Genomic DNA, 61,917 nt, shown 5'->3' with positions numbered 1-61,917 from the left:
AAAGCCACTTTGTCATTTTGTTTGTTGTTTCTGGTCGTTTCTTTCTGTGCTTTTTCCTTTTCCAAACTCTGCACTGATCTCGGCTCCTCGTTCAGCTGGCTGCTCCTGCATCCCTCTCTTGCTGGAGAGTCTCAAAGAAGAAGGTGTGGGTGTAGAGGTCTGAAATTACTACATCACTGAGAGCAGGAGGCAGTCCTAAGAAACAAAGTAAAAGTGAGCAGGTTTTGAGCCAAATGTGAGGAATCCCTGGGAGGGATCACTCTCATGGCTGCATTCTGCCCACTGTTCCTGGGATGTTTTTCAGCCTGCTGGCAAGCACTGATTCTTAGAGCGTATTTGTGTGAAGTACCAAGTGATTGCAGAGTGCAGTATTTTTTTGAACTGCCTTTGAAGATGTGCTGTGATCACTGGAGATGGTTTTGGGATGATTTCTGAAGTAGCAGATGTGAAACTTGTGGGGTGTCACGATGCCGGCTGCAGATACATGATACAGTGCACATGACATAGTGCAACACTTTCAGAATTACACTGTGGTGTCACAGATATTGCTCAGAGTGTCACTGTGGACCTTTTTATTGCCAGCACAGTTCAGTAAGGAATGAAGTTGAGTAAAGGGGCTGTTTTGGGGTTGTTTTTTTTTGAATGGTGATACAATTCTGAAGTCCTTTTCACACAGACTGAGTGAGATTTTCATGGCAACACAGTGTAAATACTTCATACGGTGTTGGGAATTGAGAAGCACAGTGAGCACCAGGCTGAGGAGCTGTGGGTCACGTGTTTGTGGCTGCCTCAGATATGGTGAGTTGATATAAAGATGTTTTCTGCCTGCATTGCAGAGTGGAAAGCAGAAATGCTAGATCATGCATCTTCTGCAGCCCAGAACTGTTCCAGTTCATGCTTTCACTTCTTGACCTTGGCTTAAAAATTGGAAGCTTGTACTATAGCAATCGTAAGTCTGCCTTGCTAACGCTTACTAGAAATGATATTCAAAAATTAAGGGATTACAGGATTTATGGAATTATGTGATACTGACTGATACAGTGACTAAAGGTCATATTATTGTGATTAAGGTATTACAAACCCAAAAGCCCTTTTCTGAAGGATATGAAAATGTAAGAAGCCACCACTAGAAGAAGAGAAGATAAAAAAGCCTTCCCTTCTGGTGCAGGATGATGATCTCCATGGAGTGAGGTAGTTATTTCAAAGCTGGCTCTCCCAGAACTCCCAGGCTTGATGGAAGGTGGGGATAAACAAGCCAAAACCCAAAGTGACTTAAGCAGTCAGACAGAGCTCAAAGAGACACGAGTCTGCTTGAAACTTGAGTATGAACAGTCCAGCTGTACAGGGAGTGTTTCTAGCAGAGCAGTTCCAGCTTGTAGCAGTCAGGTGTGTACAGCATTAGCAGCATGCAGTGTTCCTGGTGTTGCTGTCTCCCACTAGATGTCTGTACAGTGGTTCCTAGTGGTGTGCTGTCCCGTGTTACCTTGTGCTTCACACAGCAGTGAGGATGCAGAGATGATTCTCTAGTGCAGCCTCCATTCGTTGAACCGTGCCCCAGGGGTCTCTGCCAGGCTCCATCCCTTACAGTGGATATATTTGATCCTGCCTCTAAAAACGTGCAGAGGAAACCTGGTGGGAGAGCAAACAACTAAGCAAATTTCCTCCTTTGAGGCAGGGCTGGCAGGAGGCTTGGTTCTCCTTGTTAGCTTTCAGGGGTGCAGGAGGAAGGACTGCTTCAGTGGAGGAATATCAGAGCTGGCTCGTCTCGTGATGTTTACACGTCCTTTCAGATGTCACTGTAAGTGCTCCTGCTCTTAGCTGGGAAGTGAAGGCCTGTCAGGGAAGGAAAATGGCTTCTGATGTTCCTGGATAACTGTTTTATTAGCTGCTACCTTCACAGTGTACACTTGGATGACTTAGCTGAAGAAAATTAGTACACCTGAGACTTTCAGTCAGTCTTGTATTCATTTAGAATGAAAAGTAGTCTGATCAGTTTGTGTAAAAACATATCCATCTTTTTTTCCTCTCAAAAGATCAGGGCTCTCTCTCAGGCAAGAAATGAAAGCTGCTCCTGCTCCTTTAGTGATTGCTTCTGATTTCCACTGCTTCAGAGCAAAGTGCAGCTGTGTCATTGCACCTTCTGCTTGACGGATCATCCCGAGATGAGAAAATGAGAGAAGTGCCCCATTTCTTCAACACTAAAAGGGGCATTAGAGGGGAGCAGTTGCACTCACCTCTTTCCAAGCAGTGCCTGCATCCGGTGCAGCTGCACAGGTTGGACCTGCTAATGAATGAGGGGGTTATGGAGCTTCCTAAGTGAAACACAAAGGGGCAGTGTGACATGCCAGACCCATCGGGGTCGAAAGTCGGGTGCTGGCAGACCCCAGCCTCCAGCTGCAGTCCATCTGGGAGCAGCCCTTGCCTGTCTCACCAGTATCCGGGGGAGCAGCGAGCACTGCACAAGAGCTAAGAATCGTTCTTAAGCTATAACATGTCAGGTAATGCAGATACAGAGATCATCTGCCCTCTTCAGGCACTCGACTGTTAGCCTTGTGTCTCGGCGCACGGGAAGCGTGCCGGGCATCGCGTGCGATGCTGCACTTCAGTCCTGGAGTTACTTGTGTCTTCGCAGTCAGATTGGGTGGCTTCAATATCTGCTTCACACTGCAATGCCACGTTTGGCTCAAACTGCGATAAATAAGGGTGTAACCTGTTTGTAATTCCTTCTCTGTCTTCCTATTCTGTTTCTTAGGAAGCTGATGCTGCTACGAACACGTTGAATAATACCGAATTTGCAATATTCTGCTTTCTGGATATAACTGTTTATATTTAAAGATGCTACGAATATATTGCAATAAATGATATCCGTAGAGCAGTTGGCTTCAGAGCTTGTTTTCTTGTGCTGGCTGTATGCTCGTGACAGCAGTCAGGACAGGTGTGTGGATGAGGAGGCCACAGGTTCTGACTGCTGCCACTGCTGTCCAGCTGTGTGATCCCAGGAGAAGCAGTTGTAAGAAGTGTATTCATCCTCAAGACCATCAGCATACCTGTCTTTTAGAGGTGCAGAACGGGAGCGAGCTTCATGCTGAAGAATGTAAGTACCGCACTGAGCACTGAGCTGCCACGTGGGATCTTCACCGTGCCCTCAGGAGGTGGTTTTCCAGGAGCTGGGAGATGCAGAGCTGCCCTGCAGTGTGAGCAGAGCCACGGGGAGCCTGGCTGCCAGGAACCTGTTTGGTCCCACGGTGCAGGTGTGTTTGGATCACAGGTGCTAACGATATGGGTGCAGTTTGCTAGAGGTGATAACGGATCTGCTGGGGAATTCAGGTGTTTTCTAAAGGAATCATTCCCAGTGCGACCTGCAAACTGCTTAAAGAAAATAAAATCTGCAGTTGGAAGCTACGAGTGAGGATGCGTGTTGTGAGAAGGATCAGGCAGCAAATGCACAGAGGTCTGTAGCCACTGACTTTCATTTGCATTTTAAGTGTAGTTTTACACTGGGAGCGTGCCCTTTCTGCCGCGTGTCTGATATCTCTCTGATGTCATTACAGTCGGTGGACTCCTGCTTGCTCTTTTAGATTAAATTGACAAGTGCAAAGGCTGGGAGCTGCTGCTCAGTGTTCTGCAGTTCTGAAGCACTCTAATGCCTTCCTACCCCAAGCCACAGCATGGTTTATCCGCAGTAGTTGTATTCCTGAGCTTTCCACTAAACAAATTTGGCACTGCTGCAGAAAACTTGAGCTTTTTTCCTTGTTCTACTGCTCGTAGCTATTGGAACCTGAACTGTAGTTTTTCTGTGCAAGAAGGCCTGCTAAAATGGGCTGCCACACACACTGGAAACTTCATTCTCATAGGCTGGCTCAGACCTGTGGGGTGTGGGGTTTATCTGCTTGCAGGTGATGTGTGTCTGAGAGTACTTACGCAGACATTTGTCTCATATCCAACGAGACCATTGCTCTGATGAAGGAAAATGACACTGGAGTAGTAAGGCATGGTTTGAAATTCCAGTCCTGAGTGCAGCTGCTGTCCGGGTACTCTACAGAGCACATTCACCTCTGGTTCTGACATCAGTTGGTCTCTGTTTTGAAAGCTGATTCCCCACGGTTCCTTGCCTGCCTTGGAGGTCTCTCATCGTGGTGTTTCTGAGTCTGTCCCATCGCTGCTCACAACGTGGCTCCTTTTTTAGGCTTGATTATTTGTTTCCCACAGCCTCGCGGTCCTTAAGTGGGTGACAAAGGGGCTGCCAGGAGTTGTAGTGCTGCAGATATCCGTGTGCTGATGGACACCTTCAGCAAACGGGTCAGGCTGTGTGATGCTCAGCCCGCTTGGAGTCTGAATAAGTATTTGAATATTTAAAGCAGGTATCGTTCTGAATGGACGGAGCACGGGCACGAACTGAAGAGTAACGCATGGGAGCAGCTGGGTTGGGCTAGATGATCGTAGAGCTCTTTTCCACCCTTAATGGTCCTATGGTTCTGCGGGTTGGGGTGCTGGGGACGCTCCCCCTGCCCCAGAGCGGTTCTTCTGTTGCAGGTGGGCACCGCATCTCCCGAGCGCTCCTCGGCGGAGCTCAGCCCCGCACCGCCGCTGCAGCCGCGAGGTGGCAGCAGGGGAAGGGGAATCCCACGGCCGCCGCCATCCCGGGGGTGGGGATGGGGGGCAGAGCCCACTGCGCGCTGAGGTTTAGGCTGGGTATAAGGAAGAAGCTTTGGACAGTAAGGGCGGTGAGGCACAAGGTCGCCCAGAGAGGTGACGCTGCCCCGTCCCTGCGGACAGCCGAGGTGAGGATGGAGGGGCTGTGAGCACTGCTGGAGCTGTGTCTGTTCATTGTGGGGCAGTTGGACAGCTTGGCCTTTAAGGTCCCATCCAACTCAAACGATTCTGTGCTGATTTACAGGCTGAAATCCTATATTGCAGAGTACAGTGGTTGGAAAGGACCCCTGGGGCTCTCCTGGTGCATCCCTCCGTGCTAAGAGCAGTTCTGCAGTGTGGTACTCGGGTAAGTGTCCTCATGGGTTTTGAGTATCTCCAGATAATGAGAACCCACCACATCTCTGGGCAGCTCACGTGCAAGTGACGTGGTGTGGAAAACACTGAAATAATGTTCTTTGAGCCCGTGGGTGTTGTCATTGTGAGTCACACACTGCTGCAGGCTTAAAGAAGGGAACCGGCCCCCTTCTGCCCCGGGGACAGGCTCAAGCACACGGAGTTGGTCACATCAGCACGGTCAGTGGGACGAGCACACAGCAGTCTGAGCAGGAAAAGGATGTGGGGGTTTGAGTGGAAAACCTGATGCTGTCGGACTGATGTAGCAGCAGGAAGGATGGCAAACAGGACACTGCACTGTGAAAGGAAGGAAGGAGCAGAGCAGAGCACAGAGCTGTGGCTGCATTTGAGTGAACGCTGGTCTGTATTGCGAGGCTGGAAACAGCTGAGCCAGGAAGTGGGAAGTGACTGATTTGATGCTTCTCTGCTGGAAGAAGTGCTCTGAGGTGGTTCTGCTTTGGTGTGTGGATTTGGTGTGTGGAAGTGTTAGGATTGCAAAGTGGTGTATGAGAAAGTTACCAACTACGCTGGGCAGGAAAATGGGATGGGAAAAGGGTTGTGTGTGCTCCAGCTCCACCTGCTTCTCACATCGCATGCAGAACGGGACTTAAACAGCCCTAAATTTGGCCACAAATGGGCACAAACCTCCATCTTCTCCAAGGCCCCTTTGCCCTCAGCTTGGTGTTTGCCTTGCAGTAACGTCTGCACGTTTGCTAAGCCACCTTCAGGCAGTGACAGCTTCATACCTGTAAGATAGCAGGTAGTAATTAGTTGATTTTTGAAACAGCTGCGTTCTTGTCATCCCTTGCTGGGCCAGGATGCTCTGAAGCTGCCCACTCCTTAGCTTGCTGTTCTAATTAAAAGCACAGACCCTTGAGAAAAGTGGGTCGTGCTGCCTCCAACTTCTTGAGACAACGCAAACATCAGCGTCAGTGTGAAGCACTTGCTGAGAGCCATCCTCGGCCTCGTGTCTGTTTTGCAGTGTAAACTAATGAACAAAGAGCTGCAATTTGTCACCATACTCAGTGTGAGGGCTTTCAGGGAGTGCTGTGGGCTGACAGGGAGATACTGCAAGAGGCTGCGGACCCTGACCTCAAATAACAGCCTCAAAGGCAGCTCCTGAAAAGTTTTGCAGCACCGAAAAAGGAATTCTCCTGGTAATGGAGCAGCACTTCAATAGCTACAACTACATCAAGGCTTCTGCTGACTGGGTGGAAATGGCATCTTTGTTTTGCAGGGAAATGCTATTCTGTGAGGTCTGCTTTTCACCAGAGGGAAAGGACCTGTGCCTGACGTGGTGATATCAGCTCTCAGCAGCAGCAGAGTGCCTGCAGGGAGTGTGCATGGGAAGGAATGGGGGAGCAGAGTGGGAGCCACGCAGCGCCGACCTAATCTCCCTGTGAGAGGCTGGGACGAAGCCTCAGCTCCCAGAAAAGTTGGCACAGCCTGCAGCAAATGGAAATGGGCAATCAGAGACTGATGCACTGAGCCACTTTTTGTCCCCAGAGCAGCACCAGATGGAACCAAGGGGCTGCACGGCACGTGGACGAGGGAGCAATGTGCAGCGCTGCCTGCTTCCCCCTCATCCTCCTCACCTCCTGCCCCGTGCTCAGTGGGCCAGGCACACAGCTCTCTATCAGTGATGTTTCTCCAAACTCTGTGCTGTCTGCAGATGCCTGAGGTTTCCCATGAGGCTGCAAGCCCCAGCACAGAGTGGAAGGTGACGGGCCATTGGTTTGGCTCTTCCCCACAGCCCAAAGACAGCAGCTGTGGGCCAGAGCCATTTGGTCCTCTCAGTGCTGGGGATCCAGGTGACGAAAAAGGGAAACGTTGCTGTGACAGACAGGAGTACAGAACTTCCATCTCCGGGTCAAGAAATTCAAGCACATTGAACTGGGCTGGAAAATAAATCACCCAAGGTGATGTGGGACGCTCAGAGTGGAGGCAGACGCTCCTTCCTCACCTCTTCACACCTCGGTGGGACGTGGTCCTCCAGCTGGGTGAGCAGAGCCCTGTGAAGGAACCCCATTCCTGTCCTTTAGGAACTTAACCCTTAGCGTTCTCTCATCCCGGGTTTGTTTGCAAGTCAGAAATGGGGAAAGATTTTGGTAATCTCAGTATTACCAACAGTTTGTTAAAAGACTAATTGCCAAGTAGCTTATGCACGTGGGACCATTAGTAATTCTGTAGCTATGCAAATTAAAACAGTGATGTATGATTTATAGCTTTAATAATGTTCTGAAGGCTCTTAAATTTTAATCACTTGCAACATCCTTTTTAATATTCAATTACTTTATTAACTAATTAGGTCACTTGCTGAAAAAGCACATAAGGCTGGTGCTATTTTAATATCAGCTGAATATCACAAAATACCTTTGAAATGGTGTAAATGGTTTATTTATTTTAAATAGATCATTAAGATGCTACAATTAATAAATCAATTACAGAAAAGAAGAGGGGAAAAAAAAAGACAAGAAATTGATAGATGGGAACACACAACAGTGGCTTCTCTGCTTACTTCCTCGGTGCTCACGGGGATGCTGAACTCAGGGATCACACCTTCCTTGGATAATTTGTAGTCTGCTGCAGGGATACGGTTCATGATATGCTTTGGTTCATTATGGGTACTTTTTTTTTTGTATGAATTTAGCTTTCTGATTGATAAAACCTTCACAGTGACCTTGAAAAGTAGAAGTATTTAAAAGGACAGCCCTCCGTTACAGTTTGCTCTTTTGTCCATCTCAGAAAGATAAAACTGTTAACATTTATTGCTGCTCGTTCTGGGGTGAAAGGCAGAGCTCCCGGGGCAGGGAAGGTGTGTTGCTAATCTGGGACACACCTGCTGTACTCCAAATGGACAAGGGGTCCAATCCTCAGGAGAACCAGAGCTTTGCTGGTTGGATTTGTCTCTGCTAGAGCAGGGCAAGTACACTGTGACAAGGTGTCAGGGAAAGGAGAACTCCTTTGTCTGCAGGAAATAAGAAACAACAGACCCAAACACTGGGCTAGATGACTGGGCTAGGGATGACAACACTAGCCTGCCTGGAGATGCTATCTGTCTAGCACATATCCATCTCAGTTACCTCCAAAGGATCATCCAGCAGCTGCCAAACTCCCTGCCCATGTGCAGCAGGACGGGTGGTACAGGTGAGGGCTCCAGGTGAGGATGAGGAGGTGGAAGATGGGACATGGATGCCTGAAGAATAATTGTCCTTACAACCTGCAACACAACCTGGGCAAAACCAGCCCAAATTCTTGGCTTTGCCACTTCTACAGGCAGTGGGATTGCAGCTTCGTGTTTTTCTAAGCAAGGAAACTCCCAGTTCCCAAAATAAAAGATGCACACACCTCTGTCCCAGTGTGCCTGCACACAGTGGGCTCTAAGTTTTACCACTACTGTGGCTTAAAATGAAATCGGAGCTCTCTGAGAACAATTCTACCTCCTTAACCTCTTCCCATCAAAAATAATTACTGCTGCTTCAAGGGGCCACTGTTCTGCAGGATCATCCATTGGAAAGAAGGTATCTGGCCAGTGGCTGGATTAGACACCGATGAATGATGGGTTTGAGTGCTTAAAATAACGCTAAATCCACGTTTTATGGGAGAAAACATCACAGGAAATGACTACTGCAAAAATAAGAAACGCTGCTCCACGTTGGGACAACACAGGATGCTATATACATTGGAGAAAGTGCAGATAAGACCCTTAAGAGCTCAGACATCCATGCAGTCCAGTAAAGTCACTGTCATCGTTTCTAAGGGTGTCTATTGCACCTACAACAATGCTGTCATACAACACAGCTCACGGGCTGCTCTTAGTCCCCTTACAAAGCCCTGGTTCTCAAATAGGTGCCTTTCATCACATTCCTGTACCTCCTCCCCAGACATTTCCTCACACACGTGATTTCCTCACATACTGAATCATTTGGGAAGGAAGAATGCATGGGAACTGTTGAGTCAAGGCCTGAACCACGGATTGATCACCTGAGCACTGAGTCAGCTGTGGGAGCACAGGTGAAGGCAATGCACCTGTGTGACCAGAAGGGGTGGAGTCTGACTCCACCTCTCCCTGACCCCATTTAAGGGCTGACCACCCCTGGGGAAGACTCTTTTGTTGGAGGTCACTCCTTGGGAGTTTCCTATTGTGAGCCTAGGAGGTGGGTAAGCATTTCTTCCCTTTATTTCGATTGTCTCTTTTCCATCACAATAATCTCTCTAACTGTACCATCCATAAAACATCTTGCCCATTTGGTATTATTCATTCTGTTAACTTCACCCCTTAAATAAATAAAAAACCCACATCCTCCTTTGTGAAAGGAGCCTGCACCAGGAGAAAGGAGGACGGAATGGCAGCAGAAAGGCGCAGCTTTGGGGCTCCTCCCCCACCCCTCACGGCGGACGCGAAGAGCGACCGTTAACCTCCGCAGCTCGATTCAGCGTGACAGTGACACTTCACAGCACATTGCATCCAATCTCATTTGAAGCTGACAAAGATTGTTTCTGTTTTATATCTATTGGTTTATTAATGGACTACAGCCTCTTAAGCAGATGCATATTCATTAGATAGCCAGCTGTTAGGAGGTTCCCAGATGTCGAAAGTAGCTCTGTCTTGGAATGCATTCTTCTCCTTCCCATGAAACAAAGTAATTGTAGCTCTATTAAAGAACCAGTTAATTACTGAACCAGTGCCGTATGGCACATGATTTAAACAAAAAGAAAAAAAAAGAGATCTGTAACTCAGTGAGCAGTGCAGACAGTTTTGAAAAGCAGGGCTGAGCTGCACAGTGCACACGGAGCACTTCCGTCACAGAGCTGGGTTATGCCACGTAAAGAAACCCCAGCTGCAGACATACAGGGACACTGAATTTTGCTCCCTTCTTCACTTGCCAGGCTCAGCAGATTGCTCCTTACTGCTTATCCTTACATATCTGACTGGCAGACTTAAAATCGCATCAAAAAGAAAGAAAGACACTTCAATTTTCCAAAGCTGTTGGGCCTGAAGAGGACCAAACTTCTCTAGCATACCCAGACTGAGCTGTACAGACCCACAGATTCCACAGTCTCCCTTTTGTCTCACAACATTTGCTGGGCTCACCAAGCTGCCTTTGCAACTTGTTTTTTGCCTCTGTCTTTCCCTGACGCTCTATGAGCAGCTCCCATACAGCACATCCTAGAAGCACAGCTACAACAACAGCCATCCTCTGCCTCTCCCAACACCCCGGGAGCTCTCCCACAGAGCTGTCAAACATTAGGTCAGCTCCAAATCCAAGTGGTTTGAGGGGAAAACGTAAGCTGCAGCCTGCAAGGAGCAGCACACAGCACTGCTTTGTCCCCAGCAAGGAGCTGGGCTTCAGTCAGCAGTATGGGAAGGACAACTCCTGCTCCTTGCAGGCATTGCTCCTGGGTGGAATAATTGGAAGCAGGCATTCAGCATCTGGTTTCCAATTCTCTCATTCTTTCTGCCAGTCAAACCTGCCAGCTGCTGCCCAGAACAGTACATTCAGTGATTTTTCAGCACGCTGACGTTTCTGACAAAGTTTCCTTAGCAGTCAAATATTTTGCTTAAAACAAAGATTTTCAATGTGCAGTCAAACCCTCTGTGGGTTTGCCTGAGACAGCTGTGACTCTCAGTGAGCGGTGGCTTCAAATACCTGGAGGGTGGGAGAGAAAAATTACATCTCCATGAAAAGCTTTAATCAGAACCAAGTGAAGATACTATAAAATGTCATATGCTATAAAAGTGTTTACAGCCACGCACAGAGGAACACAGAGGCAATTTTGTAGAGTGACTCCTGGAGCAAAGGCCTCAGAGAATAAAAGTGTCTTTAGATATTTGTTATCCTGTTAGAGTTGGCATCACCTTGAGTATACAGTGCCTGCCTGCATTATGTAAACACTTCATTGATAAATCCCTCCCCCACCTCCCTTAAGCAGTGTCAGACTGTTCTTAGCTGACAGATATAGCTGAAACAGATGCTGCTATAAATACCCTTGTTTAGCTGTTTCAAATAGAACTTCTTTTGTAGAACATAGTGGATGCTCTAGTTATCCCTGAACCTGCACCTGTGCTGCAGTTTATTACTCCTTTGCACATATCATCAAGGTTTATTTTCTAAGAGAGAATTCAAAAGACATACACAGGGAATGGCTGCTGCTTCCCTGAAGTACAGACAAATTTTAGAAAGGATTCCACTGATTTTATCTAAAATTTCCCAGCTTTACCACCTCTGCACTTAGTAGCATCTCTTACCACAGGATACAGTCTGTCCTCTCTCTCTGCAAAGCTAAACCCATGCTACTGAGGCAGCACACCATGTAGCCATGTGCACTCCAGGCTCCTGGACAGCGTGCACTTACAGCCAGCCCTGGCTTTAACAAGTTGAACACAAGAGCAAGACTTAGATTATGCTCTAGTTATATTGAGGAACTGATGAATGGGCAAACTGTCAGCATTCACACAGCAGCTCATTTACATTTACCTCTGAAAAGATCATTTGTTTTCAATTATTAACATGCTATTTTTCTCATACCACAATATTGGTATTTTATCATATCCATCTTAAACATGCTCAATATTTTTTGCTTAACACTAGCAATCCACTTAATATTCTGTCTCTACAGATGTAAGCCATATTCTGCTAAGCACAACTACCTATACTCTATGTCTTTAATTGAAGGAGAGAACGGGGTGAAACGTCCATGCAGAAGGCTCTCATCGCTGCAGGCAGAAGTTGCATGGGAACACATCTGACCCACGTTCTAAAGAGATCTCAGCATGTTTTCTTTTCTGAGGTTGGTTTATAGGACTTCCCCCCCACCTACCTGCAGAAAACAGCAATTGATGAAGGAACTTCTTCTCACACCCCGCACAGCCCTGTTCACAGTCAGAACATCAGCCCGCACAAAGAACGATGTAGGTTTGGGCAGTGAATCAGTTCAGAGCTACATCTGGTCTGTAAGGCCATGTACCACTGACTGAGCTATCTCTGACAAACCCAAAGACCCTGAACTGACCGACTGAACTCCCACCAGAGTTACTCTGATCCCTGACAAATGTTTAGTTACAATTAATCTCCTGATTAGGAGCTAAAACACCAGTTCCTCAAAGAGATCTGAGCAATGTCAACAACAACACAATCTTTAAACTCAGTGCCAACTATTTAACCAGATGAACTTCCTTTAAGAGGACAGTATAATGAACAGTTTACCAGCTCGCCAGAAAGCAACACCAACTACAGGCTTAGTTTTCCTTCCAGCCATCCACCCTCCAGAACCAGCTTTCTTCCCACCACAACTTTGCATACATTGAAGCAGTTTGGATCTTCCCACCTGACAGCATGAGGTTCTGAGGATGGTTATTCCAAAGAAGTTTAAAGGTTTCAGAACAGGAACCAGAGCGATCTCTCCTACTCAGCCACTGAAGCCTGCCTTGATTACTTTGATGTAACAACACTTGAAAGCTCCTATTCTTTGAAACTAATTTAAACACATTGAATTGTTGAAAGATTAAAAACCGCAGTCAGCTAATTACACTCACTCTCATCTCTTATTCAGCAAATGAATCACTTTTCATTACCACTTAGCTGAAGTACATGAATTTCTGCCTAATTAGAAATGTTGTAGATGGAGCATTAGCAAGGCTGGAGCGGGTCAGGATATCTTGCCTGCTTCATTTTTAATTCCTAACAGTAGAGCCAGATAGGGAAGGCTTCAGATAAGAAGTCATTAAACAATTCTAAATTATTTATAAAAATTACTTTGCCCAAATTAAAATTATTTTTTTTTCCCCAAATGCTCTCATAAATGTCAAATGGAATGAAAAGAAAAGCAGCCCAACATTGATTTTAATGAACATTTTAATGTTATGTATAACAGAACATTATGAATACAATGGAAACAAAGTTTTATCAACTTAATAATAAAAAAGAAATTCAATGTAAGAAAAGGGAGGAAATAAATTTCATACCTATAGCATAGTGCTTATTCTTACCAATATTCCCAGCTTGTGAATATAACAATATCTTTGTATTCCACATTCTAGAATCATGATTCATGTGAACTCAGATGCAGAATTACAGAAGGAAAAAAAAAAAACATAATTCATTCTTTTGTTTTCAGTAAGTCAGTAAAATCTTTGACTGCTACAGGTTTCCTTTATTAATATATATATTTTATTCTTCTATTGGTTTCCACAGTTGCTAATGCCATATTTACACAAAAGAATCACTAAACGTGATTTATATGAAAGCTAAAGTCAAATGCTGTTGGATTAGGTAGGGTTATAGATTTACTTAACAGTGTAATTCATCTTGTTATTTTTTGTAATGATGCAAAAAATGAACATTTTTGCCTTTTGACTGCTGCTGACACTGTAAACCAGTGGCTCCATAGGGATACTGGCAGTACAAATGATGCTAACTTCCACTGTAAAAGAACTGCAAGGAAGTGCATTTTCTGGAGTTTTTATAAAAGGAAACCTTCCAGCAGTCTCAGTCAAATCTTCTCCCAGGCCTGCAATGGATATCAGTTATAACAATAGTGGCATGTAATGCCCCAAAAATCCAGAGATCACCAAATTGCCGAGAGACGATTTTTACAATAAAAATTTGAGTAATATAGCAGTGTGGCTGGAACATTAGCAAAAGTATATATACATTCCAGGTCCCTTTGAATTAGCCATAATCACATACGTAGGCCATTTTTGGACAAAAATATATATTCTTATAAAAAACTGATTATTGTACTTGAGTGACTTCAATTGTGGACTTAGAGTGGTAATAAAAGGAATGATCCAATTAGACAAAGTGGTCAGGGAGAGGGGGAAAAGAAAGTCAAGCTCTTCAAGAAAAAGAAAAAGTATAAAATTAGATTCAATCATTTTTACTCAACCCCTGTTCCAGTCTTCCATCAAGACCCACAGTTAAAATTGGTTCTTCTACCTAGGAAAGGCTTTGATGGTCTCAATACAAATTATTTTGCAAAATTGTTTAATACATTCCTTAGAAGAACCTTTCATCTCTCCAGAATTTGAACACTAGTTATTTCAACATTTAGAAAATAGCTTTTGGTTCTTTATGTAGATACTTGAACTGATAAAGAAGAAAAAAAAAAAGAAAAGATGTATTGATCGGTGTTTTCCATCCCTTCCCAGCTATATTTATACAGCTAAAAATCCTTCATTCAGACTGCCCATTTATTTTTATTTATTTTTACAATCTTCATTTGCTAAAATTGGCAAAATTTGCAAAGGCATCTTGCTTGGGTTGTACAGTCCCAGGAGTCACAGAAATCATAGAGATATTAGTTATTCCCATTCCTATTGTGCCCGTCAAACCCATTCCTGTAGCTGGCACTCCCATGTTCATGTTCATTCCCATCGTTCCCTGGTTCAACACAGGCATGGGTCCCATGGAGGTCATCCCCATCGTACCTGGCATCACACTGGGCATTCCCATCCCCACAGGAATGGACCCCCCCATCAGTGGGCTTGTCTGGGGTCGAACAGGCATCATGTTAGGTTGAGGATTGAGGTTCACGGCTGCAAAGTTTTGAGTCATGACATTCATAGGTTGTTGCATATCTGCAAAAGGAGAAAAGGATGCAAAAATAATGAATCAGAATCCATTAGAAGGTGCTTATGTATTTTAAGTTAACTTACACGATGACAAAGATGTGATGCACTGTGAACAAAGACAATAGCCAAAATGTAGCTACTGCACTCATTTCCACGTTTTCTATGCGATGGCTCAGAAAACATTTAAAAATAAGCTTTAAAAGGCATGTATTGCTATAAAATGTACTACATGCATTCTAAAGAAGCTCCAGCAGGTAGGATGCCTGAAATAAAGATATGGCAACAGTGCAAACTTCACAGTAAAGATCTGCAGTTACCAACTTGTCAATCTCTGTTTGGATAATAACACTTGTATCAGAAGCATAAATGTAGTTTAAGAAAACAATTATGGCTAAACATAGGAAAACAGTAATTAGCAGAATACTTCATCTCTAAGACAGCTGACTAAATGCCCAGAGAAAGTGTGCAAGCAAGACAGAGCCTCAACAATAACTCACTTTGTTGCTGCATCATGGTATTAAGTGATGGCTGCTGGGGTTTGGAAGGCTGCATCCCTGGTACTAAATTGTCCAAACTGATATTTACACTGGGATCTGACCAAGTGGAAGGCAGAGTTTTGCTTGCACTCTTCTGTACCACCTCTGTGCTTGCGTTATAAAGAGAGTTTGGCTTCGGCATCATCATGTTCACGCTCTGCAGAGGCTAGGAAAAAATAATAAAAAAAAAGTTTGTTGGCATACACTGGAAACAATATTACTAACAGACTTCAGGACTAAACAGCAAGAATTTATATTTCCACAGAACACAAGAAAAAGCCAATGAGATTACGAGATTATTCTATGAACTTCAGCTCTTCCAAAGCAGTGCTGCCATTTGCTGTTACATCATTAGGATGGGTTAAAATAGTGTCAATAACACTCCATGCAGCATTGTCAAGTTTAGAACTCAGACATACTGATTTTTAACTCCCAATATCAAGTCGACCTGTTATGGTTTCCAAAAGCCAGTGACTCTCCACTTAAACAGGCAGCTCTGGGTTTTGGGAAAACAGACTCATCTTCACCTCCACCCACCTGAGGCTGGAAACCCGTAACACCCAGTGGATGATGGCTCTAAGGTTTCAAAATGTCATCAACCTCCTCTTCCTCAACAAAGCAGCAACACTTCATAACACAATGAAGATCATCTAAGGGAAGACTAGCTTATAAAAAGAGGCTTTTCAAGAACTTCCAGCACTTTATTTTCAGGACATTTTGTCATGTTCAGACAAAATATTCTTATGAAATGCTGGTCACGACATCTGAGTGACAAGGTATGGATTTCAAGAGTGGAATGGATAAAGTTTCAACACTGTGATTAAGGAGAGGCATAAGACTGAGAAACTGCATTTAGAAACTCTATGAAAGGCAGCATACCTGTGACCTTGACATGGGTAAACCGATGCCCACAGCATTGGAACTCATCATAGAGAAATCCATACTTTCTGAAGAGGTCAAGGTTGTCTGAGAGGGTCCCATCAAATCAAAAAGATCTGTAGAATTTGAAGCAGCTGGAAGCCGGCCAGAAGCTGGCTGTGAGGCACTGAAGAGCTCTATAGCTGGCTGCTGTGCTGCACTGCTGAAGAGCTCTCCAGATGAAGCACTGGGACAAGGAGAAGCTTGGTTGAAGGCACTCCAGTCACCAAAGTCTCCATTTCCACTTGTTGCTGTACCTGAGGGGAAGGGAACAGTGCAAGTGGAAGATTGAAAGAAGAAAGGTAGAAGGGCTTAAAGGATGGCACTAAACAAATGCCATATTCCATGAACTGAAACAAATGAGAGCTGATCTGTGTCCGTCCAGATTAACATCTGCAGGTAGAACTTCCATCTGGACATCATTCCCTCTCATGAATATTCCAACAATTTTAACAAGGTAGCAAAGGAAATATGAAACATCCATGCACAGAAAGGATGTTTGATAACATGTCACCTGTAGATACAAGACAAACAGGGACAGATTATCTGTAGCTGAAATACAACAAAGATAACTTAGAGGTAGATTGGAGTCACCAGTAAAAACAACACCTAGAACTTGATTTTTTAAGCTTGGAGTTACAGTATTTGCTGAGAGAACAGTTGCCAGGAATGAGCCACTTGATGAAAAATTCTGTCATGACAGAACGCAAAACCAGCTACTTCAAAATCCGTATATATACAAACAGTAACCCTTTGTAAGGAAAAATGCAGAGAGGAATAAATAAAAACCAAACCCCTTTGTAAACAGGTCACTAGAGACTTCCTATTTAAGGTGATAAGGAATGATTTCTTCCCATCCCATGAGGTGCTCATTTAAAACATCAAGTTTTCCAGATTTCCCTTGGCTTGAAGCAGAAATTCAATCTTGGATCTAATATATCCTTCAGCAGAAACTTTGCTGAACTCACAGGTCATCTCTAGAAGTTTGTTTCATTTCCATATAGCGGAGTTACTGCAAACAAGTGTTAAATCAAAACACAGCAGTTCACAGTAAGACAAAGAAAGCTGCAAAATGCCTTACAAGCTGCTTATACACAACTGCAAGGGTATCTACTTCAGAATCACAGACCTCCACAGACAGAAACTAGTGATCTGAGAGATCATAACCTTTGAGTCAAACAAATGTAGATGCTATTTTCCTTAAAAACACATTTTTCTATTAACTAGAAAAGGGATGCTTCACAAGAGTGATAGTGAACGAAGAGATTTAAAATATATATATTTACAGGAGATACTAAAAATAAAACGATGTCATTTAAGCTGCTTTCATTACTACATCATGATTCTTGTTCCATGTTTGAGCCATCATACAGGTCAACTTTTTGATTGCATGACTGAGAAACCTGTGGTATTTGAGCTAAAAGACAAGCAATGTCACTGCCACGTGAAGTGAACCAAATTCTAATGAACAGTTAAATCACCCTCTGAATTTCTTTAGACAAGCTAATAAAGATTCAAACACATAAAAGCTGGGGCTGATGAATCTTGTGACAGTTTCTGCTTTCAAACTATACGATGTCCAACTTCAGTAACAGCAATCTGCAGCAATTTCTTTAACTGTATTCCATTACTAAAATTCTATCAGCATGAACAATTAGACAGAATGTAAAAGACTGTCAACATACACCTTCAGCCCTCAATTATTTTTGTATTTACCAACTAATTAAAGAATAGTAGGAATGTAAATCTGTTCACAAAATCTAAGTATTGCCAACAATATTAGTCTGTTTCATGCCCTGATGTTCATTAGCTTAGGGCCTTCTTAGAACATTTGCTTTGATCTCTCTCACAAACAGGGGCTATATTAGAATATTTCAATTAGTATTACATATTAAAAATTAAAACCTACTTTAAATATTCCTGATAGAAGAAGCACACTCAGCATTTACTTATCTATGCTCAGACCTGTGCACTGAGCACCAATAATGGAAGCAGGGGTAAAATGTAAAAGGTTTTGCCCCCTCAGAAGGACTTCAAAGATGATTAATCAAGAAGGAAAGGATTTCTAGAGGGGCTTATGCTGTTCAGGAATGATTAATCATTTTACAGGACTCCTTGTCCCTTGCATAACAGTGATTGGAATAGATTAATCATGTTAATGCAGATAAAGGATTGTATCAATTTAGGCTGTATTAACACACAAATTATTTGCATAGTAAGCAGCTTTGTGTTTGCAAAACAACTTGGTTTTGACTGAGAAAGCTTGTTAAAAAATTAGAGCAGTTCTTTCCTGTTAAGTAATTTAGAGGTGTACCAACTAATACACGTCCAGTACAGTCTTCCTGTCATAGTGAGACAAAAAAAGACAACCACATTGACTAAAACTATCTCACAGGCAGATTTGCTGCTCTCTCCACAATCTGGACTTACTCCTGAATCCTCACTGAGGTCACCCAGCTACAAACACCACTGCTGCCCAAGCCCACTTCACAAAAAAAAACCACTTCCTTTCCCTCTGTGTTCATCTGCAGCACTGTTCTGTCTGGACAGCACGTCAGGTTGACAAAACATTCACCAAAATGAAGATGATTTCTTGAGGTGGCTCCCCAGCATTATTTTTCCAGTCTAAATGGAAGTGAAATTGTGTCCACTTTATTTTTCATACAGTGACAGTGTGTATGTAGCAAAATGACTGCATGTGCACTGAGTCAACTGCATGGACATATGAAAGTTCAAAACTGTGGCTCATGCCGTCAGGCAAGGGCAAATATGAGTCCAACAAGCATTACCGACACCTTGCTCTCCTGATGGGCAAGGACTTGTTTATGTCTGACTTCAGATCTAGATTTGTTTAATTTTAAATACTTTTCTTAGAAGGGAAGTGAAATTAAATCATTATTTAGTCAAGCCAGAAGAAAAAGGTTAGTCAGCTTCTTCCCTGCAATGAATACAGGCAACAGTCAGTCAGTGACACACTGTGCCTGAGGGACGTACCTTAACTGAATTCCCCTCCAACATGCTCATCTTACCACTAGTAACCCAAACTGAACTGAAGATTGTAAAGAGCTTGTGTCTTAGGATTCCCACTTTACCAATGAGGTCAGCATAATAGACTCTCTCTAAACAACTACAGATTTTATTTTTAATTGTAGAAGACTGGGGGGTGTCATTTTTTCTAGCACAGTTGGGCTCCTATTTTCCAATTAACCAATTAACATGACTTTATTTTTATTTTTGTTCAATTTACCCATTTAATTTACCTGTCCTGCCCCTGTCCTTAAAGTTCTTAGTACCAATCTGACCCTCTGCACATACTGCTTGCAAACTGTTTGTTGAAGTACTAAAAAAATAACTTCTTGCAAATAGTTGTAGTAGTAGTGCCCTTACACAAGGCACTGGGACGATCCCAGTGATCTGAATAGTCCTATCACTACAGCCAATTTTCCAACCATTTTGGAAACACAGATGCTGTCATATTGAAGCACTCATCATTGTAGAATACCAATTAAAATAGCTCTTTGCCCACAGAGCTATTACTAAACCCCACTTGTGAGTTGCTTAATGAATGTTCGTCAGCCTGCATTTAGATCCACACTTTTTTGTTTCAGGTTTTACTAAACCACTGTTTGTTTCAGCTGGTTTCAAAATTATATTTGGAGCTAACTTCTAAGCATACGTTTTAAAATGAAAAGGAATATACTTGGAACCAACATCTTCCTGAAATAAAGTTTAAGTTTCAGGTCTGTGAGAAAGGAGCTGTGCTAGACAATGGATCTCTTCCTTACACAATATCAACACTTGTGGTCCAGCTCAATAAACACAATTTTCCTTGGAAAAGAAATGACTTTCAATGAGATGCCACACAGCATCTCTTCCACTCTTTCTCCAATTTAACAGCATTTCAATCTGTAAATTAATCCTACCTTGTGATGTTGGGAAACTTGCTGAAGCAGCAGCCGAACTAAAATCAGCAAATCCTCCAAATGGGTCAGTTGATACATCTAGAAACAGAAGGGAGACAAGTGCTGTTGTAGGACTGCAGGAAGATCCGTTGCGATAACTGCATGCAGAATTTATGAAAAGTCATTCTACATTTGGCAAGATGAATTTATTGACTGTGCTACATAAGTCCATGGTGTTTTTCCTTTTCATCAACATACCATATTTATACAAGCCTGAGCAACAGTAAACTGGATTATTTCTAACTGCACTGCAGGATTTGCAGTTTTGTTTTCTTAAGGTCCAAGTTTTTACAACTACCAAAAATAAATGTAGGAGAACAAAAATGTTAGAAAGGATTCATCTAGTGAGGGATATTGCCAGCTTGGCAGGTTGTGAAATTAAAACTTTGGAATTTTTTTTTATATAAAAGTCAGATATTGTCACTATAAAGAAGTTAATTTATTATGCTTACTATGAAAAATTAAATATCTTGTACTTAAGTTTTTGTGTTTCTTAAAGCATGAATGACTTTGCAGTGATCTTGAATTGAATTCAAGGACATGGCTTGCATTTGTGTGGGTTTTTTTGCTGTGGTTTTTTTTTTGTTTGTTTGTTTCCTTTCTGCAGCATGAACATTAAGATTTCCAAGTAGACAGTTAAATTATTAACTTCTGAATGTACCATAGTAACAATAGTAACAATTTTTCACTAAAAAAAGCCAGACAAGGTATAAAAAGCATATTACTCTTAAATCTTCCGTTTTTATACAAGAGAAAGCTTTTTTCTTTAAATAAACCAGAAATAGCTTAAAACGAATGTCGCTTGTCCTCACTTGCTTTTAGCTAGCTATTCCACTGACCTGAGAAAGCTCAGATTGACTTCTTTTGTTTGTCCTCAAAGATTTCACCTCTAAACAGTCCCGCCCTTAGAAGGAGCTGCAGCAGTTCAATTATTTTGCTTTTAGTGTTATGCGTACATTATATAGGTTACATCACAGCTGCTTAGCCTGCAGTGCTTAGAAACTAGCCGGGTGGGACTGGAACATCTGTGCTGCACTCTAACACCACCAGGGACAGCTTCCAACATCTGGTGCCATTTCTGAATTGTCTTATCGCTGCAAGACATTCTGCCCCATCTGCTACTCTCAACTGGGTTAATTAAACTAGAACCATCTCCTTTTTAATAAATGGCTAGCAGTAATAAAAGGAACCATTCACTTTCTAATACACGTGTACTTGTATTTCTTTTTTATGCTATTTTACTGGAGACATTGCTAAGAAGGCAACTGTTCTTCCAAGGGGAAATCTCTCTTCTTGCGAAGTACGTAACATATGGTATAAAACGAGAATCACAGAAGGCACTGAAAGGATGGTCTCTGAATTTTCAGAAATACAGTGCTACTAAACCCATTTTACCATTGTTTCAAAAGGGAAAAAGATTCCACTAAATAAAAAAATTATTCACCACAAATTCTGAAGTGACATAATAAGGATTTTATACACAAAAGCGTTTTGATGTTTACTCTGTCTACTGCAATGCATATCCTCAATTCTTTTTTCCCCACCACATGTTCTGAACTCTGTAAGAAGGATGCAGGTGAATGGTTTGAAGGTTTAGAAGCAGAATGAGTAGTGATACCATACTCTCAAATTATTCCAGATTGCATCCTAAAACAGAAAACAAGCTCTCATGCTACTCCTATTATCCCTGGGTTGTTTGTCAAAATGTCTCATTATTTCATTTTAAAACAACTACATTCTAACCCCAAATAACTCCATGACATTCTCAGTCAACTTTTTTTCCACCTCTATTGCCTATTTGAAAATGAAATAGTTTTTGAGAAAGGTTGGAAAGCTTAAGCTGAGCACATTAGCTCTCTAAAGATAACACTGGCTAAGATTAAAGAACCTAATCTCCAGTAACACCTAAAAAATTACTTCCAGGAGGTCTATGTACTCTACATCTCAAACAGTCTGCTTCTTTACAGCAACCACCTACCTCCCTTTACATACAAGTTGTGCTGCTTTAGTAATATGTAAAGCCAACTATCTTCCACATCTCCACACCTAAAAATACATAGATAAGCAAATTCTGAGCTCACTGAATTCACGTGACTTCCCTGCCAGTTCCCTCACAGGATGGATCAAAGGCTCCATGTGACCCTTTCTCTATATCTTGTTCGACACTGGGAATGTTCCCACACCCCGTGCTGCAAGGAACAGTGGTCATAACAAGCGACCTGCATGTGAAGGACAAAGCTAATCTTCTCAACATGAGCTATCCTTAAAGATTCCCATGCGAGATCTGTCATTACAAATGAACCTTTTCCATCTGCCTTTCCAGGTCAGGAAAGAGGTTATTTAGCAGGACCAGCTGGTAATACGCCTCTTCTCAATACCATTTCTAAATGCTGCTTTGGAGGAAAGAAAAAAAATAATAGAGAGAGGAGGGGTGGAAAAAGAGGTCGGCTTCAGTGAAGAATCAAACTGATAATGGATTCAAATACACTGTAAAACAGAAATACCTCATGTTTGTTTGAAATAAAGGAAAACTCACAATGAATTGAACATGTTTAGTAACACATATTTATATATAAAATTGAGAATACAGACATAAATATAAGGTTCAGTAAAACCAAAAAGGCTTTAATCTTCTTCCAATCAAGAGGACACAGGTTGTAACAACCAAGTATCGAAGCTTCATGTATAGATTAGGGCTATTGGTTGGAGACCAGGATCTTAAAATTCCAGGGCTGTGGTAAATCCCATGTACATGAACGCCTCAGCATATGAAGTTAACTAAATAAAGAGAATAATGCAAAATAACTCATTCCTGATGTTGAGGTGTAGATTACCATGACAGTTTCCCTCCTCTCCAATAGAATCTTATATATATATATTCTATTAAATTCCTACACAGGTATCATTTTGGTATCCTAGTGATGAAAGGAATTCTGTTGCGTAGGGTGCTCAAAATGCTGCCTTTGCTCAGACATTATAACAGAAATATCTAGTGTGACATATCATGTGAGTACCCACTACAGCGTACCCAGAAATGACATAATTCAAGACACAACTGAACAAAAGGAGTCTTTACATGTGTGAATGCAGTCAAAGTGCCACATATGGGACCCCAGGCCCTGGACTGTCATTTTGGGAATGAAGACTCTTGTCTGAAAAAAGGAGGCTGCCCAGGGAAGTGCTCCTGTCACCGTCCCTGGAGGTGTTAGAGAAACTTTTTGTTATGGCTTTATGATTTTTGTTATATTACTGATATTCCACATCGTAACATCATGTAGTGTATTGGGAGTTACAGAGTCAATGCTCTAGCTGCATGGACAATCGATAGCTCTGGGTATACCTATCTCAGAGAAGAACTACATTCCCCAGAGGACTTTGCGATGCTTTGTATTTTTACGTGTTTCTGCTCAGAGGGAAAGATAAAAACTGTCTGCAGTCACGGGACACTCTCTTTCCTTTGGGATCTACCCAGCAGAGGGTGCTCGCTGCCGTCCGCCCTCAGCGTTAGCGTAAGGCCTTCGCTTTATCGGACACTCTCTCATGCTCATTTTATTTGATTTATTAGCTTCAATTCCAATTATATTGTATTATATCGTGCTATTTTGCTTTCTGATATCTTATTTAGTAAATTAGCTTTCCTCCTCAGACTGTCGCTGCTGTTTTGTTTCTAGGCCCTTTTCCCTTTCCCCCATCCCCTTCCCTGGGGTGTGGGTCTGCGGGTCCCCACACCAATCGTCGCAGAACCGGGCCGAACCTGCCCGCAAACCGTTGACACCTTTGGAAGTGGAACTAAGGGACATGGTATAGTGGAGAAATATTGTTGGCAGGTGGACAGATGGGACTAGGTGATCCTGAAGGTCTTTTCCAACTATGGTGATTCTATGATTTTTAGATGTTCTTTAAAACTGAAGGCAGGAGCTGAGTACCAAGGCACCCAATACATACATACCTCTACAAATAATATGACTGATCTCATGTCTAATAATACAAGCTGCTTATTTGTAACGGGGAAAAGTTACAAAAATGATTTTTATCTATGAATGCATGCGATCACACAATTCTCTATTCAAATTGATCTCTAAACAATAAATTTGCTCAAAGTTAATTGCCAACTGTGCTGTTAGACTACAAATGCATGTAATTCCCTTTTCTCTTCCAAATTAGCTATAATCAAAACTGTTAATATTAAAAAAAAAAAGCCTGCAAAGTCTGAAGTTTTAGGAAAACAACCAAATTCTTGAATTTGTATTTCAATCCTGTATACAATGCACTGAAATGTAACTTATTCCTGAAAAGAAATTGCAAGTTGAGAGGGATAAGTCCATAAAAACATTAATGGATTTAAAATTCAACTGCATGTTTAGGCAGTGAGGGGACACATTGCCTAAAAATAACACTGTTCATTGTGAAACTTTCTACTTTCTGTTTTACAGCTGGGTTCAACAAAGTATGGAGACAAAATGAGATAAAGAAATGTTTGCCGTATTTTAAATGATAATCATCCATTTCTAGCTTCCCAGTCTTTGAACTGCTCTATAAGAAATGCTTAAATCTGAAAGGATTCCAATTGCTTTTAGATTTATAATTACTGCAGTACAGTTCTTGACTGATCTGACAGTTAGTCCTCGTGCTACTTTTATTAACCCCACGCAATAACAGACAATACAGTGCCATAAAAGTTTCTAGGCAGCTTTGAGTTTTAATTTCTCAGTTTATCTACTCCTCCTTAACTTCGGAACATCAAAGAAGTTTATCCTCAGAATCGGTTCATCAGAATACACATTAAGATGATAAAACAAAAGAAGCATGCTAACCTGCTGCGACTGGCTGGCTCACTCCGTCAAACAGCAGATCAACCAGGTCATTAGATGATTTGCTGCCAGAGGATACAGAAGCCTGAAGAAGAAATACAATTAATCTTTTGTGCCACTACTGCTTTTATAACAGAACTGGACAGATGCATCATTTGCTCAAGGATAAGATGTCTTCCTTCCTGAAAACAGGAAGAGAGTGAAATTTGCAGAACTACTTTCACACTGACCAGCCTTAGGAGCTTTAACTGTTCCATAATGATTAAAAGTCTTCATAAGAAGCAAGGAAATTAAATTAGGACAAAAAGCTCCATTTAACCATGAGTTCCCTTAAAAATTCCTACAGTACCTTCATATATATATACTGAGGTCTGCCTGACAAATGTAAGAGCTTCTGTGGAAGTTAATGAGATGGACCTGAAATTAAGATGAGCTTAAGCTCAAGCCAGTTCAGAAAAGACAAGTGTGCTCACACAAGCAATTCAGAATGACCTTGTTTAAAGTGTTATGTTGCCTACAGTAACTTACAGAAGAGCCTAAAAGCTGTGTAATTTTAAGTCGTCGTGTGTGAAATGCACAGTTTGAAGTGCAGCTGTTTGTCTATTTCAAAACCAACCAACATCACAAAAAAAAAAGAAAAGCACTCAAAGTCATTTGAGTGCTTTGCAGAAATGGCAGTTTGTCTTTGAAGCCAATTGCCGAAATCTAGCTAAATTTCAGATCAAATACTGAACAGCTAGCTTCACTGGCTTTGGAAATCACTCATACTCATTTTTAATAGAACAGTTCCCCGGAACGCTGTAAAACAAGAACTCTATTCCTAAAGTAGAAATTGTCTCAGAGTTTAGAGAAAGTTTTCCAAATTCATATTCTATTGTACTCTTCTGTTGTCTCACCTTTGCTGTAGGCTGCCCAGCATGAGATGCAGCATTCTGTTCTGGACTTGCTTTATCCCCTGTATAATGAGCTGCTGCTCCCAAGTCAATGGTTTTTGAAGGATTTGCTGAACGTTTGTGTCTGCTGGTGATAATTTCTGTAGCCTGTGTAATATGAATATGTTTGGTTGTCACAGTCTCCTCTTCATTTTTAAATTCAGCTTTGGGAGATTTACTTCTTCTTGATTTTTCCTCATCACTGTCACTAGAAGAACAAAATTGATAAATGTCATTCATAATGGACTAACATAATGGTTCATAATGAAACACTGCTACTTCCTATATTTGAGAGAGCTAATGTTTAAGCCTTCAATAGCACATCACAAGTATAGCACCGCACCTACAGTACACAAGAGATGAAAAGCAGCAAGTTATCTTGTTAAATGTTAACTGCAAGTCCAATACAGAGGTGAATAGGAAATCAGTGTTTAAATCCAGTGTACTTAATTACCTTCTGATGGGAACTCCTCCTCACATTATATAACAAGTTAGCAACAAAAAGTTTAGCTGGCAAGTCTGCTCATCACTTACACCAAGAGCCAGCAAGTGGTGGTACTAACAGGTATACAGGTACTAACTTTCAGATTTCAAGAGCACCATTCCTATTCCAATCCACCTCCCTTTCTAGATAAACAGGCTTTTATTTTCTTCAGGATGTTTGTGGAAAAACTTCTCACAGAAGTATGCAACGCAGCGGTACTATTCATTTTCCACAGGAAAACACATTTATTCTCAAAACGTAAAAGAATAAAAGCATCAGCATTTTAAAGTGAACACTTTTTCTAGATGTCACTGTGCAATATTTTTTTTAATCTTAAATTTTCTACTCTTACATTTTAAACCTTTCACAAGCAAACTAACTTCACCTCCACTAATAGTCTTGTTGCCTGTTATCATCAAAGCAAGATTTGTACATAACACTGAAAATTGCTGCAGAAAATGCTTAAATATATTGAAAAGTATTTTGAAATAGTAATTCCCTTAGTGAGGTATTTGAAAATGGAAAGGTTTTATATTTTAATAATGCATTAGAATACTAAAACTAAAATTTAAAAAAAAATGATGTCCCTTTGTCAGTACGAATATGACAGAAACTGAAATATACTCTGGAGGGAAGCCTTTGTTCTCTGTTAACAATAGAAGCTTTTTGGAACACACTGCATGTGTTTCACTTTCTCTACACATACTACCTACACACCACTAGGGATGATGGCTCAATTCATTAGCGTTAGTGAGTGTAAATGCTCAGTGCTCACCTCTTTTTTTTTTTTTAATAAAGAAAAAAGTTCTTGAAATCACAGCTCCAGGCCTAGTGACTGCTGGCATTTGCTCGAGCTAACCTCTGCAAACAACTGAGCTCTAACAGTTGTCACCTAAACTTATACTCCCAGCTTCAACACTGGAAGTACTGCAACAACAGACACTGTTACAGTTATGGATTCCTGCACATATGCCAACTGTACAAAATCAATACAGTGGGACCACCAACCATGATTTCATTTATGGCATTAGGATTCAATACAAGCACACAGAGAAGACTGATGTCCACGTTAGCACACTGCATCATACATGCTCCTACAAGGCATTAGACAAGATCTTTTTAAGTGTGTTGAAATATCTAAGGTCAGGACAATCACAATTAGACTCTTAAAGCCTGCTGCAATGCAATTCTTGTCTTCACTATACAGCCTGCCTAGTCCGTGCATACATTCTGGGTTGGGGAAGTGACTGGTAATCAAAGTCCAATCAATGTAAGAATGAGAAAGAGTGAGTCTTTAGTGTTCTACAGCAAAATAAATGTCTAAAAGCTTTTGAAAAAAGAAATTAAACATGTATGCCAGAATGCAGGACAAACATTACAATATCCAATTTTCTATGACAACCTGTACCATTTCAGAACTGTCCCAGGAGATCAGGTTTAAATTTTTCCTTAACCATCACATTAATGGCAATCAAATATTACAGATTAATGCTCCCTTAAAGTGTATTTACCGTGCTCAGAATAGTAAAATAACAGTGCTTCAACTGAGAATTGCAGAATTTACTTAAAAAATAAAAGTTACAGCTTGTGCTGTACTAAATAATTAGGAGATCTACAAAGGAAGTACACGGCTGCAACTTCCAGAAACTAAACTATGGATAGATGTTCTCTTTACCTTGATATCTGTGTATGTTTTTGCTTTCTTTGAACCACATTCCTTAAGGCACTATAGTTACCAATAGCTTGAGACAATCTGAAGAGTAACCTTCCACAAATGTTAACAGAAGCTCCCTTCAAACATCGCTGTTGCATCTTTCCATAACAGCACTGATGTTTTGCTCCCTTCTGTTTGCTACCTGCAGCAACCTTTCTGAATGCTGAAGAAACAAGGATTGACAGAGTGCAAGAATTCTTACAAAAAAACCTAATGGTTCTCCTGAAACAATGTGTATCTGCAGGTAATTTAGAAAAATAAAATGCATACAAGGCTAGAATCAGGGCAGCAATTTATTAGTTCTCAGGTCTTAGGTGTATAAATCAAAACTAAGAGAGAAGTAGAGGTTTTTCCTACTCCCACGGGACACTGTTTATGGTCTTCTCTAATTCCAAAGTGATGTATTTCTGGAAAGAAAAGAAAAATTCTTCCACAGCAGCACATAAAAACACAGAGTAGTTTCATTGCACTTAGTTGTGTGAACTGCTGTTTCACTGTTATCTACTATAAACTCAATCCATCTATATCACAAGTTAAAGTTCTTGGTTACTTTGAGCATTTTCTTTCTTTTTTTTCTTCCATGCAAAATGCCAGCTTTGCAAGTAGTCAGAAATCTAGAAGCTAGAGCAAGTACAGCTAGCGTGTATATTGGAGGTAAAGACTGTGTCACCTGACTTCCATTAACCATTCTAAGATGTGTAAGTCAGATTTATTCTCTGTGCTTCAAGACCATTATTGGCTTTGCAGTGTTGAAGAAAGTGATTTATAAAGCTATTGAACTCGAAACAACAGAACACAATGGTAGATTTGCCAGATGAACAACTATCACCATTTAGTCACTCTTCCTAGGGAAATGGCACCTTAATTCCATGTTATTATTTGTAGCCTGCTACTATATAAACTATAAAGATTTTCTGGAAGCTTTTTTTGTTGTTGTTAATTTGTTGAAAGGTAAAAAACAAGCATATGGAATTCATGATGCCTTTACAGTAGAATGCTGTGCAGCTGAGACTTAAGTCACATGATTATTAAAATTTCATGTTTTTAAGCTTAAATATTGAACATCATACAAATACAGCATTCAGATAGCATAAAATGTATTCTGAAGTTTTTATTTATATCTTTAAGTATAAACAGACATTCCATAACCTGTAAGTTCATTCTCCTTAAATCTTTTGATGCTTTCTGCAGAAAGAAATAGCTTCATTTTGGCACACTTAATATTCCATAAATTTCCTGTTGTCTAACCACTGAGCCAAGAGAAGCTGAAAGAACATTTTGGCAGTGTTTCAGAAGCCATACTGCTGCAGCCTAGGTTCCCACTTATGATCAGAAAAATTGCAACTAGCAAAATCATTTTTGCTCGTTATGTCCCACGAATTCTCCTTCTATTTCGAATCTTGAGTTTATTACTGCAATCAACAAGAGCCAAGAAAATAAATACTAACCTAACATTTATTACAAAATGGAAGAACAGCAAAAAAGAAGGGACGATGGTTAAAAGATCAAAACAGAGATGAAAAATGCAATATTAACCAAAGAAAGATCACAATTTGTGATAGAGAAGTAGAACAAGTATGTCACCAAAATAAGCTGTTTTTTAAAAACGATTAGACTGCAAGAAGGACTGTGAAATACTGGAAGGTGCAAGGCTTTATATAAGCACAAGTAAGAGTTCAGGTGTCATTCAGATAAAGCAGATGATAAAACTATTTATTGCACATCCTCTACAGGAACCATGGACAGTGAGCTGTCCACAGACATCAGGACACATTGCTTTTGAAAGTACAGAAAAGCACAAGCAGTGTATCATTGTCAAGTTTGGAATTGTTTACTTTTCTTCTGATCCCACCTCCTTTGTAGTCTCTCAATAGCAAGTTCTAAGAGGAAACTCAGATGTGTGCAGAGAATAGCAGTTTTATGATTTATTCATTTCCTAGCAAGAAGGCCATGCTGCCTTTTTCTTGGAAGTGCTACCATTATTTTTATTTTCCTATGAAACTGCTCCAATGTTGCACATTTCCTAACATATACAAATACACATGTACATCTGTGTGCATAAACATACACTAAATGTGTGTTGATATTTTTGAACACACTCCTGTAAGAAATACTCATCAAATCTCTGCAAATTTCAATTTAATTAATTTGAATTAAACTGTTTCCCAAAAACGTATAACTTCAATATACTTGAGCACATCTTCTTCAGCAATTTCAAACACTTAAGTATGAATTTGATCTCTGGATAATAACATTTGAAGGGTGATGTTTTTAAAGATTCTACAGGCAAAGCAGGGTAGGTTTTCTTCCTTACTTCAAAATAATAAGTTGACAAAAACAAATTTCTTGAAAAGGACAGTTTTCTTCAGTGTGCAGAAGTCAATGACCTGCACTACATCCTTCCTCACACAAGCGCGGTGAAGAAGCATGATGTCAAGACACAGTAAAGCAATTTTGTCTCTCCCTCTTCTTTAACACTTCAGCAGTCAGAGTAACTGTAGCATTAAACAGCAGCTTCAGGTATACTGGCACAAGGAAGACCAATGAAATGCTGAGACAAGCAAAAGCTCAGGAAACTTCAGCCAAATTCCCTGCACGGCCAGCAGCCATCTATGCTAGGGGCTGTAGTGGAAGGCAGCCAAGAGCAGTTACCTATTAACAGAGCTACATTATTCCCTGAGGCTAAGCTGCGTAAGAGAAGCAGGTATTGACCCTAAACGTTTCCAACAAAGAATGGCAGCAGATTGTAACCAATAACTGGCAGTGTCAAAGAGCTTTGTAACAGCAATTCCACAGAATAAATTCATGTTCAAATGGCTCTAGTACCTGCATCTTTCTGGAGAGTCCTCTCTGTCTTTCCTTCGGAACTTGCTGATGGTGTCATCGATTGTGCTTCCAATTTTGTCGCTTAGTTCACCTAACTTATCACTGAATGGAAAAGTAGGTTTTTTATCCCAATCTTCATCCCATTTTGACTTGGGCTCAGGATCGTATCTTTCACCTGCGTAAGGAATTAAGACAAAAAATACTAAAGGTAGCAGCAAATGAATGCCTGTGGTCTTTTCTGAATTGTTCTTAAGTTTCTGCCCTCTGCATACATAAAGCATACACATTTTCAAAGCAAACTGAAAGCTCCTGTAACGCTGAATTAACACATTTACAGCAAGACACAGCATGTAATACACATCATTAAGTGCCAGAAATGCAGAATCAAAGACTTGTTTAAGACAACCATACAATCTTAACATACTATGCAGCACATTAGGATGCTATTGGATTCTGCTGGAGACCACCAAGTGGTACAACCAACCCTGGCTGCATAAGCAGCTTATCAGAAATGGGATATGCTAGCTTCGTAACAGTCACTTAACGCATGATAATTCATCCTGGGCCAACCTGTGTGCTAACAGAGGTAAATCAAAGGTTTTTATATGCTGACATTCAAGAACAGATAAAAGCACTGTACCAAAATATTGAAAGACAAGTGTGAAATGCACAGTAACTTTGTTCTTTCTTTTCTATGCTCATCATTTAAATAAAAATTTTTTAAGAGATGAAAAATAAGAGTCTGTAAAGCAACTCATCTTTTCCTCAGCCACAGAGTACCCTGGTATTTACTGAGCACTCAGAAAATTCATCCCTTTCTATTCAAGTAACTGAGATCTCCATAGTGAGAGCTTAAAGACAGCTGGCAGTTTTACATGAAATGAGTTCATTTGCTACACAATCTGATTAAGAGCATTTTGTAAAAGAACCTAAGCCTAGACTTAAACACACCTAGACAAATTGCGTTTAAATTACAAGAAAAAGAGCATTTAAAGTGTAACAAAGACTTAACCTCTCAGAACCACACCATGCTTTGCTAGCTAGTGCATACAGAACAACCCAGCATAGCTCAGTTTCTAGACAAAACTTTCAAACATAAGCATTTTTTTATTTAGGACCATCACACATGAATAAAGGGCTGGTTGTTTGTTTTTTTTTTTTTTGTACTATTGAAAAATATTAATTTTATTGCTAAAGCTGAGTAAGACTAAAGAGAAGAAAGGAAGAATGATGAAAAATTCATTACTTCAGGTTAGCACAAATTAAATTGTAGCTTTGGTAATGTTCAAGACATATTCAATTAAGCCATCTTTAATAAAAGGAAAATGATGGATTCCAACTCAACAAGGTGCAGAATTTAGATATATCTGTTCAGTAATACTATATACCAGAGGATACATTTTCTTATCAAAGAAATAAAAGCATGTCACCAATCGTATTTTGTTTAGATCCATAAAGGACAGACAAATTTGTTCAAAGTTGAGTGATTGATAGAAATCAGCCAGATACTCAGTGGGATCTCTATCACTGGAGAAGAAATTGTAAGAAACAGCAATACTACTGTTAAATTTTGCACAAGAGAGAAACGGCCTTATTTCAGCTTATGTCAAGCTCCCAAGCATTTTAAAGTAGGTTCCATTAAAAGGTTTCCTTGTGCAATAGGAATTTTAAAATAAAGAAAGAAGAATTTTCAGGACAAAAAGAACTAAGGAGAACTGTGAAAATACAAGCATTTTCTATTTAACTAGGTTTTTTTTAGGTTCTAAGTCTGACCTGGGAAAGAAAACTTGTTTTGTGCAGCATGAAAGATTTCTAAGGACTTTACTTAACAAATGAGAGGAAAATTAAAAATCCTTTATCATAACAACGGAATATATGACAAAAGGAGATAGCCCTCTGAACTCAAAAACTTGAATGATACCTTAAAGATATATAGGGGAAAAAAAATTCTACCCAGCATACAGAGATGGATCACGACTCTGCTCAGAGCAAGTCAAAAGAAAAGCACAGAGAGAATAGATAGAGGAGCATGTACTTGAAGTACAGATGCAGTGACTCATAAGCATTTCTTAAAGAGAACCAGCAGAGTTCCAAGCTAGTAGCAACAGCCTGTAAGAATATAATAAAGACATCCTGCCACCGAGATGGAGATTTCCATCTACTCTGCATATGAGGAAAAGGGAGAATAGAGGAACACAGGGAAGTAACTTGTCAGAAATAATAGAGCACAAGAGGAGAAAAAAAAAAAGGAAAGCACTGAAGAGTAGCAGTTTAAGTATAGGCCGTGTACAGTTCCTACTCATGTGTATCACATACCAAACCCTTCTCTCAAAGAAGTCACTGATCTTAGCAAAGCAAAGGCTTGTATCATTGTGACATGGGGACTCATCCCTTAAAAAAGAACCCAAGAATCTACCTGTGCCAAAGAAAATAAGATGAACATTTTAAGACTGACAGCTAAATAATGGATGACATGGTGGGACACTTCATACATAGAAAGCAGGTTCAAGCTCAGATCCTTGCTACACATTACAGCAGGGACTGGGGAGCAAGAAGGAAGCTACACACTTGGACTAGGTAAGAAAACAGTGTATCAGTTGTGTGCCTTTATCTAATCAATGTTGTTACACAGAAGGGTGTACTCTCTAAACAAAAACAAATTGATGGCATTTCATCTTCTACAGCCAAAATCCTATATAAGCTTAATAGATCTACATAAAGCAAATTGTGTATTGCCTCTGGGAGTCTTCCCCTGAAAAGCATATGGGACCAACATTACTAATCAAACAAGGTTTTAAAAACACTGAGACAGTGACTTGATAAACTCTTGATAGATAAGCTCTACAATATACATGGTACACGTATTTAGAAATCAGATCTGACAGACATTAGAATCCATGTAGATAATCCAGTTATTTCTCAAATGTCTAAACAGAATTACTTGGGAATCAACAAGTCTAATGGTGTAACAGCACCTCCATTGTTTCACCAAAACAGTGGCACTGTCCTGAAAGCCCTAAATTCAATTAAACAATGGCTCTAAAGAAGGGTGGCAGAAAGTAGGAAAAACAGTATTCTTGTCCTATGGGAGATAGAAAGTATCACTTTTTTTTCCTCTTATTACAGTAACAGTAAGAAACTCTGACTTATCTACTTCTGCTACAGCAGTATTCATTTCTCAGCGAGACTCCATCTAAAGGTGAAAACAAAACAGCTAAGTTTTGGCTTAGCCAGTACATCAATGACACTTGTAAGTTTTTAGTTAGCTTATTTACCTGAAAACTCACTCGAAAACTGAATAATCTGCCAACAAAAAAAAAAAATAGGTTTTTCAAGTACTTAATTTAGATTTATATGTGGGGGAAAGAAGTGCAAGATTTACTTAATAGTACGAACAGTAACAGTTAAAGAAATATAAAGAAAAAAACAACACCTAAAAGAGCATCTTAGAAATACCTTAGTAATTATTTGGGATTTTTCCCTGCATATTTAAAGCAAGTTAAAAATCTAGACTGTCAACTCTTGACCAGCAAATCCTCAATAGTACTCACTATATCGGAACCCTCCTACGCTGTCCGAAGAGACACCAATGTATTTGTCTTTGTTCTTCTTTGCTTTCTTCCTTTCTTCCCGAAGTCGATCATCATCTTGTGCAAATTCAACCATTTCTTTTACCTTCTGGCGTATATTTATACCCTGGTCCTTGCCATTTTCATCTGTATAGGTATTGCAGGAAAAGGAGTGTGCAAGAGAAGGGGGAGAAGTAAGAAAATAAATTTGACAGTAATAGCAAACTTCACAAACTACAATAAATAGAACGAATAGAACGATGATTAATAGAAATTATATTTTCCATGGAATATTTGAACCCTCCCAGAACAAAAACCTTTTTGGCTCAGTCTTTTCGGTGCAGCTTTTGCAACTTTAATTGCAAGAACTCACTCATATTGCAAAACTCAATTTTTGAAAAAGCACTTTCAGTTGGGTGTACTACAAGCTAAACATGCTCCTTTCCCAGCCTTTTTCACATTCAAAACACACATTGGCCTTGCTGCCTTTGCACTGTAAATATTATTTGGTGGGAGGAAAAAGCCCTAGCTTCAAACAGATGTGTGTGTTTTGGAGCTCTAACCTTTTCTTCCCGTATGATTAAAGCTATTCCTTTACGGACACCACAGGGGACCAGTCTCTAGTGCATATTTTAATAAAAACCCGAACACTCATGTTGTGTTGGTTCTGTTGTTATTAGCCAGTCTTTTCTGCAAGTTCTTGTCTTCACTAATTAATACTCTAGGGTCCCACGTCTTGGATTCTGCACTCTTCACACAACTGGCAACAGTCACATTCTAATTAGACTGGGGAAGCTTCTAAGCTGGTTCAGGTGACTGACAACTCCAACTACTGTTTTAATTTGCTTATAAGATTTTTCTATTGCTCACCTACAAAGTGGTAATTTTCCAGGGATCGCAAATCATAAATGTGTTCTCTGGCACTTGTAACAACACGCTCTGATCCGTTCCTTATGAGGTAAGCTAGGAGCAGCAAAGACTATAAAAATACAAAGCACCGTATGATTGCATGAACAAAAGCTCAATTTTATTTTATTTTTTAAGAAAACAAAAAAATGAAATCCAAATCTGCCCCACAAAAACTATTAAGTAATAAGTTGTTCCTCTTATATATAAATGCTTATCATATGGACTCACCTACAGAGAAAAATGAAAGCAAAAAGCCAATGTCTTTTTCCCCTCCTCCCTCCCCCTCTTCCAAACACACACCCTTTTGCTCTTTAGGATATCAAAACTGCATTTGTTAAACTATTATTTATTGTTACCAAATCACAAGTTAGTTGCTTTTATCAGCAACTGCATGTTTTAAAATACAGCAGAGAAATGTAAGAGGAAAAAAAAACTCTTCAAAATGAAACATTTTCTTTTGCTTCTCAGTCACAGTTTCCAATAGTTTTCACTGAAAAGTAACTCCTACAGAATAAGCAGCCTCGTGCTGGACGCAGTGGGTATTCAGAACACATTTCAGGACAAATCTCAGAAAGTTACAAAACAAATGAAGTTTAAGTAGTACTTTAATTGCAGTTTTTTAAGTTTAGGATTTCTATCTGGGGAAAAAAAACACTTTAAAGTAGTGCCTTTAACAGCTAAAAACTATCATTATATTCCAACCTATCCAAACCTGATAAGCAATTCCAAGCAGTCTTTATAACATTAAGTAGTTATGTGTGATAGCATTAAATATTAATTTATATTGTACTTCAGGGAAAACAATTACTATGAATACAAAACATCAAGCACCTGTGAAAAGCACAAACTATGCCTTAGAATTAATTGCCTTGTTCCAACCCAGGCATCAACAAAATATAAGCTAGTTTAATACATCAGTTCCAAAAAAAAAAAAATGAGGTTATATTTGCATAATTCAGTGAACACTGAACACCACTTTAAGTGCAGCATGATATTCTTAAGCAAAAAGTTTCCCTACCATGCTAATTAGCCAAAGACAAGAAAAAATGCAAATGATTTTCAGTTCTATTTCCAAAATGCAAGTAGGACATACCCTCATACAACAAGAACAAAGTTACCTTCACTCAAAGCAAAACCACCACTTACAGGATTACAAAGTCATACAATTAAGATTACATTTTAACCTTATTTCAGTTTTTTTGAATTCCTACAAGAAGGTTGTCTTGATAGCATAATAATTGATCATCTCCTCTTGTAGCACAGTAACAATTCCCTTGATTAGATTAAAAATGAGAATACTACTCCAATACTTGAACACTAGAAAAATGTAATTACACTATTACACTCAGTGACATTTCTAAAAGCAGATATTTACTTTTCCTTTAAAAGAAATCTGACTCTTGCAATAGAATTAAGCAGAGAGTTAGGAAAGAAATTATAGGCTGGTATCAGAGTAAGTGATATCTAAACAAGACACTAAATCACAGTGTTACACTTATATCCTTTGTAGACAAATACAAAATCCTGAATACTTAGAGTATTCATGAAAATACACACCTTATAAACTCTCCTCCAGTTCTTCTTATTGTCTTTCAGCATGCGAGTCCAAAGCATGTTCATAAGTTCTGGAAATTGTTCATACATAAATGTTGCCCTAAGAAATTAAACAAAAGGAGCAAAGAAATTTTATTCTCAGTGGCTTGCCATAATAGCTTGTTAAGTCTCAGCATTGACAGTAGATGGCAGGCTTGATCTAAACCCATTCGAGTTTGACAGCTTTAAAAGAAAGAAAAAGCTCTTATTCTTAGTCATGTAGAAGTAATTTACATTGCAGGACTACAAATGAAGAAAAAAACCTACAAATCTAAGGCAGCAAAAGAATGCATTTTATAAAGAAAAAAAATACCCTAATAAACCACAGCATCAACTAGCCAAACACGTAACTTACAAGCTACTTTTGGCAGAAAAGTTCAAAAAAGAATTTGACCAGTTTTGCTATATTCAGATAGTCACAAAAAGCAGTTTGAAAACAAGCACTCAAAAAATTCAGATCTGCTGAGGTTACATATGTAAAATATAGTGTTTCAAAAATAATTTGACTGTGTTCTCTGCTTGACAGTTTCCAACACGTTACAAGATTATACACAGAAAAAAAATTGTGTTTAAAAAATAGGACTGTATATACAGCAACCCTCCAGTATTATCAGTCAGCACACCACAGAGTTCATTTAACAGCAAATTTCACATCCTGCTATAAAATGTGCCTTTCTTCATCACTGACTCAAATTATCACTTACTTGGCAATCTCTCCCATGAGTTGCCCTGAAGGTCCCCATGGATCATCATTGGTTGCTTCTCGAACCTTAGACTCTATTTCTGAATAATTCATAACCACATTGGTGCTGCAAAGGAAAAAAAATTAACACACACAACGATTACCATCAAAACTGAGAAACACATGAAAACTTAATAATGATACTAGTGGGTACCTTAATGAGATACCTCTACAGGGTGGGAAAAAACATCTTTAATGCGGAAGTTATCCTGAGGACACTATACAACACATTTATGTTATCTTTAAGGTTTTACTATTCGATTAGTCTTCACAAATATAGATGAGAAACTATGGATTACATTACAGCTAGATTCAGTCCAGTAAAAATGGCTTTTAGTCAAATCAAAATCCAAACTAAGCCACTACAGTCAAAGGTGATAGCTTCCCTGACTAGAAATGGTTTGCTCAGAGATTTGTATGATGTGTTTATTCACAAGCAGCTTTACAACTCAATCGGCAGCAGGTTTTATGAATGATGAGTGCTATGAGAAACTCAAGTATCAGCACCAAACAGGTGTTAGAAACAAAAACCAGAAACAAAACCCTAAAACAACACTCCAATGGAGGACCACAGTAGAGATGAGATTCACCAGAGTCTGTTTTCTACCTAATATTTACTCAAGGGAAAACAAAAAGAAGAAAAGCTGTTTTACAATTACAGCAATGCAAAGATTATAAAGAACTCAAGCAACCTTTATGAGAGTTCATAGAAAAAAGTAACTTGGAAAAAAAAACCTTTTTTTTTTTTCCATACAAGCTATACAACAGTTTTTGATAGGCAGTTAGTAGCCTGTTTTCCTTGCATTCTTTGCAGCATATCCGAAAAACTTACAGGTTATGTATGTACACACACTGAAGAAAAGTTTGAAAATGTAGTTAAAGCACATTGTGCAGTTGGTTTTGGAAGCTACTCCTGCAAGATGATACTCCGTTCCACATACACACCATTCATGTAATACTGTGATATTATAATACAATGTTGAGGAGATGTTCATTATTTAATACGGTCCATCCCACCCCCCCAGTCTTGAAAGGACAAGAAGAAAAATCAAGACGATTACTAGTTATCCCTCTGTCCATGTAGGAGTCAGTACATTCAGTTTTACTTGGCATAAAGACAGCAAAGGTCTTGGGACAGACAGCAGAAACAAGAACGAGATTCCCTTAAGTCCAAAAGGGCACACAGAAGGTAACTGTTGAAACAGAATAAGATTCCTGGAGTTGAGCTTGGACTCTCAGCATGAGAATTCCTGCTGTCAGATTCTGATGGATGATTTTATTCAACTTTGTGTCGGAAGAGAACGTAAGTTACATGACTGAATAAATAATCAGCAAGCTCACAGAACCCATCTGTATTTAAAACAGCACGCAGGAACACAGCAGTAGGTATGAACAACAGCAATTAAGGCTTTACAAATTCATTTACACTGAACACACTTCAAGTTCCTGTTTTTGACATTTTTCTTTGCCGTACATACAAATGCAAACTAATACAACTTTATTTCTCCCCCCCCAAAACAAAAAAAAAGAAAAAACAAACAAGAAAGCCACAACATAAAGCTAGAGGCTCCAGAGCTGCACAGCCTCCAAACACACTAGCTCCCTTGTCCTGAGCAAGGCAAGCCAGGGAGCTGAATGGAAAGGTTCTGTTTGTTTTTATAACCCCTCCGTAAGCCTTGTTTGAGAGGTGATGAGGAGCTGGGGGTGGGTGGGTGAAAGAGCATAAAGTTGAGCATTTCCTTCATTTCTTAAGAGTAAAACATTTGAGATTGAAAAATGCATGACAAGATGCAAACTAGCTGTAAAGGAACGGCAGCGTGAGGTATGGAAGAGCACAGAGGGAATAAAAGGGAACCAGGTGAAATCTGGTAACAAAAGAAGAAAAAAAGAAGGTGCACTTAAAACTGACTAAACTGGGGAAAAAAAGCTCTGTTTCTAAAATCATCAGTTATTGTTGAGAAAACTCCTTGGTAAACGTCAAGACGAGATGTAATGGCACAAAGCATTCCAAAACAAAGCATCCTTAAGCCGTGTTTAATTCAGCAGCAAATGTAAAGGAAAAAAAAAAGTTGTGTAGTTTGGCATCGTTCCAGGTCACTTAAAAATAACCACTTCTAAAAAGGTGGAAATATAGTTTTATTCTTCCTTTCCCATGTTTTCTATGGCCCTCGTTCCATGCCCTACCCATGATTCCTGTGACCTCTGCCACAAAAAATAAATAATTTATGTCCAGATGTGAAGGGAAAAAGTGACTAGCTTGATTGCCAAGACTTCCTGTGATTTATATCAATTTAATAACCGAGGACACTCTCCAACACCAGGGGGGGCTCTCTGATTAGTTTACACTGGGTGGCTTCCAGGGAATTGTGCCGGATCGCGTGGACTGACAGGGTAACCTAGAGCAGCCAGTGTTTAACACATCCTTCAGGAGCAGCTTTGGATTTAGACACAACTGTGAACTGAAACCCTGAACAACTGGAATCCCTCAACAAGCACCTGTATGACGCAATGAGCTCGGTGAAGCCAAGCAAAAGTTCGTTTCTGCACTTCTCACAAGAGAATGCTCGACTTTAAATGTTTCTATCTACCAATTACAGCAACACTGAGTAGGTATCCTCACCTGAGACTCAGCTTCTCTGCATGAACAAATGCACGTTGCCATTGAAAAGCAACAGGTAATAGCTATAAATTTTTGATCATCTCTGACTGCATCAGACAATGAGACATCACTTCTTCAAAAACAACAAAAAAAACAAACCAAAAACCAAAAAACCACAATAGAGCATTCCATGCATCTTACAGACTGTATCTTAACGTACTCTGAAACCAAACAGATGCACCATTGATAAAACAGCCCAAACATACAATGCCCAAGTTTTTGCCTGCACTTTTCAAAGAAAAATCTCTTGAAGGATCCAGGAGCTACATTTTTTTTTCTAAGCTATGTAGTGAGATTTGTAAATTGAGATAAAGTTGGCATCTGGATGCTACAGTAGTCTAAAATACAAATTAAAAAAAAAGAAAACAAGAAAAAAAGGAGTCACTTTAAATGCACAATTTGAGGCAGAGGATAACATTCAGTTGATGTTCTTCTTGCTTGCCTTCTTACCCTCCCTAACAAAAAGTCCTGTACCAAAAAATATAAAATAATAAATAAAATAAAATATAAAAAACGAGGTCCATGAAAAAAAATTGTCTGCCACTTCAACTTTTCTACTTGCAAGGGTTTGAAAAGCACTTCAGCTTTCAGGCATAAGAAAAATCCTACAGGTCTTAGATTATCCTCTGTGCAATACTCTTTGACACATGTGAAGGAAATACAGCTTGTGGACAGCCAGCTTGTACATACAGCCCAACAGACTGCGGGAACACTCTGCAGGATGACATACAAAAGGCAAACTGTAAAAAGGGTGTCCTCCCGTATCAGTGGGCAGGGAAAGTAACCCATGATGTGGCCATAAACAGACACCAGTAAGTGATGCTCTGGCAGAAAGCTTCTTCTGGATTCACACGTACTCCAGCACAAAGCTCTGAGCTGCATCCTGGCGACTCTGCTAGAGTTCACATCTTATACAGGAATGCACAAACCAAGCTAATCAAATGCTCAGTGAGACAATATTAGTGGGGAAGAGTAATATTACTGCTCTTGGTAATGGATCAGCACTATATTATGAATTAATGATTTGCTCCAGTGAGGTTTTGGACCAGGAGGTATTCTCTACAGATTCATTTGCTGCAACTGCTCAGCTCAGTTATCTGACGGATTACCTCTGCTTATGAAGTACTATATAAAGATAACTGTGGCATTCCTAGTCATATAGCTTACAACTGGAAACATCTCACGCAGTTTCATTGTGCCTGGAATAGCCATCTCCCACAGTCACTGCTGGTTCTACGCCGGAAATAATAAAACCTCTCTGTCTATATCAGACACTTTGAACGAGGAATGCTTTGGAAACTCTGCTGTGGAAATGCAAGGCTCTGAAAAATCAGTCAAAGAAGTGGAAGAAGCCCCAGGAGTGGATGAGTTCAACCCTGAAAAGTTACATGCAGAGAAACAAATCTATTTCCTTTGCTAACCTCTACTCTAAAATGAGCCACCGAACCCTAACGTTCACCCTTGAACAAATAATAAAGGCTTTAACAGTGATGCATACACACTTCCAGCAAACCTGCTAAAGAAAGATGCAACAATTTTTGTCTTTGCTCACTCCATTCAACATGGTTAGGAGCTTAGATGCAGCAGCATCAGTAAGGGTTCAAAATTCAGTGCCCACAGCCTTCTTCCCTGAAGAACTCTTTACAGTTCGGTATGTCCATCCCCAACCTTTCCTACATCTTCCAGGTTTTTTTTCCACAGTCAGTGGCACCGTTCCCTCAACACCCTGCATGAAATGATAGCTCATTAAGGCAGCTTACTGTTGTTTCAGAGCTTCAAGTGCCATGTAGCCCTTGCATGTTATATTCAGGGCTCAGGTAGCACTGTTTCTTAACATGTTGCAGCCTTCAAACAGCACTTGCATAGGAAACTTCCAATAGAGAAAACAAGCACCATGAGAAAATAATGTCTTTAATATATTAAATGTAGTGAAAGAATTATACACATCTATTCAGAATGGAACTTGCTTTAGCACATATTAAGGAATCAGAAAGACTAACAGATCTTAGTCAACGTTTCTGCCTCAAACTTAAAAGCTTTGACTATGCCCTGGGGCACAAGTCAGACCACTCCATTAAAGCACCATTAGGATTAGAGTTGCTATTGATGTGGGTGGTGTCACTGAGGACACAAGCACCATTCTGGACATAAGATCCACAGAAGATTTGTGAAATGCCATGTCTAATCTCGTGAAAACTAAAATAAACAGAAGTCACAGAGAGGGTATATTACAACAGTTTCTTTATAGTGATGATAAAGGTATTGGATCGGACAGGGTAGGCCTAATTAGAAACACTTCCCAGACCTCTGGGAAGCTGCCCACTGTGCAGAGGGAGCCAGCAGCAGGAATGAAAAACCTGGTTACATAGTTAAATTTTTTTTCAATGTATATTTCAAACCAATTACAATATCATGTATACACGGAACTCCTGTGTGCATAATATTATGCCTTTAACTATTACTCCAAGGACATCACTGGATTATGCACCTTCTGTTTTCCTTTTTTTTAATTTTACAACTGGGAACACTAAAATACTAAAAGCTGAGATGAGAAACTTTCTACATTTTACCACCATTAACAGTTTCCAATGAGACTATTCTGAAAATATCTGCTTAAAGACAAAACGTGGGGGAAAAAAATAAATGTATTACACACATGACTATCATACATACAGTTGAAACATTACTGCTATTCAAACAAATAGATTTCCTTCGGTATTGCTATCTTTTAAAGAAAAATGTCTGATAGGGAAGGATCTATATGAACGCAGGGCAGCAGAAGCTGGTATTGCACAGTACTGTACTGTTTCATACAGTAACAAAATCCTGCAAGAAAAAAATACTTCAAACTTGTGTTATTCCAATAGCAAACAAACATCACAACGTTACCTTTTAAGTAACTAGGTGTTCAGCAGCATTATCCTTATAATAGGCAGCCTCGTACAATAATACCTTAATCTCATTATTTCTGTAATTTTGTTAGCAGCTTCTTTATTTTTAGGAAGTCTTCTGCACATCTCCTCTTATTTATACAGTAAGTAAAAACACAGCAAACTTCAAACTGCTCCATGACAGAACAGCTGTTGCTGACTCAGAATAAAATCCCACCACCTCACTGGGTGACATAGAAAAGGAGCATTTTTACATAACAGTTTGGAAGTCTACATTCCAAAATTCAGTAAGATTGTGTCCCATCAGCTCTATGGATTTAAAAATAACTAGATTGCATTGTAAAACCAAAAAAGGATGGTATCTGAAAAATAAATAGTTAAGAAGTCCTTAAATTACAATATGGAAAGTCTACTTTAAATCCAATTAAGAATATACACAGTGCTCATCTAGCCACTGTGCTTCTCTACCTAAATACTGCAATGGTCTTTCTGGTGAAATACACAAAAACGAGTGCTTTCTCATGTGGATGGTTTGCTACCAGAACGGTGGCAATCTCAACAGAAAAAATCCTCTGAACAAAGGCAGCAGTAACTTAAATCTGGAGGCCGAGCTGACACACTGCTCCTACAGTTGAAATACCAATTTTGTCTTCAGCAGCTTATTTCCTCCTAACATGCTGGCTTGTCTGCTCCATTCGCAGTTGCAAAGCTAGTAGTTTCCCACAAGTCCAGATAAGAACCCACGAGCCACTCATCTAATCCATGGTGTTTGTTTTGGGGATATTATCTAGAGAGATTTTCAAATGTTTTCAGAAAAGAGCAGTACAGAGCGTGAAAACACATATGTTTGAGATGGTATCATCCATATTTGGTTGTTTTAAAGAATGAATGTATGCTCTATAAAACATACAAAGTGAATACTGAACATTTGGAGACATGATATGACAGACCCCCAGTGGCATTTTCCCAATACTTCACTATCTAGAAGACCCCCATGCACTATGGAGGGGAGGCATTACAAGGCAGCTTCTGGAGGGAAGGGAACTTTCCTGTCCCCACCAGTCATCTTCTCTGAGTCATCCACCTGAACTAATTTTAATATCTAAATTAAAAGGTTCCAATGCAGCAGAAGTAGAAAGAGATGAAAGGCCTAAGAGTGTTGAAAAGTTACCTTCCTATTCAATGTTCCTTTCTTAACACAAGTTAGGAAGTTAATCTCAACTGAGTTCACAGTAAAATAGAGCTACGTGGCTCCTCAGAGTACAGGTTGTCTTCTCCAAGCCCAAGTGCTAGAATCTCACCACCTATTAAATTGTTAATTAAGTTTCCAGAAGCACTTTTATTTATCAATTAAAAAAAATTATTCAATATTTATCCATCTGGGCATGAAATACTTTCAGAAGAACACTGGAATAGATAATATGAATAAAAGATGGTGATCCTCACAGTACTGCCTCCTGACCTGCTCGGGGCCCCAGCACACCCTGCAGGGAACAGCCCTGGAAAGGGCAGCTCTGCTGGCACCTCTTCCTCCAGACTGAGGGATTACATTGGACTGCTGATCCAAACATGAGTTTCAAGTAACTTTCAACTTCATTTTCCCAAACATAATAGTCATTCAGGAATTGATGCACCTAGTGTTGCTAGCAGTTACTCAGGAAAAAGATGCTACCCACTCTCTGAATAAAGATGGTGTGAACTTAGACGTGAGCCAGTATCTCCGTCTTTCCTTGGTGAAGACAAATGCAAAAACACACAGTGAACTTAATGCATTTTCATTTTGCTCCTGTCAGTAATGTCACTTTTGTTATAAAACAAGCAGCTTAGATTTAGAGCCTTGCAGATGAAACATATGGATCTCAAAGACGAAGCCAGCAGTCCACATTCAATGAAGAAACAGATGGGTATCCATCTGCTGAAACGCCTGGTGAAATGCCTCAGGTTACACAAAGGTAACAGCTCGACATGAGATGATACTTGACCATTTAAGTTCCTTATTTTTAAACCACTCCTTAGAAGCACTACAAACCACTCCTTAGAAGCACTAAAGGCACCAGACAACACGGTACAGGAATACTGGATATTACAGACCTTCCATGCAACCAGCAATTATGCTCTTTTTGACCAACACTACCATCTTCGTTACAGTACGATCTGAAATACATTTCCAGCTTTTCAAGTTAAGTTTCATAATTTATGTGGCAGATGTGCAAGACAAACTGCACAGAAAGAGATGAGCCAAGAAAAACATCCTGATGGCCACGAATGAATTACGACTTGAGGGAGGAAGGAACTATAAAGCTATTTCCTGTGCCTTACAACTGCTAATCACAAAAGACTACCGTGTAAACAAGATAACCCCAAATCCACCACAGAAACACTCTTTCAAAAAGGACAGTGACTTTAAGAACCAAATTGAATCCTGCTAGAGCACAGCTTCATCATTTACAGAAACCACCATAACATAGATGAAGCTTTCTGCAGAAGTTACCAATTGCAGCCTGCTATATTCTTAATGTTTTGTATAATTGCTAAGCTATTGCTGGAGTAGCTTTTACAGATGTTGGGAATGTGAAGCAACCAATTACATGGTAGCTTTAAAGCATACTTGTGCAAGGAATGAACGCTTCTGCCCCTTAATTTAAGGCTGATTTCATCCCTCCTATTATGGATTCCCTCCAGTGTTGTGTTAATACTTCTGCATTTTTATATGAAACCATCCCTTTGTGGCTTACACCAGCAGATACACAGCTGCTTTAAATACTGTAATTTGTCAACAACTACAGAGCAGCAGCATGCATTATTCCTCCAATTTGCTGAGGATTCTGACATGATAATACCACCAACTGTGGTCTTGTACCACCCCTACACAAAGTATCTTCTTACCTACAGACCAGCTCTATTCTTGTATTTCTCCATTCTTCAGGGGATTTTAGTTCCAAACACCTACATCACATTCTTCAGTTCACATCTAACCTTCATCGATGAGACATCTTCACTTTAAGTGCACATTTCCACAGTTACATTTTGAAACACTTGCACGTGTTCTCATTTAATGTACTACCCCATTCAAACATCTTCTTTATTAAAAAGTTAAAATTAATCAAAAAGCTGCCTTTAACCTTACAGTGGCAATAATACCACAGTGTTAAAAAAGTGCTCTTCAGCATTAGTATTAGGTTCATATCTTAGTTGAAATTAGAGTAAAATTACACCTACATCATTCTTACGACAAATGAGATTCACCTTAAGCATGAAAACCAATTTCACAAACAAGTGAAAAGAGCTGCCTTTCAGGCATTTCACAGGAGGAGAGTTACTTGCTAACACAAACGCTTCTGCATTCAGATGGCAGCACATCCCTTTGCAAGTTTTACAGATTTCCTGTCTCCTTGCACTCCGATGAGCACACACTTGGCTTATCAGATTTATAGGCCCTACTACTGTGGATTTTCAAAGTTCAATGCATTATTCTTAAATAATAGCAGCCATAGAGTTGAAAGAAAAAAAAAGTGGAATGACAGAACTTGGGTAACTGTGTAACTGCAGAACTAAAGATATTTCCATATGCAATTTGTAACTGCACTGCTACAGTTATTTTTGCTCACACGCACATCTTGTCTGCTTCCTACACTTCAGTTTTTTCCTTTGCAACAAGCAATCTGCAACAGTTATAAAAATATTTTCAAGTCAACTGCATTTCTTCACAGAATCCAATCAGATTGCTCCTCCTTCAAGAGCAAAAACCGCACCTCATTTTCAGTCAGGTGCTGCATTTTTTTTTCCACAGAAGTGATCCAACCAGCTCATATGATTTGTGAAAACACGTTTCATAAAGTAATACCAAGAGCAAGAGAAGCATTTATGATTGATTTTCTGTAGAGTCAGTGCACTTTACATGAGTAAAAGAGCAGTACAAAAATGTAAACCCCAACAAACATGGCTAGATTCAACTACAACACAAAAATAAAAAGCTATTATTTTCTGAGAAAAATTATAACAATTAGACTTCAACCTAATTTACAGCTTCCAATCCATGGTGTTTTCTAGTGCTTACATTCATATAACTTAGGAGAAACTTTCTGTGAAAATTAAAAGCTCCTTCCAGGTATTTGTGGCACACTGCATAAGACTCCACTTGAGCAGGATATCTAATGCTACTGCTCTCTTTGCAAGCACAGAGTATTAAGATAACATTTCCAAGCTCACAGCCAAATTGCTTTAGTGTGTACAGAAATCCTTGACAGACACGGAGACTCCGAAGTACTCCCACCCAGTGAGCTTTAATGACTGTTGCATAAAACGTTACTGTTGTGAGAGCAGCATCTACAAGAAAATCCAGGTCTTAACCTTACATCAGGATCAGAAATAAATGGTGGCAGCAGTTTTCCAACAGTAAGCAAGTTGTAGTTGCACTCAAGGTGGGACAGCCAACTAGGAAAAATGCAACTTGCTTTGTACCTCAGACTTCCTGACTCTTAACAAACTTGAGAGTGATCTTAAATTGGAATGGGGAACAAAATAAGTAAAAACTAAATCAGTAACTTCTTATGACATTCCACCCCCAAGGTGTCTTCAGCAGAGGCCACTGCACAGCTGTTTGTCTCCTACTTCCAATAAACCTCTAACTTTCAGTGTATCAAGAGTTGTGCCAGTATTGCCTTAATACAACCCTCTGAAGGTACACCTGTCTTTGATGAGCCCTTCTTAAAAGTAGCTTTTGCTATCCTGATGTCTGCGTAGCTGCTGTTTCACAACTCGCACAGAACATGTTCCCCCATCCTACAGCTTTCTGACACCACAAGGAACACACGACACTTGTAGCTCACAGTTATCAAACTGGTCAAGGAAAACCTCCAGCTATGCATGCTTGAGGTATTGCCAATCACACCAACTTCAAAACCATCCAATATTTTTTAGTTCAAAGAATTAAATACGATTTGAATATGTCAACCAGCAGAATGCTTGGTGTGGACAGAGCAATACATATGCAATAATATACACTTCAGTAGTGTCAAAACCCAACTCTCCTTAATGGGACCATACTTAATGATCCTTGCAGTTTGAGTTATCCCCTTCAACACAGGCACCATTAAAACCTCTCTCTAATTCCAAGCATTACTCTAAACACAGGCTAGCTGTTCCACTAGGGAGAGATGATTAAAATTTAAACAATGACATTGAAGCTCTCATCTGATCATTCGCTGCTAGTATAACATCACTTCAGCACTACAACACCATGTGTACTCCTGGACTTCACAGCATGAACCTTCTGCAAGCATTTTGTGTGGGATAAACCTCACTCCCAGTAACCCCTCCAAACCAACAATGAGCACCTGTTAAAAGCTTTTCTCAGAGCAGGCCCAGATTAGGCTTGCAGCTCCCCTCTGCCTTCAGCTACAGAGCTGAGTACAGCTTTGCACTTCATCGGCAATGTAGTTATCTATCAGTCACATTACCTACAAATGCCTGAGAAATGCATCTCAGAATTCAGATGTACTGTCTAAGCAGCAGGAGAAGCAACTAAACAAAAACACCTGCAACTGCTGTTTCGATATAGCCTTGTGTCCTAGAAAATGTCTCTGTCTTAAGACAGAAGCTGCACTGCACTTTCTGGAGTGGAAGAAGGTAGCAGTAGTTTACACAAAGTTATCCAATTACAGGTTCATTATTCATATGTCTTTCAGATGCTATGCAGGAGATAACAGAGAGACAGTTGAAACCAACATTTTTGTCTCAGTTTTTCTAAGATGAATCACACTATAATTTACTGATCTTATTTCTAAACAGTCTAGAATTAATTTCACAATTGCTGATGTTCATAAAAAAAACCCTTAACATCTCATTTCAAGCTTTTTTTTTTTATGATAACAAAATAAAACCAGAAACTGAATGCTGATGTCACTGTAGAAAAGTTGATCAGCTTCCCTTCTCAAAATTGGCTCCTTACAGCCTTACTGCTTACTCACTGGCTCATGCTGAAAGCAAGAGTTTTTCCATGGAGCACTACAGTAACTGCTTCACTCAATAGTTCTAATGTATCTGCAGTGTTTTCTTCCATATCCAATACCAAAATCTAATCCACAACAGACCATTACATTTATCAGACAATTTGAGGATGACATCAACCTTAACTACAATCCAGACATACCCCGTGCAGTCTGAGAACTTCGCTCTTGACTCCATTACACAGAACCGTAAAAAAGGAACATAAAGCCACTGAAATTTGTTGTCCACCTCTCCAAGACTCACCCTTTTGCTAGAAAAGAAACAGTTAAAAACCAAAGCCTTTTCCTGCACCTCACCCTGCTAACACTTAAAATAAGAAATTCAACACCTTAAAAAAATAAAGTGGAAATAAGACTTCATTCTCCCAGGGAGTACTTCCTACCTTTTTAATACAAGCAGAGCCACACGCAAAGACAAACCTGTTCAGTATCCTAATCCCTGAGAGTGTAAAAAAGTAGAGCAAATGTGCAGTGATAACTCCATAGAATACACTGTTGGCCTCCAACAGTATAAAGCCAGGGGAAAAGAAATCATGGAGCTCTCCTGCTTTCACCTTTCTCTTATCCTTCTTCAGCATCCAAGAGTCCTAAAGCCTTCTTGCTTCTGATGCACTCTGAAGTAGGACATATTCCTTCTGCAAACTGTTCAAACTTGTTCACAAGCCACACGTGTTTTATGTAGCAATATCAGCAACTCTGCACTTTGCTTCTTCCCTCAAGCAGACAACACTTCAGCTTCCTAAAGAAAATCAGGAATGTGTTTTATTTCCTCAGGAAAGGAAATAAATCTCCCTTTAACAATACCATTTCTCTTTCATCAGTGTCTTTGAGAAGTGATAATCATTTTGCTTTGTACCCCGATATATTATCATCTGCATATCATCTCCAAGGATTCCATTTTGAAAAATTAACATAAGTTTCTTCTTCTTCTGTTGCTCACAAAAAGAATTTTAACTAAGTTACATTCATTATTACAGAGTGGTGCTCAAAGGAATACCCTGAGCCAGAATCAATGCACACCTCAGGATCGAGTCACATTTCACTACTTTTGTCTTCCTGATAGCTGGTTGTTAAACTAAATCACCAATCATCTAAATAGGCATGGTTCTCAGTATAACACATTGTAACGTGTATGTAAATCTACACACCACATGTTGAGTCAGTCACTCATTGCTATCACATCTCCTGCCCATGCTGCCTTTTCAACACCCCACATTTGGTGGGAAAATATAAAGCAATACAGCCCTCTTCCTATTCTATTCTTGCTCTGGACCTTGTCAACGGTTTACGGGCAGATTCGGCCCGGTTCCGTGACGATTGGTGCGGGGGACCCACGGACCCACGCCCCAGGAAAGGGGAAGGGGGAAAGGGAAAATGGAAAAGGGAGATGGGCCTAGAAACAAAACAGCGGCAACGATCTGAGGAGGAAAGCTAATTTACTAAATAAGATATCGGAAAGCAAAATAACACAATATAATACAATATAATTGGAATTAAAGCTAATAAATCAAATAAAATGAGCGAGTGTCCTATAAACCAAAGGCCTTACGCTAATGCTGAAGGCGGACGGCAGCGAGCACCCACTGCTGAGTCCATCCCAAAGGAAAGAGAGTGTCCTGTGACCGCAGACAGTTTTTATCTTTCCTTCTGAGCGTAAACACGTAAGAACGCAAAGCATCGCAAAGTCCTCTGGGGAATGGAGTTCTTCTTCTCTTCTGAGACAGGTATACCTGGAACTATCGATGATCCACAGAGCTGGAGCATTAACTCTAACTCTAAATGCACTACATGATGTTATGATGTGGAATACCAGTACCAAAAATCATAAAACCATGACAGACCTCACTCCTTCAGCCCTGAACTCCATTTTCACAGGTATTTGGACCGGCTGACACAGTATGGTCTGGAAAATTTTTCTTCAGTGCAGTGCTCATTCGTTCAGTCCTTCTTGTGTTATTTGGTGCTTGGCCCAGAGCACAGCCTTGCTATCCTCACAGTTTTAAATGGGACATTGGCAAGAGACTTAACACAGAAACTTCTGGAAGGAAAAGAGCCAAGGTTTACCACCATACGCCACTTGTCTTGTATTAAGTTCAGAAGACTGAAATCATTCATATCACATGTACATCTCTTACCACAGATTCATAAAAAATATTTTCTTCATCAGCTTGAGGTTCTCTAAGTGTGTTAGCATCTCCTGTTGTTTTCAGTATAATTATAATTAAGTTTTGCGACATCTGGTTCAGGTAATGAGCAGTTGCTCCAGTATTCCTGCTCCATCCAGCATTCAGCCTCCCTCACACTAAAAAAAAGTGGTTTCTCATGTATAGGAATTGAATATGCATGTTAGTCTGTGCTCACTATCCCTTATTCTGTCAGGTTTTATTCTCAACTGCACCAGAATTATTGCTGTGAGGAAAAAAAAAAGTAACAGGAAAGCAAACATCAACATTTCAAAAAAAAAAAAAAACATTTAAATTTATGTTTTTTGCAAATAATGTCCCTACAACTGTCATAACAACTTAGCTTTCAGTTTACTACACTGCAGCCACTTACTAAAAATCTCATCTTTTCCTGCTTCAGATTGTCCACCCTTAAATGAACTTGAATGACTACATTCTTTTCCTGCAGTAAGTCCATCAAGAATAAAAAAAACAGTCATCACAATCCTGAACAGATTAAATTATTTTAGCACCTATTTTCTTTTGCTATTCAGTTTCCCGTGAAGGCTGGTTACAACTCAGAAATCCTTATGCTATTGTAATCTGGACAAAGTAACTTAACCTATAAGGAAACAGTGGTTAATTATTAACAGCTGAGTGCCCTTCTACAGCTATTCACAGCAGAATATCCAAAATGAAATGGGCAAAGCAATAAGAACACACCATTCAGAGTAAGTGAAGTATTAAGATACCAGAATTACAGTATTAACATTCATTGTATTCTTCAAAGTGACACCTCCTATTACATAAAAAGGGCAGCTTGGAAACCTAAATCCCACAAGTTCACCAGCAGGCATTTTTATACAAACCAAGTGTTCTTCTTTTGGAACGAGTTTGGCAAATTATATACAAATTAACTTTCAAAATGCCAAGCCATATTTATTTGTGGAGAATAACGATGCTTCCTCTCCTTTCATAGGTATCATTTGTTAAACTGGTTCCTCCAGGAGATCGAGTAACACATTCTAAAAAGGTAACAAGAGCTGTTTCACTTGCCTTGGAGCTCCAGTTTTTAGTTCCTGTCCACACATAAATGATAATTTCAAATTAAACAAAGTACTTAAAACACCAATTTCACTATGGTTCAATAGAGTAGCAATTCATTCAACTCACTAACAGTAAGATTACTAGAACGTTATGATCTTATGCAGATAGTTACAAAAGAAGATTACAGTTTGTAACTAACAAAAACCTGACACGGCAGTTTAAAGGCGAAGGGAATCTACTTTCTAATTAGTAGCCTATTAGCACTAAGTTTTCGAGCTCTCCCAAGAAACTCAAACATCTATTGGCAGCAAGAGACTGCTGTGATAACACGTTTACAGAGTAAACACTTTTGAAGAGAGGGCTTCTCCCCACCTCTCTTTAAATGGAGGAACAGCCAAAGTAACTAAATAATCAGCAAAACAGGAATAATTAGAAGTGACAGCAATCACTAAAGTACCAGCTCTATTCACAGATAGAAATGTTAATAAGAATTTATTTTTCAGAAACAAGCACCTACCTAGAGCAACTCCAATAAAATCGTTGAATGTCATCAAAAGTCTTTTCTCTTTACATTCAAATTGAATCTACAGAAACCTCCAAGTGAATACTGCCATTGAGCACAAAATCCCTCCCAAGAATCACAAAGGGATGCAGTTCTACTAAATGAAGTTTTGTCTTGAGGGAACACTGAATAGGTTATACATACAGAGACTGGTTCTATACCACATGAGGGATTGGTGACCAACCAACAAGAAAAAACAGTTATTGTTATGAGTCAGGACCTAGCAAACAAAAACCATGCTCCCTAATTCCCAATGGGTCTCATTATTATTACAATAGATTGAGAAAACACAGGTCAGACTCATTACACAAGCTGAATATAACTAATATTTCTAATTGTATCTCAAATGAACCAGGTAATATCTATTAGGCGCGCAGTCAGTATTTAACCATTTAGGACAGGACATTACCTGGAGGAAGGGAGGGAAGAGTATGTAACATCAGCATGGCAGTTACCTTAAAACACACAGATACACAATAAAGATGCTGCGTCTGTCACATTTGATTTTAAATGACAAATCAAACACAAAAAAAAAGCAATTTATTTTAAACGACAGTCTACAGAGTACCATTCATACTACTCTATAATAACTGAAATACATGCCACCAGTACTTCTAATATAATTAGCTACACTTTTAACTTGAAAATAAAGCATGGCTCTCACATGAAGTTCTAGCATAGCTGTCACATCCCAAGAGCACTTCCAGCTGGAATCATTCAAAATAGGATCACACAGGACAGCTGTCTATTTCAATTTACATCCTCTCTCACTAATTTGGGACCTGAGAGCAAAACCAAGCCTGGTGATGCATATTCTCCTGCACAACAGTGATACGAACATAGGAAGGTTAGGTCAGGAACTAGAAGTAGTGATATCCAAAAAGAGAAGCAACCTTAATAAATCTCAACTGAGAACTTAGACTTGCCACCTTTTAGAGAAGCTTTGCAAGCAACAAACCATTAACAGGGCAATTTCCAAAATGATTTAAGTGCTTTACCATAACAAGGCCCCACCCTATCTTCCAGTCCTTTCCCCTTCAACACAAGCACTTACGGTGTCATAAGCAGCTGCTTATGTAGCACACTGCCAAACTGAATGTTAACCACAGAAGGCAGTGGTTGGTTTCTGTTTTTAAGCCGTATCAGTCATATCAGCAAGCTAGCACAAGCAAATACTGAACTAACAGCAGCAGAATTAAGGATGCACTGACTACAAATGGCCAGGTATAAGAGTGGGGCATTCTCCTTCAGCAGAAGGATCACCTAGAGCTCCTCAAACTGTGAAATTGCATCCTAACAGTGCAGCTCAAGTACACTTTAACGTGTACTCTGCCCTCCCTCCTTTATCCCCAGGCACTCTTACCCAAATTCCTTCTTTTATGCCAGTATGAACATTTGTGCAACCATGGAATTAACAATACCAGGGAACTGATCCAGAGGAGAATTAAACTGGCAAAAACAACTGGTTAGTCCGAGAGATACTCTCCAATCAAGCAGAAAGTATGCTAGTGCCAGCAGCCTGTGGCAGACAGAAGGCTGTGAAACCCCAGCCCACATCTACTCTGACTGTGAAACTACAACCTAAGACTTCGTGGCATAGACTCCATTTCCATAATTCGCTGTAGTGTTGATAGTGTGAGATTTCAGGGCAATAACAAGAGGAGACTCAGTCACATGTTCACAATCTAAACTACCATCCTACAAAGCGATTCTTCACTCATGCTTCAACATCTCACCCACATTTTCAATATGCTTTGAAAGTAATTATACCCCGATTAAGAAATATTCAAATAAGCAAAATATTAGCACAGAACTGAGCTGGGTACCACGATCCACTTGACTTGGTGGCAGCCATGTACGTCGGAGTAGCTTTGACTTATTTACTGACCAAGAAAGCAGAGGCCTAGTTTTAGTTCTGGCAAGGTAATGCAAAATCGTGTTTCAAAAATACTTCAAGTAGACAAAAGTTCTTGAACACACATCATTTACATTCTCTGAAAATAGATAATGTCTGTGTACATACATAATGCCTAATACAGAGCACGCTTTTGTTACCTTCCATGGGGCATAGAAGGGTAATGATACATTTAAATGAGCACTAACAAAAGCACTGCTTTAAGGAGTATGTTGATGAAATGTCTACTTGGTCATCGTTTATCTTACATTTACTCTTAACATAAACTACAGCTTGCAGTATTTGCTAACTTTTGATTACACTATTAACTGAATATTCAAGCAGGAGAATGACATATCTATGTACGTGAGATAACAGAGTATGATACTTTCAGAGATGCTTATCACCAATACTAAATTACACGCTCTAAAGACTACAACTATTTTTATTGCTGAATTATACATATATTTTAAAAAACCAAACAACAATCATTGGGGGTTTTTTGTTCTTTTGTTTTAAGTTTTTAAAAGAAGGAGGAAAGCCCTAGGAACCAAGTGCTGTGACAAACACTTGGCAGGCACAGCCACATTGCTGCAGAGCCAGATAATGTGAAAATACAGCTTTCCTATGCATTCTGAAGACTACTCTCTCACACTCATCTTCTGCTAACTGGGTAGAAGACAAGTCCTTGTAGGACTGGAGATAATAATCATCACCTTGCTTGTAATAATGACACTAAATGCTGTTCTTAAAGCAGTTATCAGCAGGACATCTCTTAAGCAGCAATAGGAGGATAACTCATGCAGCGAGGGTTAACTGTCCCTTACATAAAACAATGAAAATGTTCATTGCTCTGAAGATCTTGCTTGTGCAAACCAAAATAAATCTTAAATATCGAGAAAATTAAATGATCCTGGAACTAGAGCAAGGGAGTTTACTGGAAGGTCAGATAACAATGGACTAGTGTTAGACAGTTATTTACCCTTTTACTGGATATATCAGATCACAGATCATTTACCATCATACCAGCTACTACTAAACCAGCAAAGAACCACCTCATTTACAGATGAGCTCAATAGTCCAGATGGACTAACTCCTGTACCATAAGAAAATGACAAGTAAATAAGAACAATTATCAGCACATTGAAAAATAAAATTAAAAAAAAAATAGGCAAGAAGATTTAAACCCTCCCCAGCTTAGTAACAAGTAGGATCCTACTTATACTTCAGTCAAACGTGAGCATACCATAGGCAATAAGCTACTGACATTTAACTGTAAGACTGTAATTACAGGGTAAGTTACTGGTACGTATTTACCATATTAGTAAGTATAATGCAGACATTACATGAGCTAGAAGGCAACAATAAAAGGCTGGATTTGCTGACTCCCAGAGTTGTAAATATTATCAACCCTTTGCAAGTTAGATCAACACATCTATCTTTGCAGTTTTCCTTATTTGTGAAGCAGGATTAACCCAAAAACCACTACTCCTCAGCTGAAGAACAACATCTAATTTGCATGCACTGCTCTAGGCTACAACAGCTAAAAACTGCAATGAATACCAAAGCAATTGTCCACTGTTTTACCAAGATTTTACCATTCTCTTTATAGCTTGTACAATTAGAAACACTAAGGAAAACATGCTGTTCATTAACTAGAAGTTCTCTATCCAGCTGTACTGCAGCTGATGACAGCAGCTCCCCCAGCTCTTCCCTTTCCACTTAAACCCATTCAAGAAGGAAGGGTTTCTAACGTAAAATCGGAACAAACTATAGAGGACCCTAGTGCCTAACTCCACAAATAAATTCTCAGGAGTATAAATGCTTCGAGCATTCAGCACTTGTACAAACATTACAATCAGTTCTAAAAGTTCTAAGCAAGAGTCTGCTCTCCATTTAAAAATAGTTTACATTATACTTGGGCAATTTGTCAAGCTTGCAAAATGTATGAAAGCATAGCTTTGTAACACTTCCACTCCTCACCGTGAGGGAGTGCCAACACATTCCTGCTCAGTCATAACAAGGTGTGGCTATGAGGAGTACCAGCAAAGCAGCTAGGACTTTGGCTAAGGGGACCAACAACTGAACTAAAAGAGGGAGACAGAGAAAGAAAAAAAAAATCAGGATGATAGCAGCTGTCACATTCCTAATGCTGGCAAGAAATTCACACTCTCCTCTTCCATATGCATCCAAGAAGCTCAAAAACTCAGTGACAACATTCTCACCCACCTTAACAAATTCAAGTGAGCATTTGGATTATGCAGGCCTATCCTCTTAATCCTGTTTCTATTTAAATAGTTTCTCACCTTTTGATGTGTGGATCTAAGGTCACATGTTTAACAGATCACAAAAGCTAAGAAAGGGAATAGTTTCCAACAAAATGACTACACAAATCATAACACAAACCTAATCTCACTGTGATCTACATGTCTGTGACAGAAACAAGCAAAAACACTAAGTTACAATCACACCTCACACTAATAGAGGAATTACTTCTATGAGAAGACCGACTGGCTTAGCTAACTGTATTTGCTTAAATGCTGTCCTCTGCCTTAAGTATAGGAACCCTGTGCTATACAAGCAGTGTACCTTCCATGAGAATAAGAACGTGGAGATCCTCCTTTGGGAAAAGGCAACTCGAAGCTAAAGAAAGATGTGATGGCCTATTTTTCAAAACTGGCTACAAGACCAAGCTAATCTTCCTGCTCCATCCAATTTAAAAATCACTTTCAAAAGGATTTTAAATATTCCTTGCTTTCTTTTGAAAATGACATGGAGTTTTCTTGGTAAAACTCCCCTAGAAATTTTACAAGGAATGCAAAGCACAAAACATACTTGTCTAACAGGATTAAAAAAGGAAGTTGCAAAGTTGCATAATACTCTAGATTTCAATATCCAGGACTCCAGAAGAACTGCAGCTCCTTTCACCCATGCAGCTTTTTACACATTGCACAGAAATACTTGGTTGGGCCTCTGCTGGTTTGATTTTCAAACTATTGATGTATTTACACCAATAAAAGTTGAACAATTCAACACAGACACAAGCCAGCTTGCAGATCCTAAGTCTCACGTGGCTCACACACAGTTCCTATGTAATGTTTACATCCAAGCTGCATCATAACCACAGAGCTATTTCAGAGTGGGAATTGGGTAATGTGAACTCACTGCTGTAAGAGCCACAGAACATCCAGGACTTCTGTTATCAGTCATTGAGAGACAAAGCTGCAAAACCTATAACGCAACAGAGCAGTGGCCCAGCAGGTGACCGGCATACTTCTCAGCTACAAAATATTCTTAGAGCTCACACTCCTTCCAACTATGCAAAGTATGTGGCATGTGCTTCTGTGCTCTGTCATATTAAGATGCTGGTATGCAGCTCATTAGGTCAGAAAAACTGGCTGCCTTTTGCACAGTACTTGGGCTGTGATGGCTGCATGTTTCTTCTGCAAACGTACCCTGTCTACGACAACACAGAATTCAACAAAAAGCCTGCTACATTAGTTCAGCAGTGACTCAGAAATGTCAGCTCACTCGCTAGTTTTACATCACGCACCACCCTGGACTTTTACCGAGCCATCAGAAACCTCTCATTCGAACCACGTTTGCAGTTGCAGAAGGAACAAGCTGATCATGGAGGGCTGCATCTGTTCACTATCAAGTTTAGCTTTGACCTACTCAAGAAGAACTCATACAAGTGAAAAGCTGCCTTCTAAAGTTAATTTATAACATGAAACAAAACTTATTCCACCAGAAAGAAAAAAAAAGTTTAGGTCTACAACTTCTAAGCACAAGCCAACCAGACAGAAACTCAAGTCTTATCCCACATATCCTCCACTCACTGCACGCAGTACCTGGCAAGAAACTGGAGAGTGAAAGAGTTCAGCATTAATTCAGAAGCTGCAAGAATAAAATGTAGGACAAGCAAGTTTTACTGGGCACACAGAAGCTATATTAGTGACGTGGTTTAAGACCCAAATGTCTTCAAAAATCCCCATTGGAAATGAGCTGTTACTGACTGATGATAACTGAAGAAGGTACATAAAATTGAAGGCATGGAGTTAAATTAGAAGCTAAGAACAGTGACATTAGCAAATGGGAACAAAACACAAAGCATTCTGTCACATCACAGACCAATTTAAATCTAATAGCTCATCTACTATTTTCAACTTTTTCATTGAAGTAAACCTACTATTAATTAATTTTGTTGGCCAACTATGCATTGTGGCTTACTGAACTTTCAAACACTGAAAAACGTTTAATACAGGTCCTTCACCACGACACATCTCTATACCTCTGATCCAAGAGAGCCCTCAGCCACCTAACACTCAAATAAAGCTAAAAGACAGATAAGCAAACTGAAATACAAGCTGAATGCAGAACCAATATGTAAAGGTAATAGGAACCGTAAAGAGATTAAAGTTTGAAGTAGCAACATTGAAAACATACAAATAGACTGCAAACACCAATAGATGATATTGCTTTTAAAGAAAGAGATATTCTAGTTTAAGTCCAGTACTATCCTGACTTAGGATCAGCAGTTATTCATGAGATAGATAACATTGCTTAGCCTCCTTTGTAGAGAATTCTGTAAGTTGCAGCCTTAAGAGAGAAGACATGATGACAAATCAGCACCACACACAATAAGACTATTGATTTTGACATCTGTAAATAGTGTTCAATTTCCCGACGTGCTTCAACACCCCCCTCCCCCCTTTTTAAATAAACAATCTGCTTTATTTGGACAAAGATGGGTCTCTATGGGTCACTCTACATAACATAGGACAGTTAAGAACTCTTTAGATGTCTTCTAAAATTCAGAATGGAACTTCAATTTCAAAACATTTGCTCTTTGACTTGTAAGCCCAGACACAACTATTAAAGCACACAGTCTTTCTCATCTGGTATGTAATCATCTACAGAACTTCAGCAAATTACTTCTTTAAGAAGTTAACAATTCAGGGAAAAGCACAGCTAGTTTCCCCCTAAAGACATATTATTTAAGGAGGTAAAATGTAATCTCCATTACGTTCTCCCCACTACAGCAATTTTTTCTTCCTCGTGGCAAAATTTAAAAGAGTGACAGCAAAACACAGTGATAACACCACAGCAACGTCATGGGCATGGTAGCCAGCAGGAAGTAAACTTGCAAATATCTGTATTGCTTAAAAATGTAAGGGCTGGGATTTCACTCCTCTGCCACACTCCATCTCCCAAAGGCCCAGGGGTGGTGGTGAATCAACGACAACTGCAGCAGGGCCCGATCCTTCTGAAGGAGAAGGATTTAGCAAACGTGGCCGTTTTGGAAGCACTCCATCGGTTTCGTGCCATACAGGTGGTTCCCCACACCCTTTCCTCCTGCAGTGGACGTGCCCGATCCTTCGCCGCGCACAGGGCAGCACACACTGACACCGAGGGCTCACGGGTCGAAAGGGGCACGCAGCCCCGAGAGCTCAACAGACAACGGGGGGCACCTAAAGGGGAAACTCCATTCGATGAGAGCGTGGAAGGCCCCGAGGAGCCCAGCAGAGCCGGGAAGGCAGCCAGCCATAATGGGAAGGCCACAGGCTGCCTGCAAGCCGCCGCTGCCCAGCAGAAGGGCCAGGCCCTGGCAGGAGGCGGGCAGGCGGCACCGGGCCCGCACCGGGAGCGGGGAGGGAGTGCAACGAGGCCGAGGGTCGGCCGGGCACGGAGTGGGTGTGAGGCGGCCACCTCAGCAGGGGGAGGGGCAGCGGCCATGTTGCGAGGGGAGGCGGGGGGGGACAGCGGGCCCGGCCGAGGGGACGCGACCGAGCCACCCCGGCCACCCGCCCCACCCGCCCAGCCCCCGCCGTACTCACGCCTTGTCTACCAGCTCCCGCACTTTCCACATGTTAAGCATGGCGCCGATCGTCCGGAGACCTCCTCGGTCTCGCCGCCCTCTGCCGCCGGCCCCAGGAGGCTCCGCACGCCGCGCTCCGGGCAGCCCCCGCCGCGCCGCCGAGCCAGGCCCGCTCCGGGCAGCCGCCGCCTCTGCCAACCGAGGGACGCGGCGCCACTCCCGGAAATGGAGGTGTCCAGGGCCACGCTGCCTGCTGGGAGATGTAGTCCGTCTGTCGGCGGAGCGGGCAGGGGAGGCAGGGAGGCCCCGCGAGGCCTGATGGGAGCAGGGCCCCTCTGCGAGCAAGGGCTGCCGGGAGTTGTAGTGCGGAGCTCGGCAGCGTCGCTTCCTCTGGCCTTGTTGCCAGGTGAGGCGCAAGGGCGAGAAAGGTCTGTCCAAATCGCTGTTGAACCGCAGAACACAGGCTTAAAGTCCTGCCTGGCTGGACATAAGGAGCTCATTACTAAGTAGCATTCTGTCTTCACAACTGTTTCTTCACTGGTCACCCGCTTCCCTGAGTTTGACTTGCTGGATTCCTCCTCAAGACCTACAAGACTCCGCAAGAGGAACAACACAGGAAAGCAGGGAGAAGTGTGAGGCACATGCACTGGCTGAAACAGCACAGTTGGGCACAGCATGCACAGGAACCAGGGCTGTGCTACAAAAAGACAAGGAACCAACTAAAACCCAGGGAAGAGCCACGTACATTATGGCTTCCTTGGGAACATTAACTGATTTAATGTAGTGTCCTGGTTTCACCTGGGATAGAGCTTTCACCAAGCATGGAAGACCATCTTCACATACTCTCTATGTGGGGCAGTGAACAGGCATTGCAGCTTCTTGGATGGAATTAAAGGACTGAAGTCAGTTAGGTGATATTATGATCAGGATTTCTTCACATGCATTCATTCTGTTCTCTATCAGCTTGCTTTCAATGTGAGTTTTGAATGAACAGACACGAGGGAGGATTTTCTTCTTGAGAGAAGTGGAAATCTGTTGGCTACTTCTGTTGGCAAATCACAGGACAAAGCAGAGTGCCTGGGTATCATGGTTAGTCTATAATTTATTCTTTTTTTTTTCTTGATATCTATTTCTTCTTTGTGTGTTTTGCCTAACTACAATATTTATTTGTAACCTTTATCTAAGAGCAACATATAATCATAAACATATGTCTCTTAAGGTGACCACAAAAGGCATGAGAAAGATGGATTGTAGCTTACA

At 40.2% G+C, this 61,917-nt stretch overlaps 1 protein-coding gene across 1 annotated transcript; it reads right to left on the bottom strand.

The window, feature by feature from the left end:
* Positions 1-12,884: 12,884 nt before the first annotated feature.
* On the bottom strand, positions 12,885-60,885 carry CLINT1 (clathrin interactor 1). The gene is made up of 12 exons (XM_065734681.1): positions 60,677-60,885; positions 37,579-37,683; positions 36,839-36,935; positions 35,243-35,351; positions 34,355-34,519; positions 30,804-30,978; positions 25,744-25,987; positions 24,851-24,932; positions 19,998-20,075; positions 16,036-16,331; positions 15,118-15,322; positions 12,885-14,626 (listed from the first exon to the last, which is right to left on the bottom strand). The coding sequence occupies exons 1-12, from the start codon at positions 60,715-60,717 to the stop codon at positions 14,265-14,267; spliced, it is 1,959 nt and encodes a 652-aa protein (XP_065590753.1). The 5' UTR covers positions 60,718-60,885; the 3' UTR covers positions 12,885-14,264.
* Positions 60,886-61,917: the final 1,032 nt, after the last annotated feature.

The sequence above is a fragment of the Cyrtonyx montezumae genome, unplaced genomic scaffold (genome assembly GCF_038088225.1).
Source record: "Cyrtonyx montezumae isolate F1298 unplaced genomic scaffold, pur_monq_1.0 scaffold_18, whole genome shotgun sequence".
In the NCBI taxonomy this organism is placed as follows: domain Eukaryota; kingdom Metazoa; phylum Chordata; class Aves; order Galliformes; family Odontophoridae; genus Cyrtonyx; species Cyrtonyx montezumae.
The sequence above is the reverse complement of the archived record's forward strand: the minus strand, read 5'-3'. Positions and strand labels throughout refer to the sequence as shown.

Bases quoted from the DNA above. Each gene is read 5' to 3' on its own strand.
- CLINT1 (XM_065734681.1), bottom strand. From the start codon at position 60,717: ATGCTTAACATGTGGAAAGTGCGGGAGCTGGTAGACAAGGC. The intron at 20,076-24,850 runs GTTAGCATGCTT...TTCTGTTTCTAG, and splicing joins GAGCCAGCCAGTCGCAGCAG to ATGTATCAACTGACCCATTT. The intron at 14,627-15,117 runs GTGAGTTATTGT...CTCCTTTTGCAG, and splicing joins TACCATGATGCAGCAACAAA to ATATGCAACAACCTATGAAT.